Raw genomic sequence first — 71,041 nt, 5'->3', positions numbered from 1 at the left:
ACAAATATACGCGATTTAAATCCGGAAAAATAGTTTCATTCCTATGTGTAACAATCGCGAAAACCTAAGAACTCGATATTAAATTATGGTTCGAAATTTAAAAATGAAACGAAAGCAAGAGCATTTTGAAACTATAAGGGAAAACCTTTTAAGGGCGCAACATAGGTTTTTCTAAGGTAACAACTCAGTTTATTGTCACTTTACGTTTGTTTTTCTTGTGTTAAACATTTTGTCAGCCATCACGTTGCCATTTAACGCGGGCAGAGATGCTCGAGCTGTGGGTATGTTGGACGCTGGGCTCAACCAGATATTGCAGCCGCTGTTAACTAGCAACCAAGGGTAATTTGCCGATTATGGGCACGCTACAGGGCTACAGTAAATGTACCCGAATGTCACCGAGATCTCTACACAGAGACAATATAGTTTTTTGCAAAATACTGCAAGGGGACAGCCACTTATTACAGCTTCTAAATAAATAAATACTGCGGTCCCTGCACCAAGTGGTTGTTAGTGACCAAACTGCGAAGAGTTTTCTCTTATATGGAGTTCATCTTTATGCGTGTAGTGGAGACCGCTAAGAGTTCCATATACGTCGTTTATGGCGGGATAACGCACATTTGCACTGGACTGAAACTAAGTAAGCGTGTGTTTTTTTCTGACGAGTTTCGTTTCGGTTTTCATTCTGATTTGAGAAGAGTGCGAGTTTGGCGAGGTCGAGAAGGCCGCACCAGTCGATTCCAGAATCCTCGGAAAGTTCGTCTATACTAACGCGAAACGATAATGGTGTGACCTGGAATTCGCCTGAGTGGAAGAATTGATCTCGTTTGGATACAATGCAATTTGAATGCAGGACTATACTGCGGCGAAGTTGTGATCCTTTATAATGGTAATCCTTTACCGACAACAGCTCGGTCAAGATGTCATGTTTATGCACGTGCACGTATTGCAAGGCTGGTGATGAATGTGTGTCTCGAGTACGATATTATGTTGTTACAGTGGCTTGGTTAATCGGCCGATCTCAATCCCATTGAGCATGTACAAGGGATTTGCTCGGAAGAAAAGCATTCGGTGATCTTTCCCAAAATTTACGCAGAATTTTTTTAACATCTTTCCAGAGTATGGCCACGTATAGCGTCTTATTCCACAGACGACAATTGATAACTTCATACTTAGTACCTACGCCGTTGTTGTAGAGCCGTCATTAATGCCTTGGGAGGTCCGCCTGACTATGAAATAATAATTTTCACTATTATAATAGGTTTTTTAAATTTAATATTTTTATTCTGTCAAAATTTTGTTATTTTATCATTACAAAGAATATTATTTAATTTTTTATTTACAACATGTACGGAAACAGTTTCTTAAATTATAAAAAATATAAATAACCTTGTTCCCTACACTTTGTAATTACAAATTTAAAATAAACCCTTACATAATAAATAATCAATGGACTATATATATATATATACACACTCTATATATATACAGGGTGTAACAGCAAGGTGTAGTCATATTTGAAGGTCGGATTCAGTTAATGGTATGAAACTATTTAGCAAAGTTGTTTTAGTACAAACTACGTTATTTATGGAAATTTCGCCATGAACAGTTTCGATCAGCTGATGTCATTTAACGAAAATAAATAGTCACATCACATCTCTATTGAGTATCATAATACAACCAAATTACGTAACTTGAAAAAATTGTGAAATTCAGGCATGTTATTGTAAATGATAAAGTACTTAATGCCATATTCTTATTACTATGTTATAATTTACTAAATTTATTATTATTTTATTCATGTAATATGCGTGTGAACATTTAATGAAAAATAAATATTATCGATTACTTTGCCAAAATACACTAGTTCATAATAAAACTATTATTTAAAACTTAGTACATAATAACGTAATATGGTTTCGTTAACTTCATATCTTCAAACATACAAAATACACAAATTTCCATTTAATATCCATTAATAAAACTAATGTCCTCTAAAAAACACATATTTAAAGTTATCTCTGTTTCTTTTTACCATACGCATTCATCTATTGTATTTTAATGAATGAAATTTGTCTCTTTCTATCCGTCGGTACTGTTCTAACGCATGGCGGCGTCGGTATGTTTCTTCTAACGCATGACGCAATATGACGCAATTATCCGACTAATACTTCGCACCCTTACAATGAAAGCGACCCAAATCAAAAAATTAAAAAATGAGTTTATACCGTAAAACCATCTTAAAAAAATATTTTGTTACATTAGTCACACTGTGGTGAAGATGAAATTGTGCAATTAAAGCTCGAATAGCACTGATTCATAAAGGTCCCTTTCATTTTGTTCTTTCAGTTTAAAAATTCTACTCCCGCGTCGAAATATTAACGCCGCATTTATTGTTGAATCTGCATTTGCAAAGACAACACGCTGCCACTGACGGATTAGCATTTGAGCCATTTTCGTTCCGAAAATCATATTCAAAAATCACTAGTAGCAGTAGAGCTCCTTGTGAGTTCGTCCAGGGTAGTACTGCCACATTACCGTGTTACAGTTTTGAAGGGTAAGGGTGCTGGTGAAATTACAGGCACATGGGACTTGTCAACTATGTCTCAGAGAGATGGACGCCGTAGCAGTAGCCTTCGAGCGGCAGTGCTACTGTTATGGACAGGCGTGACGCTTTCCACCGGGTACACGACTTGTTCGACCCGTCGCTTAATATTTAAAAAAAAAAAATTTTTTAGTAACTTACTTTTTAAAGGGACTTACTTTTTTGTTTCGTGGACTTTCTTCTTTTTTAATTGTGAAACAGGGACCACAAAACAATATCAAGGGTTATGACATCTTGCTTAGCTGATGAACATTAAAAAGACTTAATTCTTAATACGTTAAATGATAACAAAAAATCGTTAAAAAAAAGACCTATTGGCGACTAGTTTTTGTAAATTATGTTTTTAAATTGTTGAACATTAAAATGATCAGAAACAATTTTCAGTTGTAAAGTTCCATTTTTCCTCATTATTTTCAAAGACTAATAAGGCCATCACCTTTAGTACTTCAAGAGTAGGTAATAAATAAAATAATATGAAAATATGAAAAAACTTGAAATCTTATTTTCTTTTTTATTCCCAAAAAGTTGAAATTTTGTATTGGGACACTTTCATCGTAAAGGTGCAACCTGAAGGTCGGTAAACGTCAAGAAATTAGTTTTGATCGTTGACCACGAATTAATTATTGTAATTTTAATTTAATTTAATTTTTTTTTTATGATTGATTTAGTGTCTGTTTAAGTATATCTAAATGTTTTAAAATGAATGTTGAGCACAGTAATAATTGGGCACAGATATGCCTGTTGTATTAATTTTTAAGTGTTTTTATTTTCCTCACTTTCTGTATCTGATGTCTGTACATTGTGCCATAAATAAAAAATAAAAAATAAAAATAAAATAAATTTTCATCACTTGCTTGGAAATGAAAATATCGTGAGAAAACTTGGATTTCGGAGATAATTGCCGAAATCTTCAAAGATGCGAGAATGTCAAGTTTCCAACCAGTACTTACTATGCAAGTGCAGTGGACTAAACCTTGTGCAAAAAATAGTACTTTACTAACTTACATACGTCTATTGCTAAGCGCACGTTTCTAACAACAGGCTTACGCTTAATTTGACTTATCTACACACGACAACTTTCTGGGTATGGGTTTATTACATGGTGAAATTGAAATAATTAATATCCGTTGAACCTATTAAGGTTCTTACTTCCTAATAATATCTACTCATCTAAAGAAATATTTTAGAATAGTTTAAATTAGCAATAGTGTAAAACCATAAAAAAATCTTACCTAAATAAACAAAGTATCAAGATTAGTCGCCTTGCGTACGCGATACGTAATCGTAGCGAAGTCGCAAGCCTTTGGCGGCAACTTTGGCGGCAAAAATATCACCTTTGATTTTCGCCGCCAGCATTTGATTTTATACATGGTGATGTGGATTAGTAGTTAATGTTAGACTCGTTTCGGAGGTCGTGGATTCGATTCTCATAGTTGACTGGCTCTATGGGGTAGTTGTTAGAGTGTTAGGTTTTCTTTGCGGATGTCGTAGATTTGATTCCCATAGTCGACTGCCTCCATAGTCTAGTGGTTAGAGCGTTAGGCTTTCTTTTCGGAAGTCGTGGATTTGATTCCCATAGTCGACTGCCTCTATGGTGTAGTGGTTAGAGTGTTAGGCTTTCGTTTCGGCGGTTGTGGATTTGATTCCCATAGTCGACTGCCTCCATGGTGTAGTGGTTAGTGTTAGGCTTTGTTTTCGGAGGTCGTGGATTTGATTCCTATAGTCGACTGCCTCCATGGTGTAGTGGTTAGAGTGTTAGGCTTTCGTTTCGGAGGTCGTGGATTTGATTCCTATAGTCGACTGCCTCCATGGTGTAGTGGTTAGTGTGTTAGGCTTTCGTTTCGGACGTCGTGAGTTTCCGATGGGTGACTGCCTCCTTAGTGCAGTATATCCGTAATCACTCAGTCAGTTCTTGCATTATGTGGAAGTGGTACGGGTGATGGTCAGAGCTTGTTTACAAACAAAGGCGTATGCAGTGCAACGTTGAAGGTCGTAGACGTAGGATATAGGTATTCGTTTAATGTGTATGTAATGATGTAATTTGTATCAGGAGAAGGGTCTTATTTCAAAAGGATGGTAATAATTTTAATTTCGCCCTGTAGGTACATTATGAAAACGTTACCCTATTCCAAAATTTGCGTTTCAGTCGGCGTCCTTTGATGTGCCGCCGCTGAGGCAGAGGTGCTATTTTTTAATTTTTTGTAACAGTCTGTAATTGCCGTTTGCGTTGTGAGGACTAAATAGGTGTCATCGTTTTGTTTGTGTCTTGTTTTTGTGTTTATTTAAACTATGTCACGCTTAAGCAATAGTGATTACTAAGAGATGATGTTGTGCGTAGGCGCAGCCGATGGGAGCTTGCGCCAGTCTCGCCAAATTTATTGGACAAAGTTTATTGATGGCGTCCCAGAAAATCGACGTCGACCATTTCCTGCTGTGGAATGCTTCAGGAAGATGGCTATGAGACTTCATAATAGTGGATCGTTCCGTGGTTCCAGTTCTGAAGGCCGGCCGAGTTCACGAGACGCAGAATTCGAGGCAGATGTTTTGGAACATTTTCTCGGCAATCCAAAGACAAGTACTCGTCGTGCTGCGGCAGCCTTTGGTGGTGTGAACCATATGAGTGTGTGGCGTGTGCTACGGGATGATGGCCAGCACCCATACCATTTTCAAAGAACGCAGGAGCTGTTACAAGCGGACTATGATCTACGTTTGGCATTTTGCCGCTGGTACCGCGACCAGGTTGGGAGGTCTCCCGACTTCGCTTCGTCGGTACTGTGGACAGACGAGGCGTCATTTACGCGTGCGGGCATTATCAATATGCATAATGAACATTTTTGGACTCATTTGAATCCCCGCGTATCAAGGGAATCAAATTTTCAACACCAGTGGCGGATTAACGTGTGGGCTGGTATAATAGGTTGTGCCGTCATCGGTCCAGTGTTTTTGCCGGCAAGTCTGAATGGGGCCAATTATTTAAGATTCCTAACAGAAGACTTGGGTGACGTTCTGATGGCCCTGCCAGTGACACAATACGTGAGACTCGTGATGGAACACGGGATGACTTTCTAGCACGATGGAGCACCCGCACATTTTGCTCGAAATGTACGTTCCCATCTGAACGACCGTCTCCCGCAGTGGATTGGGCGGGGAGGTCCTGTACCCTGGCCAGCGTGGTCCCCAGACTTGACACCGCTCAATTTTTTTTGTGGGGTCATATAAAAATATTGTTTATGCGGAGTCCTGTGAAAGCGCAGAAGAAATGAGGCAGCGGATCGAAATGGCGTTTAGTCAAATCACTCGGCAGATGCTTCAAAGAGTAGAGCAGTCTCTGTACCGACGCACGGAAATATGCATATTGCATGGAGGTCGGCATTTTGAACCTTACCTGTAAATGTGTGAAATGTGCCAGCAGTGCGTGTAGTGATTGTACTTATTATTCAAAATTATCGTAAACAAGTCAATATTTCGTACATTGTACAACAGTGAATTACAATTCGTAGGAAATTCATTAAAACGTGTATGAATTGCACAGTAGGTAAGTACCAATTAAAAAAGTATCCACTATTGTAAAATTGTCGTAAATAAATGTATTAATACAAAATTATGTAGAATGTGTATACGATGAAGGCGTGCGTAACTACGGGCTTAATAAGTAAATAAATATCCTTTAAACTGTATGTAAATAAGTACGTACCTAGGTATGGTATAAAATAATATTGTTAGAAATAATTCGATTTTTCTAGGTATTTAAAGATTTTGTTACTTAATATTAACGTGTTATCAACATATTCAAATCATGTTTTTACAGTGGCATTTCAATTGTAGTCAGCTGTTCTTTCGCCCCGCTTGCGGCCGCCCAGGTTTCGTTAATGAATTTGTGAAGTCGTAGTAACGTAACTAGCAATAGAGTTGTGACGCAGTGGTTGTTTCGGACAATCACTATTTATACAAACATAATTAAAGTTATATCAACATTAAAAGTCACTTATTTTTATTTGATATTTTGCACAGAGGGTCTAGATCAAGTATAGGTTTGGCTCCTTTAATATGACTACACCTTGCGGTTACACCCTGTATATAGACTAATAGATACTCATGTTCTCAATTCGAATTCAATTTTATTAGGAATATTAAGTAAAAGCGAATAAAATTTTGTATGGGCTGAAGGTCCCTTCAGCTAAGCTAGCGTAGTCGAACTTCAAACATAATCAAAAAATTATCACACACATCAAAAGCCTGCGTCACCACCTAAAAGCGTCACAAAAAAATATTCGGCAGATTTTCTTCAAGTGCTAGATATATGACTAAAAATAAGGGGTGGAAATTAGTAATGCCACTTGGAACGAAAGTACGTTAAATACTAGAGATATACATTTTTACTTAAAGGAAACATTCCTTTATTTTTAAAAATAAATAATACTGCATTCAAAGATTTTCGAAAATTGCTAGCCACACGTGGGAATCGAACCCGCTAAAATCTTTAAAAAAATGCACCCTGTACTTTTATTAAATCAATCGATAGGGTCAATTATGAGGATGATATCACTCTTACAAACCATGAAATCTGGAGTTATAAATTCAATGGGTCAAGTTAAAGCACTTTTACACAAAGGTCCATCAGATTACTTGTTAATTATCGTTGACGTCATTTATCCATTAAAATGACGAAGTACTATTTAGATAAGAAGATTGTTTAAGTTAAAGCATTTTTACACAAAGGCCCATCAGATTACTTGTTAATTATCGTTGACGTCATTTATCCATTAAAATGACGAAGTACTATTTAGATAAAAAGATTGTTTTGTAACATGTTTGTAACGCAGACTCTTTGGTCAGTGGCATGAGGTAATTTAAATATGGAATGTTTCATTTGAAAATGGATTCTTTTGTTATTTCCATTTGATTGTTTTTACATATCCTTTCTAAGTACTGATAGTTTTCCTATAAATAAATAAATTTCATATTTGTCTCATCGTAAAAATGGCACATCAAGAACATTTTGATTTAATGGAAGCTTATTTTTTAAATAACAAAAATGTGAATTTAGCTCTGCGGTGGTATGAAGACAGATATCGGGATCGACAAGCACCATCTCGCTTCGTTCTGAAAATAATGGTAAATAATTTAAAAAATACGGGTAGCTACGAAAAGCGACGGCAAACTCCTCAACAGAACTATCCCGAATTCGAATTTAATGTTTTAACATACTTCGAAGCATTTCCAAAGGCTTCAAGCAGAGATGCTGCATAAGATATTGGAACGAACCACACTCGCGTAGTCCAAGTGCTTGAAAAGTATAAGTATAAATGTTATCGTGACGGCCGGTTGGTGCAAAAATTGCATCCTGGGGATTGTGAGAGACGACTTCAATTTTGTCAAAACATGCTAAGAGAAGTTGGCTTTTCGTTGGAAATTCTTATACTTACTTACCTACATAGATTAAGTGCATCTCGCACTAGCGTAATAGGTTGATATTGAGTCTATGACAGTAACTATTTTCTAAGTCAATGATTTTCGTTATTATTATTTTCTTAATGGCGGCCAGTCTAACCGGCCACTAGGCTTGACCCAGTGTCAATTGCGATGTATGTTGTCAGTTTAGTATTAATTGAGGACGCCAACGTTTAGGCAACATCTAGGTATTTATTTTTGGAAAAACGTCTTCGATGGACTGCGGGATCGGATCGGAAAATGCAATTTTGATAGGGAAATGAGTACTACCTAAGGAATAGGGCAGAACATGACAGAAAACAATGCCAGGAGACACAGAAGGAGCAGCTAAATGGCGTTCTTTGGGTTTTGGAAGGTAAAACGCGTCTTGTGGGGGAGCTATCATTAAGAACACACAAATTAACAAACAAACAAACTTCAGGAGGAATGGTGTACATTAAAATCTCCCAAATGATTAGCGGACGAGGGAGCAAAAAAGTTCAGGGATCAGGGACAATGAGAGTAGGGCAAATAGAGGAATAGAAAGAAAATATTATTTACCCTAACTGCGACTGCACTAATGAAGTCTGTAAGGGGGAAGAGGAATTTGGGAAAAGGTAATAGAGCGGGCAATCAAAATAGCTGCACTGCCATGACCATCCTTCCTGTCATCCCGGAAGCAAGCAAAGCCCGGAACTCGGATAATAGAGTTAGTCTTTAGCCATGTCGCCTAGACGGCAATGAGGATGGACTGGTATTTATTAATAAGATGCAATAATTCAGTTTTGTTTACAGGAGATTCTACGACCGTTCCATTGAAGGAAAGTTTGAGCCATTTTGAAGTAAGAGAACAGTTCAGTCAGTTTTCTGTCTCTCTGAGAAGCGGGATATAATATTAATTAGGGTATTTAACAACAGCTCTACGAGATTATCATTTTGGGAAGATGAATCCTAAGAGAGAGCGCATCCATTGGGTAGGGAAGAAGGGGATCACAGACAATGTTGAGATGAGCTAGTCTGTTAGAGGTAGGGCTAAGAGAAGGTTCAACCGGCGAGAGGGAAACCCGGGGGGGTTTTAGTGGGGTAGGCCTTCCAGTGTGGAGGGAGAGTCCCCACATAATCCCTGAGTCTCCCTGGGGTCAGGGGTATCCATAACCCCCTCCCAAAAAAAAAAAAAAAAAAGGGCTAAGAGAAGGAGGGTTGGTTTACGGGAGAAAATAATAGTTTTCTATAGGATTTTGAATGGATAACGTTTGGGTTGAAGGCGTCGAAGAAGATCTGAAGGTGTCAGTGAACGACTTTCTAACTTGAGGAAAACGAAATTAGATTTTCCTGCGACATCACAAGTTTAACGTTTAGCGCTGCCTGAGATCTTTAGAGCAGACACGGTTATTGGCATAATATGTACACTTGGCAATTTTCACCTAAGTGGGCTTGTTAGCATTTGAAACACCGAGGTTTCGACTTGCAATGGGCTAGTGTGCCCAAATCTACAACATTATTGCATGGAATTGTTGGAAAGAGAATAATTTTACTGGCAAACTGTTAAAGAACAGAAAACTATAAGACGTCGGTTCGAATCCAAGTGTTCGATCTTTGTATTATTAATACTCGTAATTATAATAAACTAGTGGAGTAATTTCACATAAAAAATAATTGAATATCAATTCAACAAAAATATAAATCTAGGAGGCAAAGTTCGAAGACTGAAGGATAAGACCACCCTTTTTTTCCTATATATATGAAGACCACGGATTGGGTACTTATCCATAATAGAGAACTTTACGGTATGGAATCATATTTTGGGGCAACTCTAACTACACGAACACAATATTTAGAGCTCAAAAACGATGTGTCCGAGCAATTTGTGGATTAAAATATACGGAAAGCTGTCGTCCTTTTTTTAAGTCTCTGAGACTTGACTTTTCCTTGCCTGTATATTCTTGAAATCTCTAGATTTGTCAAAATGAACTCAAATTTCTTTTCAGTTAGACCGACGGTACAAAATCGTCATTTACGTCCTAGACCACATGTATTAAGCACAAAGATCTGCAAAACAGCTCTTCTTAGAAGGAGTGTTGTTCAACTCGCACCGGTCATATACAATAAAATTCCTGTTCGTATAAAATCACTTGAAACGCATAAGTTCCAAAATGTGTTGAGCAATTTATTAATAGATAAATGTTACTATGACATCAACGAATTCTTAAATGACACTATAACTTAATCTTTTTCACCTGACAAAGCCGCTTGACTTTTGTAATTTAATTGTTGGAATGAATTAATTTGTTTTTATTATATTCACTATTTTGGACATTAATAATTGATCTGACATTCTTGAATACTAACGATATTATAAACATATGTAATACTTTAAATATATTTTCTTTTTTTTTCTTTTCATTTTTATATTGTCAATACCGGTAATTGTGTTTGTATTATAATATTCATATACCAAATATACTTTCAATATGTTTGTATGCCAAATGTTTGGCCGGACACAGTGAAACTATACCTACTCATTTTGTACATCTCAACTTGCATATCATATCTGTGTTTTCACAAATAAATGAATTATTATTATTATTATTATTATAGAGAATTGTTCTCCTCAACGGATTTTCTACACAGTCGACGGGCTTTAATGACGCGGCCAAAGCTTGAGGGAACAGAAATATTTTCAACTAAGTACTTCTTTCAGAAACCACTCTGTAGAAATATTCCTAATTATTCCCATTCGTGTAACACGAAAAGATCGTATCACTGCTAAATACTACGCATTTTTACTACGCATGGGCGGGGTTGGACAGAGTCAAATTCGACTGCAAACCGATTTCAACCAACTCTCTTTACGCCATCCTTAACAACTCCAAGAATATTATTCTCAAACAAAAAATTACCAAAAATAAGTGGCCATTAGACACGTAGGGTAATATTCCCGAGGGTGGATCCCTTTCAAAACGTTTCTTTCGTAACTTACATGTTAATGACGAAAGAGTTGTAGTTTGTGGAAGATAAAGGATTAGGTACTGGAATGAAAGGAGTTTTAGTAAGATATTTATATATAATTTTACCTAACGATATACATTTGAAACTGTATAAGAATGACAGAAGAGAGATATTATTTTTCTTATGACACTTTGTGTATTTCGAAACCAAACTACTTTTATTGAAATTCCAACTGTCTCCCTCAATAAAAGTATGTGTTAAGTAAAAAAGGGAAGCTTATTTAAATATTACTTAAACCATTTCTAAACACGCATACCTCAAAAAATAATTGATAAGAAGCATTAAAGAAAGTATAACACAGAACCATTTTAAATAGGTACTTGAGATGATAGAGGCTTACTGAAAATGTCAGCTAATTGTACGTTTGAATATATCCCTACTTCGTTTGAATCTGTTATACTCAGTATTGTCAACGCTCAACACTCCGTCGTCAGACTTATCAAAAATGTCCAAGTTTGATTATTGGATAAAGCCTTTATTTCGGTTTTCATGGCCTGTTGCCATCTTGAGGCATTTGGGGAACAGTTGGCTTCTTTTATCGACGTAGGATCTTTAGAAAAGTCATAATGCTGTAAAGTAATAGGTGGTCTCAAATATTCTCTGGGTTGCAAAGTCCTAGTGTCCACAACAATAGGCTCACTGTGAACCATACTTCCGCGACATCAACGTTGTCAATAAGCACATCTTCAGTTGTCGACACATTCGGTTCATGTTTTACCATCTCCAAACTTGCGAGAAACTGCCGACACAAAAGCACGTGTAGCAACCAGTTTTTGTCTGAGCATTATTGGTTGAACACGAGACAAAAACAATTTTTGTTATTGATTTATTTATTTATTTATTTATTTATTCATTCATTTGCATTAGGAGACACGGTAATAATACAGTTAGTCTTTAGCCATGTCGCCTAGATGGCAATGAGGATGGGCTGGTATTTATTAATAGATGCCAGGACTATTCCAGATCGTTACCCGGTCCTGTTCATGACTCAACAACATGAACAGCCTCAGCGGAGCCACCGTTTTCAGCACCCTTGACCTGGTAAAGGCTTATCATGAAATTTCTGTGGCACAAGAGGACATTCCCAAGACAGCTATTACCACTCCATTTGGCCTCTTCGAATTCCCATTCATGACCTGCGGTTTGAGGAATGCGGCAAACCTTTCAAAGGTTCATCGATGAGGTCACACGGGGTTTGGATTTCTGTTTTCCTTATGTGGACGATATTCTCATCTTCTCTAAGGACGAGGCTCTCCACAAGGACCACCTGCGGACTCTTTTCCAGCGCCTTCATGATTATGGTGTTGTTTTGAACCCTTCCCAGTGCAATTTTGGAGTAAGAGACGCCCGATTTTTGGGTTACGTTATAACTCCCGACGGCACTCGCCCTCCGCAAGAACGAATCCAAACCCTTTTCCTCCTCCCAAAACCTACAGGATATGCGCCGTTTTCTGCGCATGTTAATTTTTGATAGACGTTTTATTCCTCAGGCTGCTAAATTTCAGGCTCCCTTAATTGACGCTGTCGTCTCTACCAATGGCAAAGGCGCTAAACCATTCTCATGACGCCGGAGCTTCTGGAGCATTTCGAAGCCTGTAAAGCCAGCCTATCTAGTGCCACGTTATTGCAACACCCGATCATGGATGCACCCTTTGGATTATTTACCGATGCATCAAGTGTCCATGTTGGTGCTTGCCTTCAGCAACAGGTGGACGGTGCCTGGAATCCCCTTGCTTTTTTCAGCCAATTGACTCCTCGGCAAGCTCAATGGCCTGCTTATAATCGGGAATTGCTGGCAGTGTACGAAAGCGTACAACATTTTCGCCACATTCTCGAAGCGCAACACGTGACTATAATACTGACCATAAGCCACTGATGTACGCCTTCGTACAACGTCGTGAAAAATTACCTCCGCCGCAACTTAACCAGCTATCTTTTATTAGCCAATTTTCAACTGACATTCAATATGTTAGGGGTGAAGATAATGTCGTCGCGGACACTTTATCCCGCATCGAGGCGATTTCACTCGAAGATGATTTCGCCGCACTAGCTCAGTCTCAAATGTCTGACATGATGAGTTGGCGACAATGCAAGAAGGATTGGCCTTGAAATTGGAACAGGTTGTGATCCCGGGCACCAACATCACTCTAATATGTGATACCTCAACCGGTCGCCCTCGACCTTACCTCACTTCGCCGTTCCGTCGAGTTGCTTTCCACCGTTGCCATAACCTCAGCCATCCTAGTGCACGGGCATCTTTACGCTTGGTAGCAAGTTGCTACGTATGGCCTAACATCAACAAAGATTGTCGCGAGTGGGTACGTTGTTGCGTTCAGAGCCAGAGAAGCAAGGTATCGGCATGTTAAATCACCTGTTGGTCGATTTGATCAACCTACCAGTCGATTCCGTCATCTGCACATCGAGATCGTCGGCCCACTTCCATGTTCTAACGGTTTCAGTTATTGTTTGACCGCCATAGACCGTTACACACGGTGGCCGGAGGCTCGGCCGATGGTGACGATAACTGCAGAAGAAGTTTCCGACAAATTAGTGTCAGGATGGATTGCCCGTTTCGGTGTTCCTAGCATTGTCACCACCGATCAGGGGCGTCAATTTGAGTCGGCGCTATTTCGGCGACTCATGGATTTCTGCGGAGCGAATAGAATCCGCACCACCAGTTACCATCCTTGCGCCAATGGCATGGTGGAACGCGTCCATCGTCAGCTCAAGGCAGCTCTCATGTGCCACGCTGATACGTGGACGACAGCGTTGCCTCTGGTGCTTCTCGGCATGCGGACAGCTTTTAAGGAGGACATCAATGCGTCATCAGCGGAATTCGTTTTCGGCGAGACCCTCCGCGTTCCTGGCGAGTTCATTGTTGCTCCTTCTAAACTTATCAGCCCCGCAGAGACATCTGATTTAATAACGCAACTGAGACGTGTGATGGTGTCGATTCGGCCGGTTCCTGCATCTCACCACGACAGGTCTTTGTCTTTTATATGTAAGGATTTGGCGACGGCCACTTACGTATTTCTTCGGGACGACACGTCTCGAAGATCGTTGCAACCGCCGTACTCCGGACCTCACCGCGTCCTCGATAGAAGGGACAAGATAATTTCGCTTGACGTCTGCGGAAGGACAGTCACCGTCAGCATCGATCGTGTGAAACCTGCGCACATCGATGCTGATGTCACCGATGGCTTCCGACCCCCACCTGCTGTGCCACCGACTAGGCATCCCCTGGCTACAGTCCCGCCGCAGTTGCCGTCTTCAGTTCTTTCAGACAAACCAACCACCTCCTCGCCCGGCTTTCCGTACACGACCCGGTCAGGAAGGCATGTGCGTTTTAAAGATTTTAGTGATTTTGTTCAGGTAATTCTCGTTTTTGGTGTGGCGGCTTTAGACGCCGCCTATTATCACCGGCTGGTTGTGGCAGTCTCTTTGGACGAGAGTCGCCAAGGAGAGTGTCACACTTGCCGTAAATGTGTGACAGTTTACAGTTACGAAAATTGTCATGTCAGCGATTGCAAATTGTTTGCCCTGTTTGATATGAAGATTTTGGAACATCCACGAAACTTCATAATTATATCGCCATTCACGAAGTTCACGAGGCCGTTTTATTGTTCGTTAGGGGAGCGATAAATTCCCCAAACAATAATTCAGTTTTTACACGTTATTCTCGGCTTGTTGCCTTATGAGCTTAGACTATTTTTTTCCATCCTCTAAGCTTATAAGAGATATTTGACATTATTAGTATGTCAGCTTGACTTGTCAAGGTTTTCGTTTTTTCTTTTATTTTTTTCCATCCTCTAAGATGAAAACCTTAATAAAACTTAGACTATGGAAATCAAAGGACATGATAAATTGACGTAACAAATCAGCAAATCAGCCGTTATATGTTTTCCGTCCTCTAAGTAATATGTAATACATTGACTTACAAATAAATGGACGTCGGGTCCGTGCTAAAAAGTGTCCGAATTTACATCGCGTTACAATCGTATACAGGGCGTCAATCACGCTTTAGTCTTCGTTTGTTCGACTGACAGCGTGCTTGTCAATGATGCCGTATTGTGTAGTAAAACCTTGTAAAAATTACTCAACTAAAGTGAAAAAACAAGGTGGTATATCATATTTTCAGTACTACATTGTGTTGTCATAGTTATCATTTAAAAGTGTTATTTTATGCACTAGTATATATATGTAGTATTTAATTTATATTTAAATTAATCGTAAATATAAATTACAAAAGCAATCAAAATAATCAAATAGTTAACTGTCTCTTTCCGACTCATAGCTTGCGTAAAAGACTGAACGAGACCCAACACGTCAATTTCAATTGTATCAAATACAAAGCGTTTGAAATATTTAGAACAAAAATTTCATAGAGTCGCTTTGATGCTAATGTTATTACTAAAATATTTTTTAATACATGTTAGTAATACTTTCAAATATTGTTGTACTCTTTCTACGGCTCGGGGTTACGAATCAAAAGACCGAAAATACATTTGCCCGTAATAACTTTTGCACGAATTTCCATAATCCCTATTTTTTTAGATTTTTCGGGAGAAATATGTGTATGGCCTACATTTATTTCTCTCATGAGTTTGGGTGTCATTTGTGGTTATCTATATGTGTGTCCATGGCACCCGCGATACAGGGTTTCCCTAATGCGGGGCAATGCTGTTACGTGAGTGTGTGCGTTATTATAATTATTATTATTAATTAGTACCTAAGTGTTTATTTTGGAAAGCATTTCTCTTGCGCAATCAATATCGCGCATTTTAATTATCTCACAACGGCAAATACCCTATTACCGTCATAGCCGTACTTTTTCACGCACAAGAAACATTTGCAAGAACTATGACCGGTACGGCTATGCCTGTTGACGGAATCAACCGTCGTCAGTGACAAACCGTAATAATTATATTGAATCAATGTAAGCACCGTAGTTGAATCAATGTAAGCGCTCAAAAACGTCACCACTTTTGTATATGCCGTAGCATATAGAAAAGTGGTGACGTTTTTGAGCGCAGTATAATTTCAGTACTATGCACGAACGGGTTAAGAAAATGGTAAGAAAAGAAAGGAAACCAGAGCTGATACAAGCTTGATAAAAAATCATAATATTAAAGTTTTGGTATGTGATTACATTAATGAGTGAACAACAACACTGCATAATAATACAAATAGTAACAACCTTGATAGCCTAACGGTTTGCAGTGTGGGCACTGGTTGAGAAGTTCCCGAGTTCGATACCGGTAGGATCAATTTAACAAATTAACTTTTCTAAATGCTTCTGGTCTTGGTATTCTATTGTAAGACAAATCACCTGGTTTGAAACTAGGGAACTCTCTGTACATACTCCCCATGAGTATCAGAGCTACAGAATCCCAGAGCAGAACCAAGTTACAAAAGTTCATTTCCAAAATTGGTTCTACTGGGAATCGAACCTGGGACCAAGAACGATGGAATGTATTCCGGGGCATAACTCAGAACACCCAGGCCAAAACAACTTTCGAAAAGTTCACATTTGGTTTTATAGTTAATTGAGCTGATTTTTTATGGTTTTTAAAAAAAATCTCGAATAACTCGAGAAACCGGGTACGAGAATTCTCGAAACTCAAGAAAAAAAGTCAGACACCCTAGCCTGTAATAAATGGCATTGTATAAAATTCAACATTACGTATAAAATTTATTTATAAATAATAAAGACTACTCCATTATACCTGTGTTCAAGTAGTTTTCACTAGAAGCTACATATGGTGCATTTTGGTAAGTTTCCAGTAGAAGCTGCATATGGTGTTTTTTGCGCGTTTCAATTGTTGCAAGCAAAATTAGGCAGTACTGCAATGACATTACAATTTAAATTCAACGTTTTAGCTTTTTCATATTCCTTTACATGTCACTACGTTTAAATAGGTTGACTTGGGACATTTTTTTCGTGGTTTTTGTATTAGACCCGTCGTCCTTTTATTTGTAAGTCAATGTATGTATATGATGCATTTAGACCAATTAGACTATGGAAATTTAGACGTTGAAAACATAAATATTTTATTGTCTTTGTTTAACTACACCGTGACGTCGTAAGCCAAAAGAGCCTTAGAGGATGGAAAAAAATAAAAAGAAAGGAGCTGCCCTAACTACAGAATCAACGTGCATATAACCAGGAAGTTACAAATTTATTTAATGTTGTATCATAATCTGTCGATAAGTCATTATCGACATGCAAATGTATGGCTTGAATGTTGAAACTGTTTTTTTTTGTTTCTTTAGTTTACTGTAACCAAAGTATGCCTAAACAAACACAAGTCTAATAATTTAATCTCGAGTTGGTATATTATCATAAATGTCAACACACATTTTTAAACTGTTTTTAAAATTTATTTTTAAGATTACAACTGGTAACATACAGGATTTAAAAAAATAGTCTATTTTAATAGTTAGAGTTGCCATTGGGAAAAAATCAGAAACGAGTGGATAATTTTGTTTTCAGGAACTGAGAATAACTAGTAAATGAGTCTTGTTTAATCTTAATTGAACATAAAATTATTTACCAATAAACCTAATGATGGAATAGCATTGTCATGTAATCTAGTTACATTCAAAGTTCTGTTAAAATTTGACTCTTCAAAATGAAACGAACAAATGAAGATGTTCTTTGATCCAACGTTTATATCCTATGATTTCCAACCATTTTTTTCTTCCTTTTTACATTTGTAGGAAAACTTGAAATAATAAAAATAATAATAATAAAACAATAAAAACCTCGTAGTGAATTGTTTTAATAACAGAATATCGATAATATGTATGCTTACAAGATCAACACTATCTCAAAATAATCGTTAACAATAATCATCAAAATATACAAACAAACAGGCTATCTAAAGTAACAAAACCAAAATTTAGCAAGATTTATAAATAAACTATTTAAATAAGTCTAATTACATGAAATATTTGGGCTGTTGTGTGATTTATAGACAAAAAAATAACACATGCTTGTGCAATGTAACATTCGTTTGATTTGTACTTTTTCGAAAGCCACATCCCTTAATGCTGCAACGTCGCATTTTTATTAATACCTAATTATTCTCACTCAATATTTTTGTCCAATTTAATTATAATACATGCGAGTAATTCAATAGTACATTTGGAAAAACATTTGTTTTGACATTTGATGTACTTCCTTTTGACAGCGGTATCATGTACCTCATGTACTTCGACATGGACACGGTTGGCATTTAAGATGACTACGTATTTTCGACTCCCGTGTTTGACACAGACCAATGTAATGCTATCTCTTTTGGCTTAACACGGCACGTAATAGTTAAACAAAGACAATAATATGTTTATGTTTTCGACGTCGAAATATATATGTCAACGTAACATGTCCTTTAGTTCCCATAGTCTAAGAAAAGTGCACTACATTCATATTGATTTATGCCAAACACGGGAATCGAAAATACGTAACGTCGTCTTAAATGCCAACTGTTGTCATTTTGCTGTTTTTGTCTTTATATCTCATGTAATTAGACTCATTTAAGTAGTTTATTCATAAGTCTTGCCGAATTTTGCTTTGATTATTTTAGATTGCCTGTTTGTTAGTAAATTTTGATGATTATTGATAACGATTATTTTGAGATAGTGTTGTTCTTGTAAGCAGATCGATATTCTGTTATTAAAACAATTCACCACGAGATCTTTATTGTTTCATTATTATTATTTTTTAAGTTTACCTACAAATGAAAAAGAAAGAAAGAATGGTTGGAAATTATAAGACTGCCGAACATAAACATTGGATCAAATACCAACTTCGTTTGTTCGCTCCATTTTGAAAAGTCGAATTTTAATAGAATTTTGAATGTAACTAGATTACATGATAATGTAATCCATCGTTACATTTATTGGTAAATAACTTTATATTTAATTTTCATTAAAATAGCTTACTACTTGCTTAGTAATAATAGCCTAGTAGTAATCATACTTTGATTACAGTAAACTATACAAATTTGCAAACATAAAAAGTAGTTTCACATTCAAGCCATACATTTGCATGTTGATATTAACTTATCTATGGTTATGGTACAACACTAAATCCGCCATATGTGCGGTACAATTTTGGTTTAGGTAGGTACGTTTACTCCGTAGATAGGGCAAAAGTTTTCCTATCCACTAAGAAATAAAATAAAGGAATCGCTTATTTTTTTCCATCCTCTACATAAGTTACTCTATGGGTCAAACTTCAAAAAGACTGAAAGATCTCAAATAAAACTGTTTTCTTTTCTCAACTGAGTACTCCCGTGGTCCAACTTACCAACACCATTAGAGCTTAGCGAATTTTTTTTTGTTTCGTTTTTTTTTCTTTCAACCGTGACATTGGCGAAATCATCATTTCTCATAATGATGGAGCCATAAAAATAAAAAGTGAAGTGAAGTAATGATATTGAAGTTTAGTTTGAAGTCAAAGTGATTTTATTTAATTTTGTTCACATTGTTGTGATAGACTTAGTGGTTGCATTTCCTTTGCCAATTACCATCAGTTTCATAAGTAGAAATTAATTGAACCTGTATTTCTTTTTAAAGAAATCTAAAAATAGAAAGGGAGTAAATACAGTTCTTACAAAGTGCCCTATTTAATTAGCGTCTGAAAATGTTTCATAGACACCTTACATCTATATTTTGTATAATAGCTACAGAATTTTGCGAAAGATTTTCTTTCTGTGGACTGAGAAGTAAGCTACCTTTTTAAAATTGTTAACACGTTATACATAATAAATAGCAACTTCAATTTTCGTGGCACTTCTTTGCAGCAATTTTGTCTCTTTACCTGAGGAACGTGCTTTGTTTACACGAAAACGTTGCCACTGTAGTGTATCATATATTTATCATGATGTGTTATGCAATGCCACTTGTGGGTGCTATTTTGGCGGACAATTTCATAGGAAGGTACAAGTAAGTACAAAGACTCGGCGAAAGGTATATTAATTTATCTTGATTAAGGTAAACTAAAAAGATTGCGGTAAACTGCAACAGCTGTGATTGTGGGTGTGAATCTGTTTGGGATGTAAGTGTGACTCACACTTTAGACTGTTTATGTGGGATTTTATGTGTATAGGGTATATACTAATGAAACGTCCCTCAATATTGACTCTTTTCCAGAGTCATATTATATTTCTCAATCATATATTTGGTCGGCACGGTGTTGACATGCTGTTCTGCGATACCTCCGCTCATGTTGCCGCCTACGTAAGTTTAATATAATGACACCTCACAACGTTAATTAATTACCTAAACTTGTGGCTTCACAGCTAAAGAAATATAATAATAATAATCATTATATTCGAGATATAAGCCGTGGTAGCCTAATGGTTTGACCTACTGCCTGTCAAGTAGAAGGTCGGGGGTTCGAATCCGGGCATCGCACCTCTGACTTTCTCGGAATTCATGTGCGAAATATAATTTGATCATGAGCTTTTCGGCGAAGGAAAACATTGTGATGAAACCTGCACGTTGAAGAAGGTTCACAACCCTCGGAAAACGTGTGAAGTCCCCAACCCGCATTGGGCCAGCGTGGCTGACTATGGCCTATACCCTCGTCTGAAAGGAGACCCATGCCCAGCAGTGAGATATATAAATGGGTTGATGATGATTCGAGATATTGGATGGAGTCTCATAAGAATTCACGTGAGACTCCTCTTAAGAAATTCAATTCATTAAAATGTCCAAGGTCTAATATAATTACATATCCTATGGGTATGTATATTAAATGGAAACTGAAAGAAAACAATAACAACTTCATTAATCATCATCTCTTTGGTATTACCTATAAAAAATACAGACATGGCAGATTCTATTAAGTGATTGTGTTAAACACGACACAATAAAACAAGCGACAGACACTTTGTACAGATCCACTTCGATGCTGGGGCTGGCGCTGATCGCTACAGGCACAGGTGGCATTAAACCTTGTGTGGCGGCTTTTGGCGGAGACCAGGTCTACGTTGATATATTTGTATTATAAACACATTAATTTCTTTTCTTATTAGCCCTGTAATATTTTATTGGATTTACAAAGGCTCGAAACATTTCGTGTCCATGCCTTCTTCAATAAAAATCACGTTTTTTTAGCACTATGTGGGTGAAAATGTTTTAAAATGTTTGTTTACCAATTAAAAAATTTTAAAGCGAATGATAATTAATTTTTTGAATTAATTTTTTGAAAAAATGATAATTGAAAATTCTAAGTTCTCACTAAGATAGGATTCCTAGAAATTTACATTGGGTTGATCATTGACTTACAAATAAATGGACGACGGGTCTAATACAAAAACCACGAATAAAATGTCCCAAGCAACCTATTTATACGTAGTGACATGTAAAGGAATATGAAAAAGCTAAAACGTTGAATTTAAATTGTAATGTCATCGCAGTACTGTCTAATTTTGCTTGCAACAATTGAAAGGCGCAAAAAAACACCATATTCAGATTCTACTGGAAACTTACCAAAATGCACCTTACGTAGCTTCTAGTGAAAAGTACTTGAACACAGGTATAATGTAGTAGCCTTTATTATTTATAAATAAATATTATATGTAAATGTTGAATTTTATACAATGACATTCATTACGATCTAGGGTGTCTGATTTTTTTTTCTTGAGGTTTGAGAATACTCATACCCGATTTCTCGAGTTATTCGAGAATTTTTTTAAAAACCGTAAAAAATCAGCTCAATCAACTATAAAACTAAATGTGAACTTTTCGAAAGTTGTTTTGGCCTGGGTGTTCCGAGTTGTGCCCCGAAATAAATTCCATCGTTCTTGGTCCCAGGTTCGATTCCCGGTAGAACCAAGTTGGGAAATGAACTTTTGTAACTTGGTTCTGCTCTGGGATTCTGTAGCTCTGATACTCATGGGGAGTATATACAGAGAGTTCCCTAGTTTCAGACCAGGTGATTGTCTTATAATAGAATACCAAGACCAGAACCATTTAGAAAAATTAATTTGTTAAATTGATCCTACCGGTATCGAACCCGGAAATTTCTCATCCAGTGCCCACAGTGCAAACCGTTAGGCTATCAAGGTTGTACTATTTGTATTATTATGCATTGTTTGAATGTGAAAGCTACAAATTGCTTAAACTTTTAAAGAAATCCTATTTAATTTGCAGTGTCAGTCTGCTTCAATTACCTTCTTTGTTTCTTAAGTTGGTATATTTAGTAATTCATCCAACTTTTGATTTTTAATGCATTTTGGCGGTGTAAGATGTTCTCTGTTAATACTTGTCACTTTCTCCTTAAGTTCAAGCTATGTTTACTGGATAAATTCCTGTATTCTCTCCTTTCTATGCACAGTTCACTCATTGATGTAATAACATACCAAAGATTTAATATAAATTTAATAAAATTTAATATAATGCCTAGGCACCAAAAACCAGTTCTTACTAGCAATGTTGGCAAAGCTGTTTTTTTTTAATTTTCTTATGAAATGAAATGAAATGAAATGAAATGAAATGAAAATGAAATTTTTTGCCCGAAATTTTCATAATCCTGAAAACCGATTCATGATAAAACCGTTATGCTTTAGGGAGTTTTGGATGCATATTACGAAGAAAAGACTAAGTTAGCTTAGGTTTGTTTTGCAATATTCTAAAAAAAAAACCTAAAAAAATACTTTCGGGATTATGGAAATTCATGCAAACGTTATTTCGGGCAAATGTATTTTCGGTCTTCTGATTCGTAACCCCCAAGCCGTAGAAAGAGAAGAACAATACTTGAAAGTATTGCTAACATGTATTAAAAAATATTTTAATAATAACATTAGCATCAAAGCGACTCTATGAAATTTTTGTTCTAAATATTTCAAACGCTTTGTGTTTGATACAATTGAAATTGACGTGTTGGGTCTCGTTCAGTCTTTTACGCAAGCTATGAGTCGGAAAGAGACAGTTAGCTATTTGATTGTTTTCATTGCTTTTGTAATTTATATTTACGATTAATTTAAATATAAATTAAATACTATATATACTAGTGCAAAAATAACACTTTTAAATGATAACTATGACAACACAATGTAGTACTTACTGAAAATATGATATACCACCCTGTTTTTTCACTTTAGTTGAGTAATTTTTACAAGGTTTTACTACACAATACGGCATCATTGACAAGCGCGCTGTCAGTCGAACAAACGAAGACTAAAGCGTGAATGAGGCTCTGTATACGATTTTAACGCCCTATAAGTTCGGACACTTTTTAGCGCGGACCCGACGTCCATATAATTGTAAGTCAATGGGATTGATGCATTGATTGCTACTAATTATTACGTATGTACCTCCTAAATATCGTGTCTTTAGTTTAAAGTTAAAAGAATAACGGCCAGAACTATGTAATTAGCATAATCTTCAGATGCTGAGTCGTGGACTCTTTTGACATGCTTTTTTATTTTAATTAATCTTTTTTGTTTGAAATTTATGTATTTTGCTTAACAAATATTTTTTTTAAGTATCTAGTTATTTATGTACAGTTCCGGTTACCGGAGGAGAACGATCGACTGCAGAAGTTCTTCTCTATTTTCTACTGCACGGTGAACCTGGGTGGATTCATGGGCATGATAGTTACGCCCGCTCTACGCCGGTGTGCCATGTGCTTCGGAGATGACACGTGCTACGCGCTTGGCTTTGGTTTTCCCGTTCTTCTCGTCTTTATTTCCATAGGTACTGTATTGCATAGGTATCCTATGAATCATCCATCACTACCTAATCCTTCAATACGCACGACATGCTAGACTATTTCTTAAAACAACAAATGCACACTTACACTTTTAATCCGTGCGGTGACGGATTAGAATACAAATCACCGCCTCTAACTCTTCCCATGGATGTCGTATGAGGCGACTAAAGGAACACTGAGCTACCAACAGCTCTACCGGTGGTAGGACTTGAAAACCCGTCTGGTTAGTAATCACCTTATACGTGACACCACCTTCACAACACCTCTTTATTGGACCTTCTGTTGATTTCTCGCCCAGACGGATAGGGGCCGAGCCCCTCTGGGCACCTCGGATCACTGTTTGGTATCCGCTAAAGTTTCACAGATTTAAGAAGCCAAATATAAAGGCTAAATGCCGCATTTGGAATTACGCATCTGCAAATTGGGACGGCTTGCGGGACTACCGTGCATCCGTCTCTTGGCGTCAGCACTGCTTTAGTGAGGTGGACTCAACAGCTAGTGTATCTGCTGTTGCTGATGCGATCTTATTAGGGATGGAATACTATATCCCGCATTCAGGTCTCGTCGGTAATGGGAGGCATAACCGCTGGTTTAACCGTGATTGTGCGAAGGCTGTTGAGAACAAACAGGCTGCATACCGTGCTTGGATCAGGGGGCGGGCTTCACATGATCCTAAAACGAACTCATTAAAGACAGCCTATAATAACGCCACCATGTCTTGCAAAAGGGCGTCCATCAGAGCGGATGCTCAGCGCGTTACACGAGTTCGCCAAGAGCTTCGAACGCAACCTACGAACAGCCGTAGATACTGGCGTGTTGCAAGGGCCAACTGGCGTGTTGCAAGGGCCATTACTTCAAACTTCTGCCTACTCTCGCTCCCCCCGCTGAAATGCTCTGACTAGCCCACAAACCGCAAGAGAAAGCTGATCTCATAGCAAATCGCTTTGCGTTTAACTCCCGACTCGACGACTGTAACAGGATGCCTGATATTCGTATTAGACACCGTGATGTGCGTGTGGAGCTGCAGTCTCTTGACGTTCGGAAAGCTAGTGGTCCTGCTGGCATCCCAGCGGTTGTTCTGAAAAACTGCGCATCAGAGTTGTCCCCAGTGCTAACGCGTCTGTATCGTCTGTCGTTTTCTTCTGGTCGTGTACCGGACTCTTGGAGAGAGGGTAATGTACAACCTGTCCCTAAAAAAGGCGATCGTTCAGGCTCGACTAATTACCGCCCCATAGCCATCACTGTCATCATATGCAAAGTGTTCGAACGGATCCTCAACAAGCAACTGATCCAATACCTAGAAGATCACTCCATAATTAATGATCGTCAGTATGGATTTCGGCCGATAACATGATAGCACAGTTCATGGGGGATGTCATGGCTGACACTCGGCTAGACGCGCTGAAACCGAAAGAGAGCGTTCAGATCTTGTGATTGGGCTCAATGGAGTTTTGACCTCATACGTGATTGGGGTTTGAAAAATCTTGTTGAGTTCAATGCCAAGAAAACACAGGTCTGCGCGTTTACGGCAAAGTTGACACCGTTCTTCCCGCTCTTTCTCTGATGGCTATAAATCTGACGCATCAAAGCAGTATCGCCTTGCTTGGTTTGGAGGTCTGCTGCGATCTGAGCCCAAAGAGTTACATATAAACGGTGATCAAAACAGTTTCACGAAAACTCGGTGTCCTGAACAAGGTGCGTCGTTTCTTTGCGCCTGTCCAATTATGCCTGTTGTACAAAACACAAGTTAGGTCTTGCGTTGAGTATTGTTCGCACCTCTGGGATGGCTCCGCCAAGTACCTTCTCGATGCCTTGGACAGTTTGCAGAGTCGCTCCTCATGAGTCATTGGCGATGAAGATGTCTCATCACACTTTGAACCTCTAAAACTGCGTAGTGACGTTGCATCACTTAACACCTTTTATCGGATGTACCATGGCGAGTGCTCTGAAGAACTGTTCAACCTTATCCCGCCCTCCCCTTTCCTGCTCCGAAGCACACGTGTTAGCCTTCGTAGTCACCGTTTAACAACTTGCCGTATTCCATCGAGAACAAAAGGTTTGGTGGCACCTTCCTTTGTCGCACAGTTGAGAAATGATACACCCTTCCAGGGCACGTATTCCCTCCGTCTTATGATATGAGGTCCTTCAAACGAGGCTTAAAGAGACATCTTGCATGTAGGGTGGAGGTGGCTAGAGTGGTGATTATATTACCACTGTACTAGTTTCCGTCAGGTTTGGATTCCCTTTTTCCATTTTACATTAGATGGAATCCATTCCATTTCTATTCTATTTCAGTCTATTTAATTATCTATTTATGTATCTCATATTGCACATGTACATAATAAAAAGTTCTTACAATAAAATTTGGTATTGTACATAACCCAGTCAGGGTGTTGCAAATAAGCTTAAAAACTAAATCTATAAATTATTAATAAAATTTAATTAATTTGAATGAAGTGAGCTTTCCGGGAGTCTTTCACACATAAACCCTTTTATCATCGGTCATCTGCCTGTCATGTATAAAAAAAAACATTTTGTACATTTTAGGTAGGTTTAACTGCAGTTGTATTTTTACCTTTTATCAGCAACACTACTTCAAAGCATTTCTATTTATACAAAGTGAAAAAATGTACGACTATATTTCTACTTAGAATCATCGTAAACAAAAAACTTTTTTGTCAAAGCTTGACAAAATCGAAAATTTTATATAGATATGCAAAATGCTCGACGTCGAACTCAATTGACGATAGGGAACAAATTTATTTCGATATTTTCAAAACGATATTGAAATAAATTCGAAAAAAGTTTTGACGCATTCAAAATATTTCATAGAAAGAAAATTAATCTATGACTATTTTAACTTGAATCTACTAATAAATACATAAATAGAAAGTTATCAAAGTACCCTCCTTAAGAATCTATTGTAGTTTTATATAGCAGTTAGTTGAGGCCACTCCTGTAAAACTTAACTGCACGGAAAACGAATAAAAATGGATACAAAAGGTGTATCCATTTTTATTAAAAACAAAAAACTATCAATTGTAGACAAATTTCCTAAATGTTCAGCTGCGCTTTGCTGACATCCAAGTTGAGGAGATCCCGACGAAGATCCCCTACTATGTGCCTGTGAATACCCTTGACTTGGCGTATCCTGATGCACGACTGGTGCTCGTGGCACTTGATATTCCGACTGCTTAGACTCGGGTCTAATTATCGGTGCGGAGTCACCCTGTGTTTGCCAACAGTGAGAGTGCTCCATGTGACAAAATACTGGCAAATCAATATTTTGTCGACTCACATCATAACTGTGATTAAATATATCATCTACTTGTATAATTGTTTTTCTCAACTCCTCTTTATAAATACAAATTACTAGCCAGGATCCATTGAAAATTGGGTATCAAAGACTTCAAGAAATGTTTAATAAACTGAACATCTTGAATATTCGCTTTCGTCGCTAACTTATCTAAACTATAAAAATAACTTATCAGCGATTCATTAGGCCCCTGTCGCCTATAATAAAATTCTCGGGCGTAATCTATTTGTGAGGGAAATTCCTCTCTTAACTTCTGTGCAATCACATCATACGTCATGTATGAAGAAAAATACATTTTATACCATTGTAGAGCTGGCCCCTCCAAATACAATGCCAACACGTATCTCTTATGCACATCAGACCAATTATTTAATACACTAATGGCCTCAAATTGATTCAAAAACTCATCTACGTCGTTGAATCCTTTAAATCTTTGTGCCGGTACACAATACATAATCTCTTCTCGCACATTTTACTGGCACCAATTATAAATCAATATTAAATATAAAAAAATAAATTACGACCTTATGTACGCTTTCCTGGAAGTTGTGTCGTAACAACATATAAAAATATTTCACAATGGACTTTTCTTCATCGGAATCCTTTCATTATTCGTAAGCTTGCGTCCAACATTTGCAGGCTTGAGTTATATCTCTTCCATTGGCAGATTTTTCAAAATAAAAATATAAAAAATTTTCACTTCGGGATTCGTAGTTTCTTCATTTGTAAACCGGCGAATTCCACCGTTTGTAACTGGGGCGTAGTTTGGGTTGTGTAGCGAGAGGTACTTTTGTGAATTTAAACTGGAATAATCTTCAAAATATGCTTTATTGTATTCTTTCACATACTTTCAACGTTGGGTTATATTTCGTTCTGTATCAAGATGTTCTCTTCTTATTTCCTTTTTTATAACACTTTCTAATTACAAAACTATTCATTCAGCCAGTGATTCTACTCATAGAGTAGAGCCTAGACTACAATACACACTTCACTATTACAGAAAAGACCAGTAGAATGATAGATACAACGTAAGAGCAGTAGTAAAACCTTATGCTTCTAGCTCACATATTGTAAATGACTTAACTCACATAACAAATGTTATAACCAAAGAAGATCGTATTGTTTTTTCTGTGGGGTGTAATGATAAATTCCTTTAGACTACTAACAAACATATGCAACATATTGTATAAATTCAGAAATAACAATATACTATTATTCAATATACGTAATAACAAATATTTGAACACAGCCACTTTAAATTATGACTTAGAAAGATTCACTAAAAATTATATAAATTATTTATTAAGTATAACAATTTTTAGACGTACCTCGAACATTAAGCTGATTGCTGTCCCGGAGTTTTTAAGATGTTTCTTTACACGAATTTGGTTTTGATTAAACGGAATAATTTGTGTTTTTGCAATAATTAATGTTGTAAAAGGCAAACTTGATTTAGCTTATTTTTTAAACTTCCTTTTCGATTTTTTGCGGGATAACACTTGTGTAGCTTAATTAGAACACTACGAACGTTAACTTAAATCAATTAACACCAGCACTGCACTTATTCCACGAAATTGAAAATTAGTATACGGAGTCAAATGTTTACTAGAGCACAGGGGCGCCCTCTCTGGTTTTATCTAAAACTTTATCAATATATTTTCCTTGGCTTATCCTTATAGTGTTTTGACTTTCTCGAATTTCAATTCCAAGAAGCTCTTTCTTAAATCTTTCATTTCGAATTATTGTTTTAGTATATTCTTGACTTTGTTTTTAATTTGAGATTGATTCACTCGAATATATCACAAGCAGATCATCCACCTAAGCTGAATGACTTTCTATTTTCCTTTTTCAAGCAGGTAAACTCAAGAGACAGCCTGTGAAGGGACACAACCTTATGTTCTGCAACTCACTGATAAGTTTTAGGAACCATTATCTTCCGGATTGTTTCAAGCCGTAAAGAGATATTTTTAATTCACATACTTTCTGTCCTTTAGTTTTGGTACAGTACTCCAACACTATTGCGGCCTTTCGTAGTACTGCCATGTCGTCTTTATTAGTCACCGTATTCAAGATAAACCTTTCTAGGAAATCTGGCTTTTTCATAAAAATTCTATAATTTAAATCTCCGTTTAGTGACATTCATTTGCCAACGTTTCAAATTCTCCGCGACTGACAATGCTGGGACTGTTCGTATAGAGCTCTATTTTTGTTGTAGGTGCGTAAGTCTCTTCGTAGTATATTGCTGGTCGCTGCGTGAACACTCGAGCGACTTATCTGGCTTTTCTCTTACTTTCTCAGCACCATTTTGAAGCCCATCAGCTTTATTTCATCTCTTTTCTTCGTAGTCACCCATGTGCCGTTCTTGATATGTGCATGTATTTCGTCCATTATGGCGTCATCCTACTCGTCGTCCCTGACGCTATTACAAACAGTGTTTATGAATTCGTTATTGGGTGTCGCTTCACTTTGTCGTTACTATACCATACTTCCTCATTACCATTGACTTGTAGGTTGGATACGCTTTCCAAAACAAAATCCTTTATCCAAATTGGATCTTTTTGTAACCTTTTAGGTCTTGAGTTGGACGAAGGCTGTATGTCAGGCGACGGATCTGGTGTCTTCTCTTTTGGAATTTCGTCCGGTACTATGGTAGATACTGGTATATCGACAACAATGGTTTCTTTAACTGGTTCTGGTTCATCTAATACCATCTCGTCATATACGTAAATTTTCATTTTCCTTTTCATAGTAGAAGGTTTCAGACACTTTAACGTAACGACTAACGATGACATCGTTCTTTACCGGTGAGTATATCCTAAAACCCTTTGCATTCTGCGCATAGCCAGGGCTTCCGACTATTGCTTTCGAGGAAAACTTTATTTTTCGAGTCTTTTTATGTATTTACGCTTTTTGACCGAAAACTTTAAGGTGTATCGAAGACGGCAAACGATCAATCCACCTTTCGTAAGGTGTTTCATTAATCACTTTTGCTGGACTGCTGTTAATTAATAGTTAGCGGTGTATATCGCTTCTGCCCGTAGTCTTTCGGGTACTCCTGATTCTATTCATTCATTAAATATCAAGCTCTTCCGACCAGGTTTCGATTTTTCCATTCATTCATCCATTCTCTTACCATCCACTTTCAATCTGCCTCTGTAGCCATTCGGCTACCACCCTGGACTGCCACACATAGGTCCCTGGTTCGATTCCCGGGCCAGTAGAAAAATTGTGAGGTCTACATTTATTTCTCTCGTGAGTCTGGATGTAATTTGTAGTTGTTTATGTGTTTATCCATGGCATCCGCGATAAAGGGTTTCCCTAGGGCTATGAGTGTGTGCGCGTGTGCGTTATTTTGTAGCGTGTACGGGGCAATAAGCATTCTTTTTATTCAATTTCCTTTACATATGCATTAAATTCTTTATTGCAATATTCAGTACCATTGTCACTTTGGAGGTTTAAATTAAAAACTGTCTATTCTCTAATTTCTCCACCTTTATTTATATTATTTTTTCATTTTTAATATTTTCTACATTTTTTTATTTGATGAATTAGACATACCAATAACTAGTATAATCATCTATTATTACTTATCCCTTTTATTCGGTCTAAATCTACTCCAACATTTTTCAGTCGAAGGACCCTTTTTTCTACATTTTCGGCAATAAGGTATTTTATTTTTTGAGTAGAAAGCACCTTCTCCTTTATTTGTTATTTCTGCGTTTGTGCTTGTATTCCTTCTTGCTTCACTTTCTTCGATTATTTTAATTTTGAGGTCTTCCGGAGAGGGAAGTTGATCTCTTAACTCTACTACGTTTCTAAAATTGTCGCAGGACGAGGGGAGGCTATATAACATTATTATAGACACTAACTAGTTCACTAGTTAAATCTATGCTTGTGAGTTTGGCGACCACATCCATTAATTTATTTTAATGGTCACAGACGTCTTCGCTATTCGCTGATGTCTTTTTTAATATTAATTGTTTGAGTAGCGTGGTCATACGGGCAGGGCCCCGACTCTGACAAGCCCTTTCAATTTTTTTCATATTTCTTTGGCAGTTTTACAGCTCTTTACCAGCTTTAATTCCAACGGCGAGATCAGCAGAAGTAGCTCGGAACGTGCTAATATATTTTGCTGCGTAAATTTAGCTTTATCTTCAGCTACAGCATCCGCTGCCAATATTTTTTCACCGCTGGCATAGCTCCAAAATTTGGATTTAATAAGTATTGTATGGGCGTGGATGCACCAGGTGTAGTAGTTATCCTTTTTCAAAGGTTCAATTCGATATTGAGCCGACATTTTGATTTATTTTTCGTTTACGTTATTTGATTTTCTTCCGATTATTTCTTCATCGCGAAATTACATTGCCGCAAAACTACGCTTTGCCACCATTTGTTGGCTAATTGTTGAGGGTTTACGGGAATAATAAGAGCTTGGAAGATATTGGATATTGATAATCATAGACAGCGACAAGACCTTAGTTTTCTTCTACGCGACGTGCTCCAAATGCTGATATTTTTATTACACTGCACATTTGGTAAATTTATTTATATACATTTCAGTGGTGTTCGTGGCCGGGAAACAGTGGTACAGAATAAAGAAACCTCGCGATAATGTCACAATAAAATTCGTATCGTGCGCATGGGTAAGTTGCATCAGTTTAAAATATCAATCCGTTTACACCCCTTACACAATTACTCTCTTCTGTTTATATTTATCCTTATCTATGTACACGAGTACAACTCTGTACCTCCAGTGTAAATGGGTTAAACTCAAAAAATGCTATTTTACATTAGAGCAAAAACTCGTTTTGAATCAGTTTTTTTCTCATTCCCCAAAAAAAAAGTATTTTTTCAAATCTTTTCAGATAGAATAAAGGGTACGTAATAAGTTGATTGTAAAACTAACCTGTATTTTGCAAAAATGACAGAGATATTGGCATACATAAATTGTTTATACCCCTTTACACAAAAAATGGAAATGTATAAAATGGTTAGAGTTTATTTAAAGAAATCAAAAAGTGATCAAAGTGAAATAGTACCGCTTTACACAATATTAGGCCGGTATTATAAAACAAAATATGTATAGTTTCATCTCTTTACACCAACACTCGTACGACATTTAATTTGTTCATACAGGTAAAAGGAGACATTAATCATAATTAAAACATACGATTTGCGAATGTCGCTATTGCTTTTGAGATAAATTAAAAATAAACCATTTTGAACAAATTACTTGCAAATGTTTGCTGACATTAATCCGTTTGCACAATCGTTATCTTCGGAGCTAATGATCGCATAACCACAAGTATCAAACAAACGATGTAGCATTACGAAAAACACGCAATGGTATCAAAATCCACATTTTGGATAAACTCGAGTTTAACCGTTTTACACTGGAGGTACAGAACTTACGTGGCAGTAGAACTCCATACGAAAAAGTTCGTCCAGGGAGCTACTGTCACTTTACTGTTTCTACCGCCAATCAGTAATGTGAAATCAGTAAAGATGGATGCTGGTGAATCTACAGGCGCATAGGTTTTTTTCAACTTAAGCCTCTGTCGCGCGCAGAGGCAGTGCCCCTTAAATCTTGCGATTTAAAGCTCTGAGCGGTATTGCAGCTGTTACGGGCAGAGGTGTCGCTTACTACCAGACGCACAACTTGTTGATGAACCTAGTGTATCTTCTCTGAATACGGTAAAACCTATAGAAGCGATTTTTTGAACATTTTTATGTGGTGTGGTAGAGCGGTCTAGTTATTTTGAATGGTAGAAATTGTTTCTACAGAATGTAACAGATAGTTACGACGAAGGCAGATTAATTGCTAACCCACGTATGCCTATCTATTATCCGACGCAGAACGGTAGTGTAACGTAATCAGCCACATATTATTGATGACGTAGAAATCTTTCACAACGAAGGTGGTTCATGTCATCCATCACGATAATAGCATAGCAAGACGTGGAGGTATCAATCAATTTCACATTGCCATGTAGTGCTTTTATACACAAGTTTTTGTGCAACTAACGCGAGTGAAACTATCTCCATGATTGATGAATGATGGAGCATCAACTGTCCTTTTTTGAGACGCTAACCCTTCGCTTTTGTGCCCCTCTAAGCTTGTGCGGTTTTACTTCAACGATAGTTATGTCGCCAATTCTAAATGAAGCTTTATTCATACTGGAGGTTGGCCTGAGGTAAATAGGTACACTAAGCCAAGGTACCAGACAATTATCGACAATTAAATCTATTTCTATATCAATTAAATTAAATTTCATTAGCATTCAAAGTAGGCGTAAAGTGAAGGTTGTCTGTGATAACAGGATGGATATTCGCTATAAAATGAAATAGCCACAGATAATCTGTAATGTGGACGTCTCTATAGAACACTGTCAAACAGATGAATTGCGTTTTTTGTTTCATTTGAAAATTCAAAATATGAATTGTTACTTAAATCATATTATGATTCTGCCAAGGCAGCCTTTTTAGGCTCCCAGGCATTATTAAAAACGGCAATATTTATTCGTCCCCACTGCCACATCTCAGGTGTTATATGATACCGATTTTCAGATTAATTTTAAGCATGGTCGTACTAATTCATCGAAGCAAAAATAGTATTGTAAAAAATTCGAGTCCGGGAGTCTACATTTATAAACTCTACTCAATTTGGCACGACTCGGAAACACTCAGCGAGTCCGAGTGGAGATGCGCGCGAGTCATCGGAGCAGGGACTCGAGTCTTAAAGCTTATTCGAGTTTTGAAATAAAACTCTAGTTCAAAAAGTGACAATAAATGACAGGCCGAACTTGTGCTTGATACGGGTCTGAGGCCACGTTAGCTTGCGATATTCGGGTGTCTCTGTAAGTTCTCTGGTTTAGTAGCTGACGACAAGCTGACGTGGTTAATACTTTTGCAGCGTTCAGATACTGAGTGTTGTCAGTTCAAATACGTTATGTCGTATTAACCTTCAAAACCTAGTAAGGATACAACCACTGTGAACAACGTCACAATAAGTTAGTCGAGACAATATCAGTGATTCACAAAGGTATAGGTACATGCAAATTAGCGCTACGGTAATCATGTACATTAATAACAATTAACTCGATAAAAACGTTGTTAGTCACACTGAGAATGTGGACCTAGAAACAAAGTTCACTGTGCACCAATATTCCGAGGATTTGGACTCTTATTAGTCCGTACAACTGTATTGCTTTACCCATAACAGGAATATTATTGCAGGCAAAGGCTTCCGGTGTATTATGGACTTGTCCCTATATAGTTGTGACTAATTCAATCATTCGGATTTAATAATAACAGCTCCGAGCAGACCGCGCCGCTACGCGACATTGAAGTCATTCGTGTAGGCAATGGCGTGAGATGGATTAATAGAGACCCATAGCTCCTTATTATTAAACTATTCAACAATTTCAAAATAAGAATAAAAAAGGTATGCTTGAAATAGCAAACCTGTGTGCCTTTTCCAAGCATCTTGTGCTGCTGACTCGCGAAGAAATCATTATGATTTGAATCGTTTCAGTCAGGAAAGGTGTTTCAATTATATATAACTGGTCTCATAATTGTTATTTCGAAATAAACAATTTGTTTTGTAATCGAATAAACTATTTTAAAAACTTTCCCCTCCTATTTATCTAGCCATACGAGCTTTTTTCAATGTAATTTGTATTTTACATTTGTCCTTGCGATATTTTCTTTATTTAAGTTTTCCAAAGAACATTCGACTTTCCGGAAGAAGTGTCACAAATCTCTCCACATAACAGCCCCGGGCAGAGACAGACATTTTTGATATATATCGAACAACATATCAGAATGCTGACATATTCGGTACGGATATTTTTAGAGCCAGTTATTTCTCTCATTATAATAATTTTGAACTTAGTTATCTTATCGCATTAAGTGTATTTTAGTTATGACTGACCAAACATTCCCTTTTAACAATATTACATGGTGATTTAAATCTTTTCCATGGCATTTTTTTGAAACCTTTTAAATGTCTCTGGCGACTTCACTGTTAAAATTGAAACGAATGCCAGTTACCTAGTTATCAGTTATATCAACGTAGCAGTTAGGTCTTTATTTTCATCTTTCAATTCCCGTTTCTATTCTCGCTCCTTCACTGTTCATGCTGTCAGACTTTGGAACGTAAGTACTTCCTATTACTGTGCGCGAAATTAAATCGTTAGGTATTTTCATATTGAGAGTTAAAGAGCATTATTTATCCATTATTCTATCCATTTCTTGATATTATATTATGAAATATGTATTTATCTAAGTACCTATTTATATATATAGTTCATGCATTTTTAATGTATTGTTATAATATTGTTTTTGTGTTATACAATTTTTGTTTTCTTATGCAAGTAAGCTCGTTTATTTTAATTATAGTATCATGTACTTAGGTCTGCAGGAAGAAATTTCTTTATGGAATAAGTAGAACCTTTTGTTCGTGTTTTCCTTTTATAATTGTGTGTCCCATGTAGTAAATGTTTAAATAAATAAAAAGAATATTAATGTTACGGTATTACTTACGAAGCAAAGCGATGTTTACAGTCGACTATGTTAAGGCTGCTATCAGATTGACTGCATGTTTGCAGAGTCGTAATCAATCATTTGCCGAAACCGCGACTGCATGAAGTTGATAACGCATTCACGCATTAACTGCATTAGGTTGACTGCATGCAGTCGATCATGGCTGCATGAAGTCGGTTTCGACTGCATGCAGTTAATGCGTGAAGTCGTTATCAACTTCATGTAGTCGAGGTCTCGGATTGACTGCATGCAGTTAATGCGTGAAATCGTTATCAACTTCATGCAGTCGAGATCTCGGATAACGACTTCGCGAATTAACTACCGACATGCAGCCGAGATCGACTGTATGCAGTCAATTTGCTAGCAGCCTTAAATTTGTTGTCAGTATAATGCACAGGTGATTTGTAGGTAGAATTTGAAATCGCATAAAAAGTATTTTTGATTTATATTTTAACATAATTTTTCTGATGCGAAATGACGTCTCTAAAATTGTCCGTACCTAGTTTGTTGGGACCTTGTACGTATAAAGCTTACGTCCTTCCTATCGTTCATTGTATCACCACCGCGTCGCTCAAATCGGTGTATTGAGTGTACTTCGGATGTCGCTTAGTTCCTATAAGTACTATTCTCTGTCGTATGCAGTACGCAATTAAGAAGCTGATGTCCCGCGATCACGGCGAGACGCGGCGTGTAGGTGAACACTGGCTCGACTATTCCACCGCCAAGTACGGAGAGAAGCTGGTCTCTGACATGAAACTCGTATTCTCCATCCTCTACATGTATCTGCCTGTTCCAATATTCTGGTCGCTTTTTGATCAACAGGTCAGTCTATGGAAATAATTAATACCCTACACAGGTATGTAGTTAGGAAAGATTTTACATTAGGTTAATGTATTATAAAATAATTGAATGTGGTTGCTATGCCATTTATTTTTTACGTATTATTCGAAATAAAATTCCGAAACGAAACTAAGTTTGAATGTCTTTCCACTTATAAAACTGGACTTTTTTGCTGTGTTGGCTTTGTATGCCAGGGTTCCAGGTGGACGTTTCAAGCTTCTCGTCTTCGCAGCGAGGTATTTGGGATAACTCTGATGCCAGACCAGCTGCAAGTGATGAATCCGGCCATGGTATTGCTCATGATCCCGATGTGCCCGGGTGGTGCATGGCCTCTGCTGCCCGACCTGCCACCTTTGCAAAAAATGTTCATCGGAGGCATGCTCGCCGCATTGGCTTTTATTTCTGCAGGAATTTTACAGATTGGTATCGAGGTTCGTAAGAGCATTTTGTTTCAAAGATTAGAAAATGTGATAAAGTTACGAAGAAGATTACAGACGTAGTCGTAGTGATTCATGCCTTTAAGGTGCAAGTTTTGTATTTACGGTTATATTCTAGCTATTATATTATTACTCGAGTGTTACATTTAGCGTTATCGAATAAATACAAATTCCTAAATTTGTAACAAAGCACTTATATGATTTACCCGAATAGGTTATCAAAGATCATGTTGACATTGTTGACTTTTTTACAGCGTTCAACTTTGCAAGTACCAAAGCACCATCAAACCGGACTGGTGTTGTTGAACACACTCGGATGCCCTGTGGACGTGACGGTAGGCGACGAGGCGGCAGCCCCCGTGGATAACTATGGCACTGCCCTCATGATGCCCTTCCCTCATCGCCCTTACGTCATCGCCGCGCAGTGCCCCGTCGTGTGCGCCGGGAGAATTATGAAGACGTCAGTCGTCAAGCAAGAACTTAAAACTGTTGGAGAAGTGGTAAATTTTTAAAGCTTTATTTACAAGTAACTATTGATTTGTCATTGAATTGCCAGCATAATGTTCTTCTGCTTTGCTAGGTGTCCCTTTGCAACCATTATAATAAACAATCCTGACTATTGAAATAATAAATTGAGTGAAAAAATAAATATTAGGTCCTTACATATGAAATTGGCGTTTTGTATGGGAGGAATATAAAGTCGATTTTTTTTTGTAAAATATATTTAATTAATCAAAGTATGCCCATTGTTATCTATGCACTTTTGCCATCTCATAGGTAGTTCATTGATCCCTTTACTAAAAAAACCATGGGGGCGAGAATAATAAACTCTCTGAAGGCAGTTTGGATTGCCACATCGGACTTGAATTTTTTTCCTTGTAAGAAGTTATTCAAATTCCGGAAAAAATGGTAATCTGTTGGAGCAAAGTCCGGGGAGTACGGTGGATGTCGCAGATATTCCAGTTGCAGCTCCTCTAGTTTAGCGGCTGTCTGTAGTGCACTGAGTGTATGGTCTAGCGTTGTTCTGAAGCAGCAGTGGCCTAAAGCGATTGACCAGACTCGGTTGTTTAGCAGCTAGTTCTTCCATCATGGTTTACAGTTGCTGATAATAGATATCTGCCGTAATCGTTTGGCCAGGTTTTAGAAAGCTGTAGTGAACGATACCGGGTCTAGTCCACCAAACACTCACAAGTAACTTTTTCTGAGTCACTTTCCGCTTGGGGCAGGATTTGGCTGGTTCTCCAGGGATCAGCCATTGCGACGAGCGCTTCCGATTATCGTACAGGATCCACTTTTGATCACAGGTAATGATCCGATTTAAAATCCCGTCACCATTGTGTCGGTTAAGCAATGTAACGCAGTAGTCGACGCGTGTTTGCTGGTTTGATTCATTCAATTCATGAGGTACCCCCTTTCAAGCTTTTTACTTTCCCGATTTGCTTTAAGTAGATTAAAACAGTTTTATCACTCACACCGAATCCTGCAGCTAACTCTGAAGTAGTTTGCGATGGCTCCGCTTCCACAACAGCCTTTAATTCTTCATTATCCACTTTGGTCTCCGGCCGTCCACGGGGCTTCTGAAGATCTTCTTCTGGTTCTGAAGATCGAAATTTCCAGAACGAAAACGTTGGAACCAAAAGCGTACCGTGTTTTCTATTGCGCCATACACATCGTTAATCCTTCGAGCTGTTTCTGCAGCACAGGTGCCACGGTAGAACTCGTACTCGTAAATATAGCGATATTTATGTTTGCCATTGTGCGATATGAGCGACGCCAAAGAAAAAACTAATCAGGAAAAAACAAATGAACGACTGTTTTCGAAACTCAAATGTACTATAGTGCGCGCGGAACTAGCTGGCCGCGCCTTAGGTATGTGAGCGGTGGGACGGGGAGGCGGGGGCACTTGATGTCATTACTCAGAATACTCAGTTCGGCGCCGGACTTCGCGGCGGCAACACACGTTGACAGTTCTGGCTAGTTTAGACAAAACGCACAAGAGATTGCAATGTCAAGATGAGTCCGCCGATAAAAAGACAATCTAAGGAAATAATATTTAAAGTGCATACGTTTTTTAAAAAACGGAAAGCCGATGTCAATAGTTTAGAATATAAAACTGATGCGAATATTCATAAATTAGTGGCAGAAGCAACCGGGATATCAGAACGAAGTGTAAGGAGAGTGATTGCTCAAAGTAAAACATCCTTGCAAAATACAGGGGAAGCAAAATTTAGTTCTCCACGAAGGCCAAAAGAGATAAAAAAAGAAAATACAAGTTGATGATTTTGATTTAGGAGTGATAAGAAGAAAAATAAATCAGTTTTATACGGTACAGAAAACAAATCCAAGTCTACGAAAACTAAATGCTGTGTTAAAAGAGGATAATATTTTAGATTGCGGATTAACTTATTTAAGAGAACTTTTGCACAAACTGGGATATTCATTTAAAAAATGTAAATCGAAGAGATCCCTTTTATTAGAGAGACCAAACATTGTTGAATAGCGAGTGAAATATTTGAGGGCCATAAGAAAATTCAGAGAAGACAAACGAAATATATTCTTTTTGGACGAAACTTACGTTAACCAAAGTCATAATGTCCAAAAATGTTGGCAATCTTCGTCGGAGCCTGGTGTTTATGCAGATATAGGCAAAGGAAGGCGTTTAATAATAGTTCACGCTGGTAGTCGGAACGGGTTAGTTGACGATGCTCTGCTAATTTTTAAATCAGATTCAAAAACAGGAGACTATCATGGAGACATGAACTCTACAAATTTTTACAACTGGGTTGATCGAAAGTTAATACCTAAACTTCCACCTAACTCAGTCATAGTTATGGACAATGCAGCTTACCACTGTGTGCAAGTTGAGAAGAAACCGACTATGTCCTGTATGAAAATTAATATGCAGAATTGGTTGCAAAATCATAACGTGCCCTTTTCTCCCACGATGGTCAAAGCTGAACTCTTGGGCTTGATTAATACGACCCAATCAGAAAAAATATACACGATTGATGAACTTCTGAAAGGTGCAGGTCATACTGTTCTAAGACTACCTCCATATCATCCAGATCTCAACCCAATCGAGCTTGTGTGGGCAAATATAAAAAATTGCCTGGCCAGAAATCACATTAATGCTACATTGGACGAGAAAATTACAATACTAACAAGACTATTTTCTGAATTTTCTGCCGAACAATGGCAAAAATGCGACGACCACGTACAAAAAAACGAACAAGAATACTGGAATCATGATATGAGATATGATACTGTGATGGACGCATTCATTATAAACTTACAAGATGATTCTGACTCAAGTTCAGACAATTCAGAATCAAGTGATTCAGAGGATAATATGTCAGAGTAATTTCATATCTATAAATACAAAGTCGTGTTAGTTACACTAATTAATTAATAATAATTTCATAAATGATTCAAATATGTCGGAAGAATTTCATTTAATTTGTTTTTGGTTTATTTTACTTTTAATTGCAATGTACGGACAACAGCAAGTCCATCAATACATAAATGTCAAATTTATCCAATCAATTTTATACTCTATTCCCTGGACTTTAAGTTGAAAATCAATTGAGGAAATCTGACAGTTTGTGGCGGCCTGATGTGCTGCCGACTGTACATTGCAATTAATTAGATAGGTATAATATAAACTTGTAAAAGTTCAATTGGCTTTAATTTTTTCTTTTCAATAACTGAACAATTATTGTTCACGATATCTCGATATTGGTCGTCACTGTCTAATCTCATGTGCGTTGCGAGCAGCAAGCAACCCGCCCCCTCACCCCTGTCCCTACCTAAGGCGCGGCCAGCTAGTTCCGCGCGCACTATAGCTAAATGGATTTATTTATACTTAGAATAATAACGCATAGAATGATAGTTTCATATCAAACGAACAAGTGAGGCAAAAACCAAATTCATGTAGGCGTAAGCAACTTGTAACTACGCTCGTCGGCACGCACATAAATATACAAATAATGATGCCATGGAATAACATTTCCCTCAAAAGTGGGGAAATTGTATCTTGCTTAACTCATCATTAAGTTAAAGGTGCCTACAGATTTGCCCGACATTGTCGATCAGGTGCCTACAGATATGCTCGGTTTTGTCGATGAAAAACGAATATAGCACTTATTTGTAAATCCAAGATGGCGGACACGATTTTTCAAAATATGCTATGTGGGTATCATTTTCGAGGTATTTGGGGATGCTCAATGTGAATATGGCACTATTTGTAAATCCAAGATGGCGGGCACGATTTTTCGAATAATGGCAAGTTGGGTATCGTTTTCGAGGTGCTCATTACGAATATTGCTTTTGTTTGAACTGTCGTGTTTGCCATCTTGGATTTAGAAATGAGTGCCATATTTGTATTGAACATTCCCAAACATCTCGAAAACGATACCCAACTTGCCATTATTCGAAAAATCGCGCCCGCCGTCTTGGATTTAGAAATAAGTGCCATATTCGAAACCTAAAACCGAAAATGCCATAAGCAAACATTAAAGAAAATAACTGTTAAAATAGATTAAAAAATCGCTTAAGAATGCTCCCCTTTTAAGAAAATAAAATATTTTAATATAAAATATTTCGCTTGAGTTACGAAAAGAAAGACATATAATAAGCTATCAAAGTTGTACTGGTGGTACGTTATAGTAGAAACAAATATATACTGTAAATTTGTTGCAATATGTGCTCCAATTCAAATAAAATTAAAATAAATAATTATTCAATGAAGCATGAACGCAGAGCCGTTAAAAGTATTATAAAATAATTAAGTACCGTTAAGTAAATATTAGTTCAAGATGCGCAAATAAATCGAAATTACAGGCACCACTAAAATTTACGTAATATAATTATTTTGATAGAATAGCAAAATGGGGAGAACAAAAATTCGTTACTTTGCAACACTTTCGTATCTTGTTGCCGCGAAATTATTTTTCTGTTTTAGTGAATAATTACATAAAAATATGAGTTGAAACGCATTACTTACTTGTGGAATGTGATGTTAGTGTCTATTTTATGTTTGTCTGTTCTATTTTTACACCCATTTACCGCACATTTCGTCATTTTTAGCAAAAAATTTTGGAGCTGTTCGCGGTGCAATTTGACCTTGAACACTAACAGCCCGCGCGCTCCTGGGAGCCCGTTGGGAAGCCTTTAACTTGCCTCACTTAGCGTGTGCGGGCTAGGTTTCTATGCGTTATTATTCTAAGAATTTATAAATTTTAATTTGGCATTCTTAACCAAAGAGGAGATATTTTAAATCAAAGAGACCTATACGTCAAAACGCCAATTTCATATGTAAGGACCTAATATAATTTTTTATTTTCAATTGATTTCAAAATAATTATTTGTGTCTTAGATGTCTTTTTATAAGCGAAGAGAATTGTCGTTTGTCGTGATATTTGTTACTCCATCATCTTCTGGTGATATAAGATATAATTCGTATTTTTACAGTTTATGCCAATTATAATAGGACAGAATTCAAATGACCAAATAGAATTTTATTTTATGGACCCAAACACGTTTACGAAGTCATTGACCGGGAAACCAAAATTAAAGTGAGTAAATCCCGTCGATAGTCATCCTGAAATGGAACTTTCAATTTTGCTTTTGACCTTAGGTTTAATGTTTACCAATTTGTATAAAACCTTAAATTACTGAGAAAATGACGAACAAATGTGATAAAAATCAACCTTATTATAATGAAATTCTGTGGCAGTTAAGATGGAAACTGAAATTTGAAAGCAGTTGGAAATGTACATACATCAAATGAGTGAATTAACTAAGTCCTCTATATTAATAACATTTTTTTAAATAAAAAATTATAATAATTCTTTTTCCCCAAAATGTTAAAAATACTTTTTTACCTCACTAGCTTGGAAAGGCCTTCTTTCTCATTAGAAATCTGCGTGCAAAAGCGTTTTTTGCACGCTAGCGTGGAAAAGGTTTTTGGAATTCGAACTTGACGGTGGACTGTGGTGCACGTAACTTTTTCTTTCGATGAACAAAAAGATAATGACACGTTCAACTACGCGATTAGTCGTACATTACCTATTTAAGTAATATAAATCCATTGCTATATTTTATTCTTATTATTGTTGACTTTAAATTAACAATGACAACTAATTGTGTTTATTAAATTATTTTAATTCGTCGAAGAACTAAAATAATTTCAATAATCAAAGTGTGATCACTTAATCACGCAAAATAAAAAGTACAAGCAAGAATAAAAATTGATTAGGTGTAAATTCAGAACGCATCCGAAGATAAACAAAAAGTGATGTTCAACTTTTTTTCTTTCATCTACCATTTTCCACGCTATAGTGAGGTGAAAAGTTGTGTGTTTTACTCGGCAGCAAAGTTGTTTTATGTCTCGTGGCTTGAATCCCTCGCTACGCTTAGGAATCTATTTTTGAACCACTCGCTTCGTTCGTGGTTCAATCTTAGCTTCCTCTACTTGCTCAGGTTTCAATACAAGCACTCGCATTAAACAACAACTTGGCAGCCTTGCATAACAAATAACTATTGATTCATTAAGGCATAGAACAGAACAATCAATTGAGTTTGCATTTCTAGTTCCGAAAATATTATCAGGCATACATAACTAACATGTACTTGTTAAATGTGAGGTTAAATTATTTAGACAATACATCCTAACCCTATTGTGAGGGAGGCTAGGCTTTTCTAGAGAGTTCTACTTCATGATCGTTAAAATTTTCTTAATTTACATTCAATTTCAGTCCACTGCCTTTGCCGGTAGGGTACCGGGATCGATTATCTACCTATGCTTTACCCACAATATTTGTATAGAATACACCTAAATTGTAATCCAATGGAGACTACACCCTTTCTAATAATAAACTACACAAATAAACCTTGTTGTAGTTCTAGTAACCAGTTATAGTATAGTTCCAATAAAGTTATATTACCTTACTAAATTACCTGACTAAATAGATAATCAGAACTGTCTGTATGCTGAGGTCGCACTTGTGTCTATCGTCACGAAGCAATGCGTGCCGCGACGCTTCGTATGTTTTGGTTGCTAAAAAGTTATCGCGTTAATATGGTGGTCAAAGTAGCGGCTTCGAAATTCTAAACGAATTATCGTGTAATAATTCAAGATGGCCGCGATACAATCTCCAGACGTAGTGGACGACATTTATGGCTTAAGATGTTAAATTTATTTCTCAAAATAATACAAATTCACTTAGCGAGAAATACAAGATTTAATTACTAGACAAGACGTAAAATTTCCACAGAAAGTACATATCGACAAAATATTCATATAGATAAAATTTCGTTTTCTAGTTTATTAAGAAAAAACAAAACCAAGGCCCTAATCAAGTATTGTGCATCAATTGCCATGGTGACTTTTTAATAGCGATAACATAGAAATAAAAACATGAAAACTGCAAGAAATTCCTCACAATGTGGACTTTTAATTCCTTCTCCTTCTTTCTTGGAATAATAATTCAAATTATTCAAAAAGAATTAAAAGTATTTCCCTTAATTTATTTCGGTGATTGTTGTTGTATATTTGAGCTCCTTCGTATATGTTTTTTTTCCATAATTCGTTTGCGATATTTGCAAATATATATTATATCATTAGTACGCCTGGTTATACGCTTTTGGTAATAATATGTAGTTTTTTTTTAGTAAAATTTATTTGCGAGTGAACTTTTTTTAATTTTTTATATTCAATACGCATGTGTTTGAAACAGTCATTAATCTTGTATGCTGGTGAGTGTAAGGTTATGCTCAGATAATGGTCATGGAAAAGTTGTTTTATAATTTTATTTTGTACCGATTGTAATGTTTTTAAATGTATTTTGGAAGCAGAATTTCATTCGATAAGGTGGTCAAAGTGTGATTTGATCAATGAATATATTACACAACAGACACTTCACGGAAAACATCTAGTTATGCTATAGAGCACATATGGGCAACGGCCCGCTGTAACATATAATCCGGCCCGCGAGACATTTAGAAAAAAAAAACTCAATGAAAAAATATTAAACTAGGTATTTACACTCACAGCGACAGTGAAGCCCCAAACATCTAATCCTTTGATGTTTGCCGCCTCACTCTTTGATAATCGCCGCCACTCGGCTTATTCGATCAAAGTCTTTGTCCGACGGCGACGCCTCACGGGCGGCAAACATCAAAGACTTATTGCTTCTCAATTATTCTAAAACTAGTTTATTCCAGAATATTCCTTCATTTTACTATATAAGCGGGTGTATGGCCCGAACATTTGTGCAGTTCTATTCGAGCTACCGAGGTGATAACTTCGACAAGCGATATTCTAGCGAACTGTTTGAGCCTTGAACTTTGTGTGCATCTTGAGTGGTTGTGTACTAACTATAGTTTGTATTGTTACTAAGTTTAAAGAACGAAAAGTTAACAAAAATGATGTCTGGTGGAAAAAAACGAAAAGTAGATACAGAGTGACGCCAGTTTCAAGAAAAATGGACTGAAGAATTCTTTTTTATTTTGCACAATGGTAAGCCTATTTGTTTGCTGTGTAATGAATCCATTTCAGTAATGAAAGAATTCAATATAAAGAGGCATTACTTAACTAAGCATACTGCGCTACACTCACTGACAGGACAATTAAGAACAGACAAAATCCAGAAGCTTACAGCAAATTTGGAGAAACAGCAACAAATGTTTCATAAACAAAGAACACAACTTGATAATGTTGTGAAAGCTAGTTTTATAGTTAGCTCAAAATTGGCAAAGGCATTAAAACCATTTGCCGAAGGAGAATTTATTAAGGAGTGTATGTTAGAAGTTTGCAGTGTTTTGTGTCCTGAAAAAAAAAATGAATTTGAAAAAATTAGTTTGTCAAGACGAACCGTTGTTCGACGTTTAGAAATGATGGCTAATGATATAAAAACAACATTGACTGACCGTATGGCTGGTTTTGAATAATTTTCCATAGCATTAGACGAGAGCACGGATTTGTCGGACATAGCTCAACTGGCTATATTTATTCGAGGTGTTGATAAGGAGTTCACTGTTACTGAGGAATTGCTTGCTTTACAGCCGCTAAAAGGAACCACTACAGGGGAGGATATTTTTAATGAAGTTCAAAAGGTATTCACAAGATTTGGCTTGCCATGGTCAAAAATAAAGGGAGTATGCACTGATGGTGCACCTTCTATGGTCGGCTTACGTAAAGGTTTCATCGGAATTTTAAATGAAAAAGCAACAGCATTAAATGTGCAAAAAGATGATTTGATAGTCCTTCATTGCATTATCCACCAACAGAACTTGTGTTCTAAGTCCATTCGACTCCAGCATGTTATGGATGTGGTAGTAAAAACCACCAATTTTATTCGATCTCGAGGGCTTAACCATCGTCAGTTCAAGGGGTTCTTGGATGAAATATCCGCTGAATATAACGACGTAACATATTATTGTGAAGTCAGATGGCTGAGCAAAGGAAAAATGTTGAAACGGTTTTACGAGCTTAGAAATGAGATAGCAGACTTTATGAAAATAAAAGAGAAACCACTATCTGAATTGAGTGACCCAAAATTGATATGTGACTTAGCATTTCTGGTCGATCTAACAGGCTATTTGAATGATTTAAATTTGAAACTACAAAAACAAGGACAGTTAGTAAATGATTTGTACAGCCATTTGAAAGCATTTCAGGTCAAACTGCGCTTGTGGGAGTCACAGATGCTATCTGGTAATAGTTACCATTTCAACACGCTCTCTACGTATGAAAATATTGCTTATGCTCAATATGCTGAAGAACTCAAGTTACTGTCGGAACAATTTTCGAACAGATTTAGCGATTTCTAAAACATGGATGACTGTTTCAGTTTATTTGCAAATCCAACAAAAAGTAATGTACAAAATGCTCCAATACACTTACAATTGGAGTTGATCGAAATTCAAGAAAACTCACTCCTAAAATCTAAATTTGAAGAAGTAGAGTTGTGCGATTTCTACAAAAAATACCTAGAAGAAGACAATTTTCCGCAGTTTAGAAAATTCGCAAGACGATTGATTTGTGCTTTTGGCAGTACTTATAAATGCGAACAGTTCTTTTCGATGATGAAAATTAATAAATCAACACATCGTACAAGACTGACTGACGATAATTTGGAAAATTCTTTACGTGTTTGTATCAGTGGAATTAATCCAAATATCGATGGATTAGTTTCCCAAATTCAAGCTCAAGTGTCTCATTGATTGACTTTCGTAGTTTGTAGCAATTGCAAATTTATCGATTTACCGATATGATGTTGTACCATTTTTTAAAATTTCATTTTTTAAATAAATTGTACTAGTACTAGAATTACATTGTGATATTATTTTATGTCTGACATCTATTGACACTAATTACTTTAAAATGCACTAAGCACTTTTAAACGCGGCCCGCGAACCAATTTGCATACTAAAGTTTGGCCCTCAACATGTTAAAGGTTGCCCATACCTGCAATAGAGGATAATATTTGAGACCCATGAGAGATAATATTTTTTCCGAATTTTTCCGTCTTAATGTTTTCATGTTAAACTGCAATCCTATATAAGACCTAAATATTTTTCAGAGTCCACTCTATTTATAGCTTCGTTGTTAATAGTTAAAGTTGGAACATCAAATTATGAGATTTTTGTTTTTGACTGTGAATATCATAAAAGTTCGTCTTAGCTACATTAAGCATATTACAGCTACTTATGTTGAGTAACATAAGTGTGTAATGTGTCTCCTTCTCCTTTAAAATTGACTTTATTACGCTAAATTGACATGTAATGTATCCGGCGTTGCAAAACAAGCTTTTAGTGGTCTGGATTTGTCGTCACAGCACTTTCCCAACAGAATGATTTTAGTAGGCTCGGCGCAATTGGAGACATTTTGGTTAATTAGATTGCTTACTTCTTTTTTATCATAGCTGCGCCTCTCTTCAGATACTTTGTTATTAATTTCATTTATACCGCTAATAACAACATTTTTCTCTCTAGATTCTGTCATAGATTTCAACCATCAAGTTTTTGCACGCAAGTACTGGCGGCGAAACTGAAGTAGTGACTGCAGTGGCCTTAAGTGTATCAACAGCAGCCGCCAGAGACATAAGTTTTTGTTGTGTATCAATTTTGAAGGTTGATATATTTTAAAGTTCTTGTTTTACTTTCTTTTGTTCAGCTACAAGTTGATCTGTTTTAGTTTTAATTTGAGCAATCTGATCCCTGATAAGTGATACATTCTCAGTGATTATGTTCAAATTATTTGAGTCTGTAGCACAGTTTATAAAATTGACATGATTTCGGCTTTGAATCTGTCGAATTTTGAAGAAAAATATCATCTGGTTGCTTTCTTTTGCTACGAATAGTGGTTTTGTGTTTCCAGCATAGAAAGCCCCCTTAAATCTTTTAAGGATCCTCCACTAGTAGAAGTTCGATATATAGTTTATTATAGTATGTGTATTCGATCCATATGGTGGAAAATGTTAGACATTCATTTTTGTCTACTGTTGTCGAATATAGTGTAAGATGAATTATTAGAACCCGTCATTTTTATCCGAAGAGAGGCGTATTGCACCAGAATTGCACTGTTGTGTGTGGCAACTCAGAACTATGACGATTTTTATGACACTTTTATAGCACTTACAACGAATTTAGAATAAAGGATTTTGGGAGTACTTTGCTTCAAATACACAATTTAAAATTTCAATTTAAACGAGTCAACACATCCACTCTGAGCGACATCTCGAGCGAGATTTCATTTTTTTACTTCTGCATAAAATGCTAACAATAACTTTTTTATGGCGGATATTCTTTGGAGCTAATATTACTGTGTAAATGGCAAGGTGTCGGAACTTGTCTCGTCATATCTCAACGGTAGAATATAGAAAGTAGACATACATGGAGTGATTACTTAGGGTTCACTGGTATAAATGGGTGATCCGCAGGGCTCAATACTTGGACCTTTCTTATTTCTATTTATATTAACGATTTGCCATTTTTTGCTAAGGACCATTGCGACATAGTATTGTTTGCTGACGACACATCCTTGATTTTTAAAACAGACAGATATGACAGTAACTATGACCATATTAATACCCTCTCTAAGGTAGTTTATTGGTTTAATGCTAACAATTTATTGCGTAATGCAAAGAAGATAAAATGTATTAAATTTGAATTACCTAACGTAAAATCGACTAGTCCAAGCATAAAAATAAACGGAGAAAAGTTAGACCTTGTTAATAAAGCAATCTTCTTGGGAGTGACCTTAGATAGTAAACTTCAGTGGTTTCCACATGATATCTTCCCTGGCCAGCAGATTAAGTTCCGCTGCTTAAGCAGTCCGCAGAATACGTGAGCTTACCAATGTTTGTATTGCTATACTAGTTTACTTTAGTTACTTCCATAGTATAATCTCCTACGGGTTTCTCATGTGGGGTAAAGCGGCAGATATTCTAACCATATTTGTATTGCAAAAACGAGCGATTCGTTCTGTGTACCGTCTAGGCTCTCGGGTTTCTCTCAGAGAAAAGTTTAAGGAGACTGGTATCATGACTGTGGCATCACAGTACATTTACTCAAATATTTTATATGCCCGTAAAAATATACATAATTTCAATAACAAGGAAGAAGATATCCATAATATTAACCTTAGAGCTAAGTCCAAACTCATGGTACTACGATCTCGTTTAACCAAGGTAAATGACTCTTTTAGGGGGAACTGCATACGTTTTTACAATAAGATTCCGGAGCATATTTTATAATAAGATTATCATTTCATAAGTTTAAAAACTACATTAAAAATATTTTGATTGAAAAGTCATATTACAAAATTGAATAATACGTGTTAGATAAAGAGGTACGGAAAGACGACACGGCTCCAGAATCCACACAAATTTGATTCAAAGTGTTATTCCATAGCATTTAAGTTTATTTGAAAAGAGCAATCCCTAGAGTTTCTTGCTCTTTCTTCTCAGGGAAATCAGCGTAGTGAATGAGTAATAGCTTAATGTAATGTAAATGTGACGTTTTGAAATGTAAATTTATTTTACTTGGAATAAATGATCTTTGACTTTGACTTTGACATTGATTATATTCAATGAGTGATTATTATTTTTAGTATTTATTCTTATAAATTATATCAAACGTTGTTATACCACGTGAAATTATTGCCAAATGTTGTCAACCTGAAATAAAATACGCAAAAATATATTCCTGTATAGGAAGATCGAGAACTGCGAGAAACAATAAGGTTGGTTTTTATCAAATACTTACATGCTTTTAGAAGGTTTTAAAGCTCAGATTCACGCTGAGTTTACATGTGCATCAAGAATATGTTATTTGAAACCTTCACATTTTGTCAGGAAAATTCAATCACAGTAGGTAATAAAAAGGTCTTCAATTCAGTTTCACATAATTCCAATGCTGACAAACGCGAATTTGACTATCAAAATCCCATCTTCCAATTACAAGAGATTCTGTACTCAGCGGGAAATGAATACGAATTGATACAGTAACTTCTCTACTTTGCGCTACGTTTCGCAACTCATGTCTATTTATAACCGGTTTCCACTGAAATATCTGTATACCAATTAATCTAATGAAAGTCTAATTAATAATCTCAGGGTGGTGTACGTTGGTGAGACAGGGCCTGACAAGAACGTGTCTATTACCGTAGAGACTGATAAGAGACTGTCTGATACTTATTATGTGTCCAACTCACCTGTGGATTTTATAGGCGAATCGACTTTCATGTCCCTCCAGCCTGGCAGGTAAGAGTTCTGTGCCTCTAGAATAATATTCATGGCAAGTAAAACTGTGTATTACTCAGGCCAGATCCCATGTAACGGAGATTATATAGGCAATAGTGACTAATTGTGACACCTACCTATTTACCATTCTATATTTACTTTTTTAATTTTACACAAGTTATCTAACACATTGAACACTAGGAAATGAAACTATTTTTTCGGGTCTAAATCGCGTATACATAGGGCGCACTATAAGATTCCTGCACTGGCCACTTACACAAACAAAATTTAAGAAGTAATTACAAAATTTGAAAATGAAACTCTTTGGCTGCAGAATACAGTTTGTTTCATCTGACTGTCATTCTAGAAATTGGTTGTCTTCATCACCATGGATTTAACTCGTAAAAATTTTCGTAGTTTGACTTTAAGTGTAATTTAACAGCTCAGCGGAGCTTCGTTCGGCTTCAAACTGCTTTTGGCGATGAAGCACTACGCGAGACGACTATTTATAGCTGGTTTGCAGAATTCAAACGCGGTCGTGCGAATCTCAATGACGAATTTCGTGATGATCGCCCGTCCACTGCTGTGAACAACAAAAACATCGTTGCTGTGCGCCGTATGATCAAAACAGCCAGGCATGTGACATACCATGAGATTCGGGCATCTTTAGGCATAGGCATGAGTGAAATACAATCAATACTACACAAACATTTGGACGTGAAAAAGCTGTGCTCTCGGTGGATTCTACACAATTTGACTGAGGCTCAAAAAACGGATCGCGTCACTTGGTGCTATGCCATGCTTCCCAGATTCTACGAAGGGGCGTCAAATTTGGTGTGGGACATAGATTTATAGTTACGATCCTAAAACAAAGTGGAGCGCGTGCAAAGTGCCTCTGATGATTGCTTCTTTTTTTAACAAAACCGGACACGTGGCTACCGTTGCTGTGTAATAGTTGTACCCTGAATAGCGATTGGTACACGACCTTTTGTTTGCAGGAAGTTATTGACAAACTCCGTAAAAATAACCGTAAACGCCATATCATCTTGTACCACGATAATGCCAGTTCTCACACGGCCAGACAGACAAATGAATTTTTGAAGGTGAACAACGTTGACCTTATGAGCCATCCCGCGTACAGTCCCGACCTTGTGACTTTTATTTATTTCCAAAAATTAAGAACCAGTTACGCGGTCAACGCTTTTCATTACCTGAAGGTATTGTCGAAGAGTATGAAAATATGTTTCAGAGATTGTTACGGAGAACTGGCGGAAATGTTTTCAAAATTGGTTCATTCGTATGAAAAAGTGGTTAATGCATTTACTGCTAACGGAGAATAGTTTGAGAAACAATAAATTCATTTCTGACCATTTATAGTATTTTTTTCTTATTCATTCCGGAAACTTATAGTGCGCCTCACGTATTTGTTTTTTCAAACAAACTACGCGTCGGGCCCTTTACGGTCCTATGGTCACGGGTGACTGTGATGGTAAAGTCATCAACCAATTATGACTGATATTAATGCAAACCAGGGTGGTTTTTCACTATTGTTACATTTTTTATAAATTTTCAGCATTCCAATTTACACTACATAAATTAATATTATGTTTTACATATTATTTTATTTAACAATATAAATAATTTGTTAATTAAATTTTATTAGTAATTATTAATAATAATTAGAATAAATTAAAACATATTAATTTACTGCTGCAGTGTTGTCTACTTGGGTTTTTCATCGGAGAAAATACTGGATCAAAAAATGGTGGTACGGAGAAATCTTCCCTATTTCAATTGGGATGTTTTTTAATTCCAATGGCCTCTTGCAGCATCCTGGGCAGATAACGGACTTCTTTTGCAAGGACCTGGTCAACTCTGCTACTTTCATAGTCCGTGTCTAAAAGGGGGGCACTCAATTCTGATGACCGTACTTCCAATCGGGTTCGTACAGTACCGACGACGTCTGAATGGTGACGTCGTCGACTAAACGGTGGCTTCGGCATCACCGGTCTATTTTGAGTCGTGTGCATTATCATCATCGGAACCATTATAACCATCGTAACCACCACCACCTCAACAATAACCACCACTACCACCATGGGTTTGGTTTTGGAATGGTAGTGATTATGAATTACTAAATATTTACAAATGTATGTAACTTAGAAATTAAACTCGTAAATACTAGGGATGTACATCTTGCCACAGGGATTCGAGCTGTCGACCGCTCTAGTTACCGTTCTCCAACTTATCTACTACAAAGCATTGCAATTGGTGCAGATTTAAGTGGCGTGTAGATAGCGCTGACGGTGAGGTGAGCGGTTCGGGTGAAGGGTTAGTCCGCATGGGGGGAGTGTACGTGTTGTGTGTGCGCGAGCGCTTGGGTCGGCTTGATGCAGCTGTGCTGCACGCGCCCAACCCCCCCAACGAGCTCCATCTGGCCTGGATCGTGCCGCAGTATCTGCTCATCTCAATTGCCGAGATCATGTTTGCTGTCTCCGGCTTAGAATTTGCATTCACACAGGTAAATTTTTACATACCTACTTAAATATGTACTTTTTCTGTGGCGGTGTAGACCTCCTTACATCGTCATCCGACCTTTTTATCGCCCTTCTACGGTTCCTGGCCACTCGTATTTAAATTTAAATTTTGAATTGTTTCGTAGCTCTTTTGCCTCGCATTCTGATTTTGTTTCGTTCCACCGTCACTCCCTGCTCGATCGTGACAGCGTACGGAGCTGGTTAAAATTCAATCGCGTCTAATTTTGATTCGAAGTTTATAATCATTAGTAAATCTAAATCATGTGCCAATTTTAGTAAGTTTATAACCACTACAGTCTTATCATGTACTTATGAATACGTATCTGTAATTCAGTATAACTCGGCCCTTTTGGGGTAAGTGTCTCTGTCTACTTAATATTTTTTATATCCATCAGGTTAGGGAGTGTCTTGTAATAATGTACCTGTTTTCTATATATAGTTTTTATTGTTGCAGCCTTCTTTGTTACCTTTTCTTCTCTTTAACCGACTTTAAATAAATTTGTGGACCTGAAGTTTTCTGTTTTACTGCCGTGAACTTAGTCACGGCTTGTTAGGGTTGCAACCTTTCATTTCCCTAGCTTAGAGATCCATAGAGGATTTTGCCTCCGGCGTCGTTCATAAAGTCGCAGAGTTCATTATAATTTTAAATATTAAATTTTCCCTTTATGTGTCACGTAAATTAAATAAGCAAACACTAATTGTTTTACTTCATGTTCACATCCTAAGTGCTTTACAGGCTCCGAAGAGTATGAAAACCGTTACGATTGCCGCGTGGTACGTGTCCGTTGCATTTGGAAATCTAATTGTGATCTTAGTTGCGCAAACCAAAATATTTGAATCTAGAGTACGTATAAATATTTTTGTCTATTTGTAATAAAATAGCCGCAATGTGTTTAAGTAATGAAAAAATGTCTCTTTTACATGTACACTACAACAATAAATAACTTATATTTTTCGCTGTCAATATGCACTTCGCATGGCATTTACACATAATGTATGTTTTGTTTTTAATTTATTGAAGGATTTGTATACTAATGACTATTCCATATTTTTAACCTTTTAATAAATGGTTTACACTGAAAGGCGTAGTCATATTGAAGGATCCAAGCATGTACTTGATTCAGACTTTCTCGGTAATTAATAGAATAAATAAATAAATAACGCACACACTCAACATAGCCCGCACTAGGGAAACCCTGGGTCGCGGGTGCTATGGACACATAGACAACCACAAATTACACCCAAACTCACGAGAGAAATAATTGTAGGCCATACAGCTATTTTTCCCGGCCCGGGAATCGAACCTGGGACCTCTGCGTGTCAGTCCGGCATGGTAACTGTTAACGCCGATAAATAAGACTCCATTATTAGTGTAAATCAGAAGGTTTTTCTTTAAGAATCCTTTACAACAATCAGAAAATAAAAATATGACTTTTTTTTAACAAAATAAAATCAATAATAATAAACGTCAAGCCATCCTAGCCAGCAGCCACAGCGTCCAAGGAGGCGCTAACATACTGCCCCTCCTCGAGGAGGAAGAGCCTCGAGAATAAAAATGGCTGCTTCAGATTTGGGTAAGGCACATAGCCTCCGCGCTACTCGCCGTATGGTGCCTCGTCCTGTAAAGGTGTCCACCACTCTTGTAATATTATCCACTCCTGGATAGAGCTTCTGTATACGTCTCGGACGCCACTTCATTGGCGGAACATTCGTTTCCTTAATCATGACGATATCGTTGATGTTAAGACCCTCTTTATCCACTTGCCATTTACTTCTTTGCTGTATCTCAGCAAGATACTCTTTATGCCAAAGTGCCCAGAATTGCTGCCGCATTTGCTCTATGTACTGGTATCGGCTTAGTCAATTTGGATTCATATCATGTACATTTGGAGATGGTATGGAAATTAAAGGTCGGCCTATCAAAAAGTGTCCTAGCGTCAATGCCTCGAGATCGTTGGGATCAGTTGATAAAGACGTGATAGGTCTTGAATTTTAAATAGCTTCTATTTGCGTAAGCGGAGTCGATAACTCTTCGATCGTCATATATGTGTTCCCTAGGACCCTAGCGAAATGAAACTTCGCAGACTAAACCTCGGCTTCCCAAATTCCATCAAAGTGTGGAGAATAAGCCGGCGAAAACTCGAATTTAATGCCCTCGTTAGCCGCAAAATAAGCTATAGAATCGTTACTAGATTTAAGAAAGGTAGAAAGTTCATAGCTCGCACCTGCAAAATTTGTGCCGTTAACACAGTGTTCTCGGAAGGATACCCACGACGAGAAATAAATCGCCGGAGACATTGGATAAAGGCGTCCGCTGAAAGACCACTCACCAGTTCAAGGTGTAAAGCCCTTGTCGAGAAAAAGAAAAGAGCTAAGTAAGCCTTTGTAATCTTACAACCGCATTCTTCGCGGTCTGTGGTTAGAAAAGGTCCTGCAAAGTCAACGCCACAAACAATAAACGGTAGGCTCGGCGATACCCTAGACAAAGGTAAGTTTTAATAGGATTTATATTTTCCACTTATTCACGGTGCTCCTAGCTAAATTTCTACCGTTTACGGGCCAAAGTTGATTGCGTATATTTTCAGACTCTTGGTCTCTCCAAAGAATCTGTTGACATTTGCGTTGGCTGGGCTCAGCTAGAATCGGCCTATACATCTTCTGTATATCCGCTATAACTATATATTTATGCTGCCTGAACCTTAATAATATAGACAGCAAGTCGTCTTGCACTACAGGCCCAACATACTGTATATCGTTCAATGACTTTCCTGATGTTATTGTGGCAGACGCGTCAAAAACAACTCGTAGTTTGGTAGTTTCACTTTGTTCTCTTAGTACCGCATGATGTGGCAGAAACTGACTACCTAATTCAGCCTCCGAGACTTCAGTCAAATGCCCACGATTCTCATATTCTTTAATAAAATCAGAATAGCCTTGTCTAAGTTTAGCATTCTTAGACATTCTCCTTTCAATACTAAGCAATCTTTTTTCCGCTATTTTGTACGAATCACCTAGGGCATCTGGCGATTCTCGAAAAGGGATCCTCACAACATATCTCCCTTCACTATTACGGTAGGTAGAGTAAATAAAGATAAAGATAAAGAGCTTCTCACAATAATTATCCTTCAATGAGGTAACAGCTTTTGTACTAAGTTCCCAGAATTTTGATAGTTGCTCTTTAATGTCCTGAGAAAAGTTACAGCGAATATTTTGAGACCTCGTAGAGTCTTGGGCCTCCCCCCCGTAGGGCCAGCCACTGTCCATCCTAGCTTTGTTTCTGTCAGGACTGGTTTATTTTTACCCAGCTTAACCTGATTGGACCCAACTAGGTACCTAATTTGTCTGAGCCTAGCAGTAAAACCACTTCTCCCGGAGAGTGAAACTTTAGGTCCGCTAGGGATAAATTATTTGGTATATTTAATTGTGTTTGCACCTTCCTAGAAGGAAATTTATAGGTTACCGTCGGAACTATATAACACTTGATAGTACCAGTGAAGGAGGTGTGCAGTGAATTTAATATCAAATCACAAGACGCATCTCTTTCAATAGTGTATTATTAATACCCGAAACAAAACGAATTTACTTTAATCGTATTACAGCCGATTCTTTGATTAGCTCTTTCATTAATAAATGAGGACTGACTGCCTCTGTCTAACAATGCGCGCAGGACGTACTTATTACCATTATATGTCACCTTGACAAGCGCAGTGGAAAGCAAAACTTTATCAGAATCTACGGCTGTTATAGTGACAGTAGTGTTTGATAAAATCGACGTTTCAGGTTGAACAGCAATTTTTGAAGATGAAGGAGATGGTAACGTATACGAACACTGGTTATTCTTAGTTGAAACAACAGCTGCTTCCTCTCCACTTTGTTGCTGGTTGAGTATTTGTTTATGTAATAGTGTACTGTGTCTTCTTTTACAGATCCTACAACCATTGGCACGACACTGATATGTTAGATGGCCCGCGCGTAAACAATTTTTACACAATTTCCACTGGCTTACTTGTATGTAGCGCTTATCCACAGACAAGGATTTAAACTTGGGACATTCAATTAATTTATGACATTTATTGCTGGACTTGCATTCGTAACCAGAGGGTGCCGACGGCAGCTCAACAGTTTTTGAAGCTATAAATGATTTTGTTTTTAATAAACTATATATAGCAGAAGACACCGTTTCTAAAACATCAGCCCAAATTTATAAAAGTCCTGTAATGACGGAGAAGTGATGTCACTTCTGAACTCCGCCCATCTCCTAGCCGTGGCATTGTCAAGTTTTGACGAAGCCATAAATATAATTAAAGTGTCCCACCTCTCGGTGTCTTCACCAAGAGATTTGAGGGCCTGCAAGTTTTATAGATACGTTGTCTATTGATTAACTGCCTTTATCACTTTCCTTCGACAAGGGCTCAATACCGAACAAACATTTGAAATGTTGATTAATCAACAAACGCTTGTTATCGTATCCTTCGCGCAGAAGTGACCATGCGATAGGATAAGGCTCAGCTGAGACGGACACAGATTTAATCATAACACTTGCATCACCTACAAGGTATGACTTAAGGTAATGAAATTTACATATGTTATCAAGATCCTTGTTATTATGGATTAAAGACAGATTCCTAAGTTCCAACCATTTATCTGTCTTTCCATCAAAGGGATGAAGTTTCAGTTGTAGCAGTTTAATATTTTTAGAGCCCCCGCGCTGGCGGCTTTTGACTGAGGAATTCGTCACCCTGGTGGTGGTCATCCTTGAAGGCGCCAATAAATTCTCGTGCTTGAGCAATCACACTAGAAAATTCGTTTTCTGTGACCTCTCGTTGATTTACTTCATCTTCAGAGTTATCCTGTAATTCTATATTAGATTGAACCTCCTCAAAGAGATTAAAGCACTGTTCGGTTTTAAATAATCTCAATACACATTCATTAATTGACACTTGTGTTGGTTTCTTTCGCTCCTTGTTGGAGCGAAAGAACCTTTTTAAATAGGGTTAAACGAGTTCTAATCGTCCCTCTTTTACGTTTGAGATCGCTTAAATCTGACATTTTGTAAGGGCGAGCACGGTAACTATTTAAACCAACTTATACACTTAAATTACTTTAAATAAAAGTGACAAGAAATTCAACACTTACAGTAATGATCCCAATCTCCGTACTTTACGTAGACTTCACGTAATAAATAATAATAATAATAATAATAATAATAATAATATGTATTTTTATTTCAAGAACCAAGTTTACATAAACACTTATTACTAAGAATAGGTCAAGAAAACTTCAAAACGTGGTCCCTGACTCTCAAAGTAGGACAACCTGTGACATGAGAGTCAGTGATTCTCCGTGTGCTTAATTAGAGACCTCCTATAAGAATAGGACAACAACAACAATAATAGAAAAAAGAAATGTAACACGTTATACAAGGAATAATGAACAGGATATAAATAAATTTTTTTAAACTTATTGAGATTTGTAAACTTAACTTATTGATGTGTGTGGATTTGTAATCTTGTGGTGAAAGTGTGTACAAATGAAATTAAATATTATAAGTGTATTATATAATATGTATATGTATTATATGTAATACATGTATTTTATTCATTTATCTATCAGATATATGCATTGTAGTGATTCTCGGTTTAATAATTCCTCAGTTGAGTCATAGTCTAGTTTAGACAACCATGTAATTAGTTTCTTTTTAAGCTCATATTTGTTGAGATGAGCTAATTTCATCAATTTATCTATTTTGTTATATAAAAATGCGCTTATACATGTATATTGTTGACTTGCAAATGTAGATCGAACAATTGCTGTCGTACATGCCGGTTTCCTTCTCCTGGTGGAGCAGTGATATTCAGCGCGGGGGACAGAGGAATGGTGACGTACCGTTATTTGGAGCACAAAAAGCTGTCTCACTGTTAGAACGTTGCTTTCCTGGTATAATTGGGTAGTAGGGTATCTGAATGGTCTGGATAGCATAGTCTTGAGGACTGCTCTTTGAGCTCTTTCTAGTTTTAGTAGGGATGTTTTATGGGCACCGCCCCAAACCGGTATGCAGTAGGATATCAATGTTTTGCAGAGAGCCTGATATACAATTAGTAAAGTGTTGCGCTCGGCAGAGTTGCGAAGCTTACTCATGACAAATATTAGTTTCCTGACGCGCGAACACAGGTTATCAACATGAAGGTGCCAACGCAGTGCTGAGTCAATATGTACACCCAGATATTTAATATGATCGGCTCTAGTGAGGTTCATACATTGACATGAGATAGTAGGTGTGGGACAACTATGAGCCGTAATGGTGAAGTTATGAGGTGGAGCGGATGAGTTCCTCAATGAGAAGGGGATGTATTTGGTCTTCTCAATATTTACAGTTAGTAAATTGTTGTCCAACCAATCCAAAGCAGTTCGCAAAGCCTGCTCTGCATAAGATTTGGCAATAGACCAGTTGGGTCCAGTGACAACTAATACTGTGTCATCCGCATATGATATGGTTTTGCCGAAGGGGATCGGCAGCTGACAGAGTTCGTTAATATAGATTTTGAAGAGGGTTGGGGCCAAGATACTTCCTTGAGGGACACCAAAAGTTATTGGAAGCTCATCACTAATATATTTGTCAATTCTTGTTTTTTGGGTGCGGTTTGTGAGATAACTTGTAAACAGTTTTAGTGAGATGCCTCTGATACCAATAGCTTCTAGTTTTTGCAGTAGACTGGGGATTGAGACGGTGTCGAAGGCCTTAGAGAGATCCAGGAATATGCCTATACATTTAGATTTATTTTCAAGATTTTCAACCACATGATTGGTTAGGCTAAGAACTGCATCCTCTGTCGAAACTCCAGAAGTAAAGCCAAATTGGTTATTAGAGATTACTCGAAATTTGTCCAAAAATTTTGTAAGTTGCTTGTTAATTATTTTCTCTAAGACCTTCGACATACTAGTTAAAATAGATATTGGCCTATAGTTGTTAACCTCATTAGTGGGGCCATTTTTGTAAATCGGATGAACCAATGCGGTTTTGAAGGATTTAGGGAAAACACCGGTTACAATAGCGAGATTACAGATGTGGGTGATAGCGGGAACGAGCACAGGGGCGCAGGCTTTCAATAGTTTTGAGGAGATCCCGTCCCAACCCACCGCACAACTACCGCGTAAATTGGTGATAATGCTCGCTACTTCCGATTCACACACCTCCAGCATTGCCAAGGAATTACAAGGGGTGTACTGAATAGGCTTAGTCAACGCTCTGGGATGATGTGAATTAATAATTTTGTCAGCTAAGCGTTTGCCTACATTGGCAAAGAATTCGTTGATACCATCAATTGCACCCACTGGATTACCTTTGGAAGTAAGTAAATCCAATACTGGGGAAGAAGGGGAGTTCAGATTGGCAATTCTTTTTAGAGCATTCCAGGTGGCTTTGGGATTGTTCTTGGCCTTCTCAAGCTCCTCGCGTTCGTATTCCCTTTTTAATTTCCGTAGAAGTCTATTACAGAAGTTTCTGTAACGGGTATAAATCCGCTTAAGGGTGTAGTCATCGGGGTTTACTTTGGATCGTTTATAGAGTTTATCCCTGTGACGGATGCATCTTAATAAACCAGGGGTGATCCATGGCTTAAAGATAACCTTCCTTTTAGGTACACGTAGTACTTTAGTGTGTTTTGTCAGAACTGGCGCAATGCTATTCACGAGAAGGTCGGCAGCATGGTCAGCGTTATCACAGAGTAACACCGTTGAAAAATCCATAGCCATGATTTCCGCCCTCAAGGACACAAAGTCAGTTTGGGAAAAGGACTGATTTGGCTTTACATGAATTCTATCTAGGTTTAAGCATGTTATCACAGGAAAATGGTCGGTTACATTACATTCCAGAAGTAATACTGTAGCTTTGTAATTAGATTTTAGAAGAGCATGGTCAAGACATGAACTTATTCTAGTTGGGGTATCGAATGTAGGCAACAAACCGTGGCTAGAAATCAGGTTAAGATACTTTTCCTTATTTAAATCGGTATTAGCCGAAGAGATATCGATATTTATGTCACCGATTAGCAAGACATTACGAGAGGACTTTAGAGTGGAAAGCGAATTGTTTAAGTCACAGAAGAATCCATTTAAACATTTGTTGGCAGGTGATCTATATATTGCAAGTATAGCTAGATTGTCATTTTTAAGTAACACGCAGTTAGCCTCAGAAAAGTTTGGGCATGTAAAAGTGAGATCAAGGTGACGTTTAAAATATACTACAACGCCGTTATTTTGGTTACGGTTATTTAGCGATTTGCAGGATAAATATCCAGTCAGTTCCGGTAAATTTGATAATTTACTTAACCAGCATTCTGATAGTATTATGACATCGTAATTTATTTTTGTGATTTCTAGCATGACTACAAATTGATCTATATTTTTATTGATGCTGCGGATATTTTGATGAATTATTTTTAGGGAATACTTGGAGGGATCTATAAATTTAAGACATTCTTCAGGTAGGCACGTGAACACTTCAGCTACATTAAGAGCGTCCAGCTCATTTGAGACAATTTTGTTAGTTGTATTAGCCATTTGCAGTTGGAAAGCAAACACAAAAATGGAGCTCTAAGACAGCAAAAAGCATGTCTGGAAGCGAGAATGGATTGGTTGAAGGAACTATTTGAGTTTTATTAAACCGAGTGGAGTAGAATAAAATGTGTATGTAAAAAGTAGTTATAATAGATAAATAGGTAGTAATAGATACATAAGTAGTAATAGATAAATAGGTCGTAAAGTTATCGAATTTGATTAGCGTTGTGCGTCTGTAAGGCCAATTGTAACATATAGTTAGTAAGCTAATTCTTGACAGGTAATTTTGTAAAACATTTTTCAGATAAGATACGAAAACACTCGCCACCATTTTCCTTTCTTAGAAATATCTTCCCGTTGGCTGTCCAGCAGTAGTGGTAATCATTTTGCTGTGAGAACTGCCTCGCCAAATAGAAAAGTTTTTTCATGGAGGGAGGCAGATATTCGGAAATATAAACAGGGAGCTTTTTTCCAGGGAAACCAATAACTTCGGAGTTCAATTTACTGTCTGGAGATTTAGCTTTATTGAAGTTTTTGGCTGCAATCAGAAAAGAGTCTCTTTTTTGGACGGAAGTGAAGTCAGCAATGATCGTTTTGGGAGTATTTGGTTTACTAGGGATTCTGTAGGTATCCCGCAAGTCAGACTGCGAGATTTCAGCACCAATTGTACTGCTGATACTGCATACTATCGAGATCAAATCGTTCGCCGTCTCCTTGTCTTTGCCGGGAATATTTCTCAATTCAAGAATTGAGGGCCGCGACATAATTTCTAAGTCCTTAACCTTTTGTTCCAGTACGGAAATATGGACTAGATCATCTTTTCTTTGTTTCTCTAATGATATTATTTTCGTTTTCATTTCTTCATAAGCTTTATTGCTAAATTCCATCCAGTTCTGGATGTCTATATTTGTCTTTTGGATTTCCGAATTTTGCCGCTTCAATTCTGCGATTTCTTTTGTTACCTGGGAAAATTTTTGTTCTTGATTCTGAATAATAGTTTGAAGCATGGATTTAATTTCATCAAGCTCACTCTTCGAAGGAATGGCGTCGTCGTTGAGTTGAGGTCTTTTCGACCTTATGGTAACACCAGTCTGCGCCTCTATTGAGGTAGCTGTTGAAGCCAGGCTAGGTTCAGTTGTAGTATTTACATTGGGCGTTGATGGAGGTGTTCGCTTTATCCTAGGCATTGCGTTTATTAAGTGATATTGGGGGTCGTACTAAAAAAGAACTTCTGGAAATACGTCCGATGCAGCGACAACAAGCGGCCGTCGCGCGCGAAAGGACTTAAGCGCCGTGGAATCCACGTCGCTTACGCGTTCGCGTCGAACACTCACAATAACACCAACCGTAGTTTTTATTTTTGGAATGAATTTCGTAATTACACTAAATCCAGCAATTTGCCACTGTTTTGAACTATGTAGTTAGATGCAAAAAACTGATATTCAACATTGGACATAAATTTCACTTCAAACAAAACGAATCTAAACAAGGTTTAACAAATTTTGAAGCGGAGGGAACTGAATATACACCCACTTGAACAATATCACACGGACGAATGTAATAATCATAACAACGAACATACGATTTTCGGGTAAACGGCGATACTTTATCCCATAGGTAGCAATCCTTATGCTCACCGGCTTACACTCGAAACTTGTGAAATTTCCTTTAAAATAAAAATAGAGCCAGATTAAATGTATATACGAAAATTAAAATCAATTATTTTCGAACATTCCAGAGATATTTTCTGCAATTCCCACTTCAACTCTCATCTATGTGCTCGTATGCTATTTTGCTTTTATATTATTGGTTATACTATTGGTGTTAGCTTTTGTATAGCTTTAAAATATTACGTCGGGGTCACCAAATTGTTAACGCCGATAAATAAGACTCCATTATTAGTGTAAATCAGAAGGTTTTTCTTTAAGAATTCTTTATAACAATCAAAAAATGAAAATATGACTTTTTTTTTTGAACAAAATAAAATCAATAATATTAAACGTCAAGCCATCGTAGCCAGCAGCCACAGCATCCAAGGAGGCGCTAACAGTAACCGGTTCGGCCACGGAGGCAGTTAAGTTAATAGAATATACACACATCAAAAGTGTCTAGGGATCAAGTGAATATTTTTGAAATAAAAATTATTTAAGCAATATTTACCAAATCCAGTCTTCCAGGACGACTTCTTACTTTAATGCTTATGTTTTATTTAACCGCTTACCCCTATATTTAATTAAAATAAACTAAAATTGATGTTTTTGCAAATTGTGGGAAGAAACTCAAATTAACGGCGTCAATGAAATTACAAAAAAATGGCGAAAATGATGATTTTGCTCATTTTTATTGTAAAGATAAGAAAATTAATAATCTGTATTTCCACCATTAACACGGTCACACAATTACAGCGATTTGGCATGCTTAAGATGAGTTCATCAAAATCACTTTGAGGAATGGCCGCCCATGTGTTTTGTAACAAGTCAAAATATTGTTGTAGAGTATGTACGGTATGCATACTCGGCACAGCTCTTCTTTGAAGCATATCTCATGCGTGCTCAATTAGATTGAGGTCTGGCGATTGAGCAGGCCACGGCAGAACGTTGATACGAGCTTCGGCAAGTATGCGTGTTACGACTCTAGCCGTGTGTGGACGTGCGTTGTCATGCATTAGTTGAAATGAATCACCCAACTGGCCTCGCAAAGGGATGATAACATCTGAAACAATCCTCTCTGCGTAAACTTGAGCATCGAGGTTACCCCTGATCCAAATGAGATCGGTTCTTCCGCCGATCCAAATACCGGCCCATATCATTATTGTTCCCCCACCATATGGATGAACTTCCTGACAATATCTCAAACGTTCATGACGTCCAGATGTTCTCCAAACTCGAGTACGTCTTGTATCCGGTCTCATACCGAAGCGAGATTCATCCGAAAAGCACACATAGCGCCAGTCTTCTTCCTCCCAGTTTCTGTGTTCGCGAGCCCATCGTAAACGGGTCCTGCGATTGCAGGGTGCAATAGGTGGAACTCTGAGCGGCCTTCGGGATCGCAGACCCACTTCACGTAAACGATTTCGGATTGTTTGATCGCTTATTAGCAAGCCTGAGGAGCTGTGGAGCCTCGTAACCAACATCATGGCGGTCATGGTACGATTCCGTCGAGCAGTATTTTGGATATACCGGTCCTGTCTGCGAGTCGTGATGCGAGAAGGACGATCTCGGACGATGTCGCTCGGCCACGCTGCCCGTCATGCGATAGCGCGTCCAGGGGCGATTTATGACGCTCTGTGTAGTGTTAAGAGTGAAAGCCACAGCACGTTGCCTGGAACCAGCTTCCAACATTCCGACGGCTCGCATCATCACTTCTCGGGTTAAATTATGTCGTCTCTCCATAATAATGTTAATTGTTTCGGTTCCGATGCAGATATTGTAATGATTTTGTCAAAACGCTATAACTCATTTTTATACAAAACCACATTGACAATCGATTTTCTTCTTATTATCGAATTTTAAACAATATTCCTTATTTAAATGTTAAAACTCACTAAAAAGTATCAATAGCGATACAAAAAAGTTAATATAATTAACCCTAATTGCAGCAATACTCTTAAACGTACTTGATCCCTAGACACTTTTGATGTGTGTAGTTCATTCATGCAAAAGTTATTCCTACCCTACATTTTATTTTATCATTGATATGATCATCAGTACACTACACTATTGAACACCTACATTAAATAGAATGTACGTTTAATTCGTTCATTTTTTTGTTGCAAATTCAATGGCTTAGGGCAGTTGCGTGTGTCTGTGTGTGCTGACTGAAATGGAATTTCCGTAATTGACAAAGCGGGAAGTAAAGTCGCAACGTATATGTGTCTCATACTATTAACTAAATATAACATTTAAATATGACTACACCTTTTTGTTACACCTTGTTTAAGTGTAGGTTATCGCATAATTCGTTAGTAAATACATGAATTATTAAATTCATATAACATTGTATTTTAATTTTCTTTTCCTAGGCCACAGAATATTTTGTATACTCAGCTATGCTGACCGTGTCGATGCTCATTTTTCTCCGGATGTCCTTAGGATACCATTCAAGAAATATGGAGGCAGATGCATCGTCGTCTGAAAGCCGTCCTTTGCTACATCACCGCTCTAAGGTAATGAGACTGAGTTTCAAAAGTAATGAGTCACTGAGGTAAACGCGATGTCTCCCGAAGTTGTAGATATAAATCGCTCGCATATACAGTTTGTTATAAATAGATCAGTAATGGGTATTATAATCCTCAAAAGAGGATTATAATATATTTCAAATTAAGATATCAGAACTTATTGGCTAGATCACGGTACTCAATACAGCGCCATGTTACTTTCACCTGAGGTACAAACACAATCATTACTATGATACATAATATGTTAACTTTATACTGCTAGAACAGTAGGAGTACCGTTGTCTATATTTTGAAGAGTACTCCAGCAGTTTAAAAAAATCCCCATGAATACGACCAGGAAATGGCACGAATATATCTGACATCTCACGGCTGTTCAGGTCCGAAACAGACTCTCAGAAATTCGAGAGAACAATTTCAGGCTTTGGCACGATACTGTGTTAACTATTACTGGGAAAAATAGTTGCCAAATTACGGTTTCGAAGACGATTGATCTTAGGTCTTCCAACGAGTCAAGATTTTGTTTACTTATACAGGATGGGAGAGTAAGAGTATATAGACGCACAGTATCAACACGCGCTTTTAGGAGAAAATGTATCATTTGATAGAGGATCGATAACGGTGTGGGCTGGAATATTTTAGAAAATCGTACGGAGTTAGTGGTCACAGAAAATTCTACTCTGGCTGCTCGTAGATATGTAGAGAACTTTGAAATGATCATGTTGAGTCCTTGTAGTGCATATTCTCGCAGTTTCCATTCTTGTGCACGAACGCGCTTATTCGGGATGTCAGTATTACTCTCACCTGCATCTGTAGCTCAGACTTAAATCTTATAGAGCATGCTTGGGATAAGCTCGGGTGACGCGACGAAATCCAGCTACCTTACACTAGATAAGAAGTACGTTAGTGAAAAATGAGCAAATTTTGACATTTTGTTAACATCGTGTCGCTTTGTCTTACTGAAGTAATACGAGCTCGTGGAGAAAGTACTTGTATTAAAACAAAGAAGAGACACGTTTATGCGAGAAACTGTGATACGTAATTTTTTATTTCTGTGAATTGGAAATGTTACAACACACCACATTTTCACAAATAACCTCGCGTGTTGAAGGAACTATCACATACCTTTCATGGACAGTACTTAAATAGTACCGTACACAACAATGTTGTAGTACTTTTCGTGCTGTAGAGCTTATGTTGATTCAATATAAAATGTTCAGTGTATGTAAATCATTGAATTTTATAAGTACGTTGTTGATACTTGTCCATGGAATAGCAGTAGGCGGTAACAACACACAAAGCACTTAGAAATCGCACAGCAAAGCCCGTAATTGCTTTTTTGAGATTCATATGGTGAAACGGGGTACCCCGTTTTATTATGGTAAACGCCGTTACTGTCTATGAAATGGTTGGGCGTAAAGTGTATGTTCGAATCACGTTGTCTCTTACGATATTAAACTATTAAATTTGGCATTAACTTTTGTAATTCGGGAGTATCTTACCTTACCAGTTTTGCATATGAAAACCTTAAAATGGACGTACCATTGTTTTACTTTTCACCTTTACTGTATTAATACGTCTAGATACTCTGGAATTCGCTAGTGGCTACTTTCGCCTAGGAAAAAGGTTTTCGTGATTTAATGGTGGATGGCTCGGCAATTTTCAATTGTAATCAGGTTTCAAGTTTTTATGCAGTTTTGCGTTCAAGTTAGATATATAGAATAAATAGGTATTCATAGGAAAGTATTGTTTTTCCATATTAAGTGTAATTATATATTTTTTGTTTCGACTAGGTGATATCAGTTCACTCGCTGAAGACCGTTACCACGGCCGCGCTGACTGCAGATAGTGCCGCCTCTTGTCTAGGTCTGATGGAGCGGGCGCGATCTTCGGCGTGGCCGGTCAGGGCCTGCGTCAACATCGCTACGCCTAGCTCCGGAGATTTGAGCCCTACTACCTTGGCTCGTGATTAAAACACTGTACAATCCGTCAATAGCTGTGTCATTCTACGCCTCCAACGAAATTCGAGTACAGAGGCGATCAAAACTGACTGGAACCAAAAGGTGGACATAAAACTACACCAATCCAAATTAAGATTAACAATAATGATTGCTCTCAATGTTATGCGGTCGTTTATAGGGATTTACCCAAATTATTATTTAACACCCGCTAAAAGATAATATAATAATGTTGGTATAGAAAGCAAGTGTATCGATAAGTTACTACAGAATTTATTTGTTCGTTGTGGACGTAATACCTTAAGATTTCTGAGAGCTTGTGTATAATTCTGTATCTATTAATAAAAATTCGAACATTCATCAATCATGATTTCGAGTTATTTGCTCGTATTTATGTTATGAGAGTTTTGATAAGCCCGGTTACTATGAATAATGGTCGATCCGTACCAATAGTGCCCGTATTAAACGGGTATATAATAAAGACTGCATGATTGGTAACTTTTTCCGGTCAGTATGAATAATAACCACCTTGTCTTTGTCAAAGTAATGTAACAAATGATATGTAATGTTTTGATTAGGCTAGGTTAAGTTATTGCTCGTGAAGTAGGGGATCATTCATCCAGGCCGGTCCAAGTTATACGCCATCTTAAGCCTTATTTATCAAAGGGACTACAAAGTAATAAATGTATTAATTTGGTCGATACTCTTGGTCATTATTCATAATAATCGGTCCATATTCATAATGCCCGGTTTATCAAATTGCTCGTAACACTTCTATCTCTCAAAAGACTCAAGCCCAGAGCTTATTCAGTGAAAATAACCATAATAAATTTAGAAGTTTTTACGTAACCGTAAAAAGAGCTTCTTGCTTTAGGAAAAATTTCGCTAAACTTAAATATGATAATATTATTCTAGACTCTCTTGACAGATGAGTTTTCTCTCGCTCCTCTCATGAGAAATGTCTCTAGATTTTTATTAACCGTATTTATTTGTAGTTTACAGCGTCAAAGCAACTACCAAGGTATCTAGTACTAAGTGATTTTCAATGCACACCGGTTGCATCTACAAGCGGACGTTCTTACCATTTTTTTAATTGTCTGCTTTTATTATTATATCACTTTTATGAAGATGTGAAATAAATGTATTTGTATGCTTAGAATAATAACGTATAGAAACCTAGTCCGCAAACGCTAACTGAGGCAAAATGTAGGGCTCCCAATGGGCCTACGCGAGCGGGCGGGCCGTCAGTGCTCAAGGTCAACTCAAGAATTTTTGCTAAAAATTACGAAATGTGTGGAAAATGAGTGTAAAAATACGTCAGACAACATACAATAGGTACTAACATCACATTCCACAAGGAGGTAACGAGTTTCAACTTATATTTTTATGTAAATATTCACTAAAACAGAAAATTAATTTCGTTGCAACAAGCTACGAAAATGTTGCAAAGCAACGGGTTTTTTCTCCCCATTTTGCTATTTTGTTTCAAAATAATTATATTACGTAATTTTTTGAGAATAGACAATATCGCGATGGTTGCAGAATTTCTACAAATGTACACCACCGCGACGACATTATAGAGAATTTACGTTAGCTATTTTTACTAAATATATTTAGTATTGCCTTCATTAGTTTCTTGTGAAAAATCATTATTCTTTAAATTTTTATTGAATTGATATTCAAATATTTTTTGTGAAATTACTCCACTTCTAACACTCAGAAAAAATTTCTTCGATCCGGCCGGATTCAAACCGACGTCGGTTCGAATCCGGCCGGATCGAAGTTAGTTTTTTCTGAGTGTTCGATCTTTGTATTAATAATTATAACCAAACATTATTCTTGTTCATCATACACTCATTTTAAAAAAACGTCATGCCCAGACTCAAAAGATCATAAGGTGCCTACAGATACGATCAACATTGTCGATGATGAGCACCCTCAAATACCTCGAAAATGATACCCAACTTGCCATAATTCGAAAAATCGTGTCCGCAATCTTGGATTTAGAAATGAGTGCCATATTCGTATTGAGCATCCCCAAATATCTCGAAAATTATACCCATATTACATTATTTTGAAAAATGGTGTCCGCCATCTTGAATTTAGAAATGAGTGCCATATTCGCAATGAGCACCCCCAAATACGTCGAAAACGATGCCCAACTTGTCATTATTCGAAATATCGTGCCTGCTATCATGGATTTAGTGCCATATTCGTATTGAGCATCCCCAAATACTTCGACAAGGATACCCATATTGCATTTTTTTGAAAAATCGTGCCCGCCATCTTGGACTTAGAAATGAGTGGCATCGTATTGAGAATCCCCAAATACCTCGAAAAGAATACCCATATTGCATTTTTTTTTAAATCGTGTTTGCCATCTTGTATTTACAAATAAGTGCTATATTCGTAATGAGCACCCCCAAATACCTCGAAAATAATACCCATATATTGCATTTATTTGAAAACTCGTGTCCGCCGTCTTGGATTTAGAAATAAATGCTATATTCGTAATGATCACCCCATATACCTTGAAAACGATACCCAACTTGCCATTATTCGAAAAACCGTGCCCGCAATTTTAGATTTAGAAATTAGTGCCATATTCGTAATGACCACCTCGATTACCTCGAAAATGATTCCCACATTGCATTTATTTGAAAAGTCGTGTCCGCTAACGTGTATTCAGATATAAAGCCATTAATACCAAAAATAAATTTATATTAAAAAATTAATACCAAAAATAAATTTTTGAAAATTCTTGTCACTTGACATTGTCGATCGACAGTAACGATCGACGAAATAGTAACGATCGACAAAATAGTAACGATCGACAACATCGAACATATCTGCAGGTAGGTACCTTTAACTTAATGATGAGTTGAGCAATATACCAATCCCCACTTTTGAGGGAAAAGTTATTCCATGGCATCATTATTTGTATATTTGCGAGCGTGCCGACGAGCGTAGAATAAAATAAAAAAATATACTAAATCTATGGTCGCAGTAGGTTCGTCGCGTAGCAACTGTCTAATACCGTTACAAATTTATACCGTAATACTGATCCGCTTGACGTTTTTAAAATTGGCTTTTTGTGTATCTTCTTTTGAAGTAGCTTAATAGCTTATATTAATAAGCTTAATAGACGACTGACGAGTTAATCCATACT

At 37.2% G+C, this 71,041-nt stretch overlaps 2 protein-coding genes across 3 annotated transcripts; one reads left to right on the top strand and one right to left on the bottom strand.

Moving 5' to 3' along the window:
* The first annotated feature begins 19,661 nt into the window (after nucleotides 1–19,661).
* LOC113228757 (solute carrier family 15 member 1-like) lies at nucleotides 19,662–68,222 on the top strand. Its single transcript, XM_026462124.1, has 15 exons — nucleotides 19,662–19,770; nucleotides 19,849–19,990; nucleotides 20,198–20,284; nucleotides 20,948–21,032; nucleotides 23,560–23,749; nucleotides 31,642–31,724; nucleotides 36,268–36,447; nucleotides 36,660–36,896; nucleotides 37,157–37,402; nucleotides 42,372–42,475; nucleotides 50,522–50,668; nucleotides 52,925–53,168; nucleotides 53,921–54,028; nucleotides 65,762–65,905; nucleotides 67,708–68,222. The coding sequence occupies exons 1-15, from the start codon at nucleotides 19,689–19,691 to the stop codon at nucleotides 67,885–67,887; spliced, it is 2,259 nt and encodes a 752-aa protein (XP_026317909.1). The 5' UTR covers nucleotides 19,662–19,688; the 3' UTR covers nucleotides 67,888–68,222.
* On the bottom strand, nucleotides 58,651–62,598 carry LOC113228740. Of its 2 annotated transcripts, none has more exons than XM_026462114.1 (2): nucleotides 60,634–62,598; nucleotides 58,651–59,784 (listed from the first exon to the last, which is right to left on the bottom strand). In XM_026462114.1, the coding sequence occupies exons 1-2, from the start codon at nucleotides 61,741–61,743 to the stop codon at nucleotides 58,783–58,785; spliced, it is 2,112 nt and encodes a 703-aa protein (XP_026317899.1). In that variant the 5' UTR covers nucleotides 61,744–62,598; the 3' UTR covers nucleotides 58,651–58,782. The 2 variants fall into 2 exon arrangements, with proteins under 2 accessions (XP_026317899.1, XP_026317893.1); XM_026462108.1 differs by having other exon boundaries at nucleotides 58,651–59,831; nucleotides 60,348–62,594.
* Nucleotides 68,223–71,041: the final 2,819 nt, after the last annotated feature.

Source organism: Hyposmocoma kahamanoa, unplaced genomic scaffold (genome assembly GCF_003589595.1).
Source record: "Hyposmocoma kahamanoa isolate Upper Pololo Valley unplaced genomic scaffold, ASM358959v1 100021, whole genome shotgun sequence".
Classification (NCBI taxonomy): Eukaryota; Metazoa; Arthropoda; class Insecta; order Lepidoptera; family Cosmopterigidae; genus Hyposmocoma; species Hyposmocoma kahamanoa.
Note: the sequence above shows the minus strand (reverse complement) of the source record. Positions and strands in the feature narration are given on the sequence as shown.

What these genes read in the sequence shown, in the direction of transcription:
- LOC113228757 (XM_026462124.1), top strand. Translation starts at nt 19,689, where the DNA reads ATGTTTCATAGACACCTTACATCTATATTTTGTATAATAGCTACAGAA. An exon ending in TAGAATTTGCATTCACACAG is followed by an intron (nt 53,169 to 53,920) that starts GTAAATTTTTAC and finishes AGTGCTTTACAG; the next exon opens with GCTCCGAAGAGTATGAAAAC. An exon ending in TGCTACATCACCGCTCTAAG is followed by an intron (nt 65,906 to 67,707) that starts GTAATGAGACTG and finishes TGTTTCGACTAG; the next exon opens with GTGATATCAGTTCACTCGCT.
- LOC113228740 (XM_026462108.1), bottom strand. Translation starts at nt 61,743, where the DNA reads ATGGCTAATACAACTAACAAAATTGTCTCAAATGAGCTGGACGCTCTT. An exon ending in ATCGGAAGTAGCGAGCATTA is followed by an intron (nt 59,832 to 60,347) that starts TCACCAATTTAC and finishes TTACAAGTTATC; the next exon opens with TCACAAACCGCACCCAAAAA.